Here is a 72,089-nt window from a genome sequence, read left to right as displayed (position 1 = left end):
TTCACGTTGGATCTGTAATTGGTTTACTGTGCATAGAAGTGGCAGGTGGAGAAGGTAGGGTGAGGTAAAAATCCAATATCCATCAGCTGGTGTACGTGTGAGCTGAAGGTAGCTTTTTTTAAACGTAATATTCGGTAAGTTGTTGGGTCGTGTACACGTCTATCAAGTCTCATCTGTTGGTATAAAGTAGTTATATTGTGTCGATCAAAAACACATAAGGGTCAGAATATTGCTACTGAAGCTGCGCCCTCCTAAACCTAGATGACTCTACCAATTATCTTCGTTTGCTCTCGAATACGTACGTCGCTCAGTAAATAACTTTCACAACTCCGACAAGCTGAGACAACGTCATTTACAGACGACAAAAATTCTAATTGCTTATTGCAATGGACTACTAAGGCATGATCTATTACATGGATGTCAAAGGGAGGTGGAGAGGAAGGAAAATATCTCCACGATAAAAAATAAAATATAAAAGTAAATGTATCTGGAATAGTGATATTATTTTATTGCTATCTTAAACAACCAAATAGAAGAACGGATAAGTAAATCGGCTTATGGAGTCCAAATTCGCGGAATCAATGCCAGATCAGTCAGGTGGTATTTGAAGATTCTCAAATACCGTTAGCCTACGCCTACAGATTTACCAGTACGTAAAAGAATTTCTGCTGGGCCAAACACCGGGACCTCGGCTTCTCTGAAAGGACGTAACATCACTGATAAGTAAATTACAAGAAAAAAAACAGCCAATTGGTAAACAAAAAAGACTCTCAATAGCCACTGCAGTATATATCTTCGTTACTATCACCTTCAGAGTACAGTAGGTACAAATTACTCTCTTTCCACAGTATGTGCGGAAAATATGTAGGAAATTGTTGACACATTTTTAGAAAATGCAACATATACCGTTATTTTATACAAGTGTTGTTCTTTCAGAAGTTCCAACATTTTCAATAATTTATATATAGAAATACTAAGCTGTTGAAAACTACACTTCATAGTAGTGATAATATACAGGCCTAGAAGTAACAAAAAAGTGCTTAATGAGAGATTGTTATATGATCAGTTAGTCACACCGAAGTGAGAGGGGTATGCAAAAATTATCCGCGCTGTAAATAAGACTTCAAACATTTTATACATAATTAATAAAATCTATAAACACATGTCATAACTAAGTAGAATAAAACTGAAAACTGCATTAAATATTGTGTCAAACATCAAGTTTGAGAATCTCTGTATAAAGAATTAAATTTATTGCAAACATTAAAAAACGCTCCACACGTTTTGACTACAGATGTTGGTCGAATAAGGAAAAGTATAAAAAATCATATCTGGGAGAAATAATTCAAGTTAATGGTCTAGAAAAATCTGCTGCAGAAGGAAAGTTACATAAGACGGAAAGAACGTACTAACACCATGGCACTATAGCCCAGAAGGACCTTGGCCTACCAAGCGACAGCTGCTCAGCCCGAAGGCCTGCAGATTGCGAGGGAAAGAGCTTACGACATCACAAAAAATGTTTACATTAAGAAATACTTATCTAAAAATTTTAAAATAAGGCCTTACAGTACAGTGGTGAAATCAGAATGTTTTACGCAAGTGAATGTCTAGTCGTGAACCATAGTTCAGATAATGTGGAAGTAGGCTACAATAAAGAAGAATCATAAGAAAAATCTTACGTCCAATGGAACCAACAGGACAATGGAAATTAAAAAGTAATAAGGAATTATACCAGAACGTAGCAAATATAACAGAAACAATAAGAAAAGGGAGGTTGCTATTTTTTGGACTTATCTATACAATGTATGATAAGCTAGAGACCGGATTTTTAGATACTCATAGGTTAGAATGCACAGTTACTGAAACGATTAACAAGTATAGTCTACCCTGTACAACAGTTATGGTTTGAGATTTGCATATACATTAGGGGTACTGTCTATAGAACTCCTGTAATTTATGTTACTCTTGCTACATTATGGAAGAAAGGGTTGTATGACATTTCCTACAAACCAGAATACTTTGCATTCTAACCTATTACCACCTAAATTTTCGAGCTCTAAATTGATAACGGATTGACAAAACAGATGTTAAAATACCTTTGAGATAAAAGGTCAACAAAGGGCTGGATACAAGAGGTCAAGGACGATTTAGAAATAAATAAAATAACTATAGCAAGAAAGATTTTAAAAAAGAAGAATGAAAAGGAAACCAGGTCCAAAGTGGTCTGATGAAAGAACAATAAAAACATAGTGCAATGATGAAGAAAAACTAGAAAGAACAGAAGAGGAAACAACAAGGAAGTAAGAATTAAAATTGCCATGTGGTTCCTAGCAGGCCTCATCGTAAAGAAGAAGAAGAATAAGTTTGTGTCACTGAACCAAAAGAAAATGCATATATTATATATAATGGCGTGTGGCCTCCGTAAAGGCCTGGTGCAGGTCTTTAGAGGTGACGCCGTATAGAGCGACCTGCGCGTCTTTGAGAATTGGACCCTACTTGTGACGAATTCTAATGTTGAATTCGGAACACACACCCCGACCCCGAACTATTGTAATTAACCAATGAAGTTTAAAATTCCAGACCTCGTCTGGAATCGAACCCGCGACCCTCTGGAACAAAGGCCAGCACGCTAACCATTTAGCCATAGAGCCGGACATGCGTTATATTAAAACTACAAAGGTACGGACAATTTTTGCCCCCACCCACTCTCATAAATTTTGTATGGTTAACCATTCAGACTCCCATGTTATTCAGCATTTTCTGTTCAATTTAAATGAATTCAAATATTACATTTAATTATCACTTACCTTTCACTATATATTTATTTCCGTCTCCTTAGGTGAGTGGTGAGGGTCGCCGTCTTCAGTTCAGAGGGTGCCAGGTTGGATTTCCGACCAGACAGGTATTTTAGCCGTGTTATTGCTGTGTATCGTGAACGGGCTAGTCTGAATACACACATATCCAAATACAAACCACCAACCACCACACGAAAATGTAATAGTGTATATCATCGTTGAAGAAACCAAATCTCATATCTCCCAATCCATTATTTTCCTTAAGACTGATAATGCCTCCCAGCCACATATGGATATGCAGCCCATCAGAACAACGTTCGTTGTGTTCATTTTCTTACGCATACGTGTAAAGGAATATGAACCTTACCGTACCGTACTGTAGAAAGGCATGGTTGCGTGAAATATGTACGCACTCCTACAGTGTACTGTATTTAAGGTTCAAGTTTCTTTACACTTTCGTATAGGAAAATTAACACAACGAACAATGTTTTGATGGAATTCATATCCATATGTGGCTGGGAGGCGTGACCAGACCTAAGGGAAATAATCGATAGGAAGAACTTTATGACGTCAGACTGATTGGCTGAATGCTCAGCGTTGAGGCCTTCGGTTCAGAGGGTCCCGAGTCTGATTAATTCTTCTAGCCCGGGGACTGGGTGTTTGTGTTTGTCCCAACACTTTCCTCTTCATATGCAGATAACACTCTACACAACCAACCACCACAGAAACACGCAATAGTGATTTCATCCCTCCATATAGGATTGGCGTCAAGAAGGGCATCCGGCCGTAAAACAGGGCCAAATCTACATGTGCTACAGTTCACACCCGCGACCCCACAGGTGTGGAAAAAGTTGTAGAAAAAGAAGAAGAACATTGTGACATACGATATTTTCTTTTCTTCACCGATGATATATCTCTACATGCAAGGTTGAGGTCAGGAAGGACATCCGGCCATTAAAGAGGGCTAAGTCCATTTGTGTGCCATGGGAAGAAGTAGAAAAGAAGCAGAAGAAAAAGATGATCGTATTTATTTTCTTTCAGTGGGGTTGCCCAGTCCCGTTCGTAAAGATATGCTCGGTTTGGAAGGATATTGGTTCGATTATCCATCTGAAATTCTATAGATTTCTATTTCTGGTGATCCACTTGTCACTATAATTCACAAAGTCTACATTAGAAATGAGCATCAGGTTAATTCCTGGGGTACAAAGTCGGCCGAGCATAGTCCTGACCATACTATCTTACTTGCAAGGAAGTCAGGGGTCCCGGGTTCGATTCCTGCCAGGGTCGGGAATTTTAACCATAATTGGTTAATTTCCCTCGCACGGGGACTGGGTGTACGTGTCGCCTTCATCATCATTTCATCCTCATCATGATGCGCAGGTCGCCTACGGGTGTCAAATCAAAAGACTTGCACCTGGCGAGCCGAAGCCCTCGGGCACATCCCGGCAGTAAAAGCCATACGCCATTCCATTTCGTTTGCAAGGAAGTCTTCTTCAAGGTGTTACAATACTCCAGTTTAGTTCAAAAGATTGATATAAATAGGTGAACTAGTGTACATGCCACAACTGGAAACCGCATATATACAAATTAATATATCATTCGTGCCAGGAGTAAGAGTGTAAGTCATGTTATACCGAGTCCTCGCAATACAAGTCACTGATTTAATGTTCAAAATTAGCAGAAGTAAGCAATTACAAAAAAAAAAATCCCTATTCATTTCAAACCCTTTAAAATAAATACTGTTTCTGTTTTAAAACTTCAAAATTATATCCTGAAATGCAGCTTTTACTTTTACCCTTGAGCTTTGGCACGAAAGATATAATGCTGTTTATTTACCGCGGAAATATGTGTGGAGCCACACTGTACAGTAGCGACCGGCCAACGTGACAAGTAGAGGATTGAGTTACACTTATGCAGCTGGAGTGTTGAACGGGTTCTATCGAAAGAAGTATTCGCCGATGGCAGGCAATATTTAACGACATTGATTGAATATGTACTAATACTATTTAACAAGTGACCAACGTGTCTGTGTGAAGGGACTCCTACATAAGATGAAATAATTCTAATGCTGAGGGCGGCAAAAACACCCAGCCAGACAAAATAAACAATGAATGTTAAAATCTTCGACCCGGTCTAGAGTGGAACGCAGGACCTCTTGCACCAAAGGTTAGCATATTAACTGTTTAGCCAAGGAGACAGAAAGCGTAATACAGGGGGTATAATTTAAGACTTCCCACTTCTGCTCACAGTCCACGGGAATCCCCACGCGTTCGCCATGTGGCTTGTGTCAAGCTAGGCATAATAAGAAGTCTTGACAGTTCGCTAGTAACTATTGGACTTTTAAGCTGTTGTGAGGTTATTATAGTGATAATCAAGTAAACTAGACCGCAAAGAATATTTTTGGTCGAGTGCTATTTGCACAAGAAGAAGAAACCAGTTAAAATGTGCCTTCAAAAATTCCGTAGACAGTATCCCTGTTCTAAAGTACCATCAAAACTTCACGTGCAACAACTTGTTGACAAGTAGCGTAGTACTGGTTCCGCAACTAATAAGAAAAAATCAGGGAAGGAGAACAGTTCTCACAATGGAAAGGCTAGAAGACATCGTCGTTGCAGGGACAAAACCTCCTATGTGATAATATTTTCGGAGACATACTGACCCACAGCACATACATTATGAAGAGCGAGAATGTCTTGACAATATTCACACAATATTGCACCCTAGATGACAGAACCTTACCGGCCAAGGTTCTAAGTTAAAATATTTCACATAGGAGGTTTGTCCCGGCAGCGACGATATACTGATAAGACTGAGAGTCAGTCCAAATACGTCTCGGACAGTAGCTGAGGAAATTAGTATTTCACATGAACGTAATGCAAAAACATTATTACATTTATGATCTTACCGGACTCTTTCAGTGGTGAGTTCAGTTTTATATAACTTACTAGTTTCTTTGATTTCTTTCTTTCTTTCTTCCTTTCTACCTTTCTTCTTTCTTTCTTTCTTTCTTTCTTTCTTTCTTTCTTTCTTTCTTTCTTTCTATCCTTGTGTATTTATTTGTGCAGACCATGTATATAGCCGGTGAGTTCAGTTTCATTTAGTTTCTATAGGCCTAGGCGTAATCATGCCGCTTCTTTGAGAGGACTACGTCCGCTCGCCATTGCGGGCACTCCGCTAGTTGTCACCGCTGCTCTACGCTCCTTTGCCTCCGTATTCCGCTACGAAGTCTTAAATTATACTCCCTGTAATAGACGTTGCATTAGTTGTGAACATTTCTTTGTGCAATTACGAAAGCTTAGTTCTGTGTAGCAATGCGCTGCATGTTCAGACCACAAACCGAAGGCTTGTTGGATCCTCAACTGTTCCACCATTAGCTCCACCATGGTCCAGGCATCACTGAAGAGTAGTTTCCCATTTATTTCCTCACTGAGAAAGAAGTTGCTAGGCTATTACATATCAGTCTGCCAAGCCCACTGACATGCATGCACCAACCGACCCTATGAGCAACATTTTCACACCATTCATATCAGGGACTGGCTGCATAAGGGGTGGCATTGCTAGCATCGCTCATACCGCAGTCAGTTTTATGTTGCAGAAGCCAAGGATGAGACTGAGACATGTCAATAAAAGTAACAATATTGCTCTTTTCCATACCAGATGACATGCTTTTTTACAATTTGTTTACGTCGCACCGACACAGATAGGTCTTATGGAAACGATAGGATAGGAAACGCTTAGGAATGGGAAGGAAGCGAGCGTGGCATCATTTAAAGTACAGCCCCAGCATTTGTCTGGTGTGAAAATGTGAAACTTTGGAGAACCATCCTCAGGGATGCTGCCAGTGGGATTCGAAACCACTCTCTCCTGAATTGAAGCTGACAGCTAGGTGACCCAAAATACGCGGCCACTTGCTCGGTATACCAGGAGACAAAGTGGCGGTGGTGATTGTTTTAATAGGAAGTACAATTAGGCAACCATTCTCTATATAACATTAATCAGAGAGAAAAATCGGAAGGGATCTGACACTTTGATAAATGAAGGTATCGGTCATAGAAAGACAAGGGCCACGAAGCGCGTGACATTGAAAGACTCCTTAGGCCTCGAGTGCTGTAATACAGTCGGAGTCAGAAAAGAACAAGAGTAGATCAAGAGAGGTCGGTTAGGATAGATGAAGGTAAGGGGCCTGGCACATGTAAGTGGAAGAAATGTCAGAGCTCAGCTAACGGTCCCGTGAACGCCAGGCCACGATCCAAAGATCGGAGACCAGCGGCCCTTTTTAGTCGCCTCTAATAACAGGCAGGGAATACCGTGGCTGATATTCTACCGCCCCTCGCACAGAGGGATACCAGAAGACATAGTGCACTGTAAACACTAGGTCTCGCCACAGAGGTATAATAAATACTATAATGAAAGAAGACCGCTCGTAGAATTGCTATAGCCGGGTGACAGGCACAATAATAAGTGTTTGTTTTTCTGGCCCAGAAGCAGCCTACACTCAACCCTGCGTTGCCCCAGCTTGTAAGACATGCACCACGATTCTCCGGAGACCACACTCCATTGATATTATCGATACAGTATCGAACGATTTAAAACTCATTCCATGTAACAACATATTTGAGTGCCAAGTTTCATCTGATGAACCTACGCTGCTACGGTGAAGAATTAGGATAGATTGGCTATGACATCTGTGTGAAATGGAAGTAATAAAACCACAAACGAGTCTTCTTTTTCTTCTAAATCGGTCACTCGATTCAAGTTTTCGAACTTCTAATTTCATGCAAGCAACTCAATGTTGAAAACATCCCAGGGATATGAGCTACGAATTTTAGGTAAATAAAATGTAATAATGTATGAGAATATTTTCTGCATTTATTCCTCAAAATTACTATCCTTTTCTTAATCATCGTTATCCGGTCGATTATATTAGCAGTTTACCTTTTTCTACCAGTACGAGCACTAATGTGAGTCAAAGCATCGTTTCATTTAAGCACCACTACGAGCGGTAATGTGAGTCACTGCATTGTTTCACTTAAGCACCACTACGAGCGGTAATGTGAGTGAATGCAGTGTCTCACTTAAGCACCACTACGAGCGGTAATGTGAGTGAATGCATTGTTTCACTTAAGCACCACTACGAGCGGTAATGTGAGTGAATGCATTGTTTTACTTAAGCACCACTACAAGCGGTAATGTGAGTGAATGCAGTGTCTCACTTAAGCACCACTACGAGCGGTAATGTGAGTGAATGCATTGTTTTACTTAAGCACCACTACGAACGGTAATGTGAGTGAATGCAGTGTCTCACTTAAGCACCACTACGAGCGGTAATGTGAGTGAATGCATCGTTTCACTTAAGCACCACTACGAGCGGTAATGTGAGTGAATGCATCGTTTCACTTAAGCACCACTACGAGCGCTAATGTGAGTGAATGCATTGTTTCACTTAAGCACCACTACGAGCGCATAATGTGAGTCGATGCAGTGTTTCACTTAAGCACCACTACGAGCGGTAATGTGAGTCAATGCATTGTTTCACTTAAGCACCACTACGAGCGGTAATGTGAGTCAATGCATTGTTTCACTTAAGCACCACTACGAGCGCATAATGTGAGTCAATGCATTATTTCATTTAAGCACCACTACAAGCGGTAATGTGAGTCAATGCATTATTTCATTTAAGCACCACTACAAGCGGTAATGTGAGTCAATGCATTGTTTCACTTAAGCACCACTACGAGCGGTAATGTGAGTCAATGCATTGTTTCACTTAAGCACCACTACGAGCGGTAATGTGAGTCAATGCATTGTTTCACTTAAGCACCACTACGAGAGGTAATGTGAGTCAATGCTTTGTTTCACTTAAGCACCACTACGAGCGCTAATGTGAGTGAATGCATCGTTTCACTTAAGCACCACTACGAGCGGTAATGTGAGTGAATGCATCGTTTCACTTAAGCACCACTACGAGCGGTAATGTGAGTCAATGCATTGTTTCACTTAAGCACCACTACGAGCGCATAATGTGAGTCAATGCATTATTTCATTTAAGCACCACTACAAGCGGTAATGTGAGTCAATGCATTGTCTCACTTAAGCACCACTACGAGCGGTAATGTGAGTGAATGCATCGTTTCACTTAAGCACCACTACGAGCGCTAATGTGAGTCAATGCATTGTTTCACTTAAGCACCACTACGAGCGCATAATGTGAGTCGATGCATTGTTTCACTTAAGCACCACTACGAGCGGTAATGTGAGTCAATGCATTGTTTCACTTAAGCACCACTACGAGCGGTAATGTGAGTCAATGCATTGTTTCACTTAAGCACCACTACGAGCGCATAATGTGAGTCAATGCATTATTTCACTTAAGCACCACTACAAGCGGTAATGTGAGTCAATGCATTGTTTCACTTAAGCACCACTACGAGCGGTAATGTGAGTCAATGCATTATTTCACTTAAGCAAAACTACGAGCGCTAATGTGAGTGAATGCAGTGTCTCACTTAAGCACCACTACGAGCGGTAATGTGAGTCAATGCATTGTTTCACTTAAGCACCACTACGAGCGCATAATGTGAGTCAATGCATTGTTTCACTTAAGCACCACTACGAGAGGTAATGTGAGTCAATGCTTTGTTTCACTTAAGCACCACTACGAGCGGTAATGTGAGTGAATGCAGTGTCTCACTTAAGCACCACTACGAACGGTAATGTGAGTGAATGCAGTGTCTCACTTAAGCATCACTACGAGCGGTAATGTGAGTCAATGCATTGTTTCACTTAAGCACCACTACGAGCGCATAATGCGAGTCAATGCATTGTTTCACTTAAGCACCACTACGAGCGGTAATGTGAGTCAATGCATTGTTTCACTTAAGCACCACTACGAGCGGTAATGTGAGTCAATGCATTATTTCACTTAAGCACCACTACGAGCGCTAATGTGAGTCAACGCATCGTTTCACTTAAGCACCACTACGAGCGGTAATGTGAGTGAATGCATCGTTTCACTTAAGCACCACTACGAACGGTAATGTGAGTGAATGCAGTGTCTCACTTAAGCACCACTACGAGCGGTAATGTGAGTGAATGCATCGTTTCACTTAAGCACCACTACGAGCGGTAATGTGAGTGAATGCATTATTTCATTTAAGCACCACTACGAGCGGTAATGTGAGTCAATGCATTATTTCATTTAAGCACCACTACGAGCGGTAATGTGAGTCAATGCATTATTTCATTTAAGCACCATTACGAGCGATATGGGAGTCAATGCATTATTTCATTTAAGCACCACTACGAGCGGTAATGTGAGTCAATGCATTATTTCACTTAAGCACCATTACGAGCAGTAATGTGAGTCAATGCATTATTTCATTTAAGCACCACTACGAGCGGTAATGTGAGTCAATGCATTATTTCATTTAAGCACCATTACGAGCGATATGGGAGTCAATGCATTGTTTCGCTTAAGCACCACTACGAACGGTAATGTGAGTGAATGCAGTGTCTCACTTAAGCATCACTACGAGCGGTAATGTGAGTCAATGCATTGTTTCACTTAAGCACCACTACGAGCGCATAATGTGAGTCAATGCATTGTTTCACTTAAGCACCACTACGAGCGGTAATGTGAGTCAATGCATTGTTTCACTTAAGCACCACTACGAGCGGTAATGTGAGTCAATGCATTGTTTCACTTAAGCACAACTACGAGCGGTAATGAGAGTCAATGTATTGTTTCACTTAAGTACCACTACGCGCGCTAATGTAAATACAGAGTTTCACTTAAGCCCTTATAACTACATTCGGTGTAGACATTTTTCAAAAATCAAAAAACGCCTGAGGATATTGAATGAAAGAATACGTTAAAGGAAGAATTATGTAAATACGTTAATTTGGCTATGATTTGAACAAAAAAGAAAACGAGTAAAGAAAGAAGCGATTTTAGGCTGTTTTTACCGAACTGCATTTAGGTCGGAAGTGATTTTCGATTTTTTTAAAACTTTGATAGAGCTATCTGAGGCTCACAGTTTGAAACCTTTTCGAGCCCTTTGGCTTTCTTCACAATTGAGGAAATTGCTTAATTTTACGTTTTTTATGAGGACCCGTGCTTTGCCAGCTAAGAAATGTTTTCATCTTTAAAATTTGGCTCTTGTGACACTGATCACTTTTCCCCTGTATCCTCCATTTCTCAGCAGTCCCTGACTTAAAGCGTTAAAAACAGCTTGTTCAATGTGAACCAGTCCTATTTGCTTTAGCCGAAGACGTTTCAAGACTGGGTCAATGCCGCAAGGTGCATAGAGACGAGTAGCAATTACTTATCCCGCAAACAACGGTAGTCTCTTTGTCCGTCACCAGGTTCTCTTCCGCTCAATTTAGCCTGAACACATCTCGAGCTTGTAGAACTCGTTTCCTCAAATGAGGCCGCGGGGAAAGCTCAACGCTCAGTAGTTTCAGTGCTAACTTTGTTTATGTGAGAAAGAGGGACTCGTTCTTGAATTATTGCTCTTCGCTTCAAACCTTCTAATTCCTTAGTAAATCAGCAGCTGGACTTCTTATCAGTGATGAAGTATATAGGAAATGGTTAAATTCCTAATTCTTTCATATTTTAATTTATGTTTACAACTGGCAGAAAAAAGTCATCATAATATTCAAGGATTAGGCCGTATCAGACACGATGTATGGATTATGATGAAGCTTTCGTATATAAATATTCGGGTGAGCATATTCGAGACTGGATTTCGCAACCTCTCCAAATGTAAACAGGATTTCACACGAAAATCTTCACCCTGAGGCCTGGAAATATAGAAATTTTAGGTAATTAGATAAATTTTGTTTCAGAAGAAATTGAGGAGCTATCTGACGGTGAGATGGCGACCCCGGTCTAGAAAGCCAAGAATAACGGCCGATTCGTCGTGCTGACCACATGACATATCATAATCTGCAAGCCTTCGGGCATAGCTTGGTAGGCCATGGCTAGAGGCATGAATTTTCACATTAATTTATCTTCCGTTTCGCGAAAGGGAAACAATTTTTCGCGTTATTTTGCATAACAGGGATGAACGCATCGCTTTAATTTCGCTTTAAACTTCTCCTAAAATGATTCACAAAAAGTTTAGTTCCTGAGATTTGTGAATTATGTTTGTGAAAGATAGATAAATAAAACAATATTGATAATCACTGATTATTCCTTTTGTAATCTTGATTAGATATATAATTTAGCCCTAATCAATACTAATAACAAATGCCATTTCACTCTACATGGCCGTAAGTTTCACCCTTGTATGACCAAACCATTCAGGGATTTTATAGAACATTAATACGAAGAGATACTTCTGCCGAAAGGAGAAATCCTTATTCTGTCTTCTATTTCCCTTCCACACGTGATATTGGAACACAATTTCAAGATCGTTACTGTCCATGAATTTCGCTGCATTTTTCGCACTTATTGCAAAATAAGTAAATATCCCTTTAAACTGGCCTTGTCGCATTAATTCGCTGAAATTCGCAGAAACAATAGAACTAATTTCTTAACCAGACTCATATGATTCCTTAAGATATCTGAAAATCTCTTCAAATTATTTTTTATGGCAGTTAACGTTAATGAGAAAAAATATGTCTCTAGCCATAGAATTTCGGGGCGGTTGCGCCATGGGGTTTGGGTTTGATGTTTTTAGAGGTGCGTAAAACAGTATCGGCAGTAGTACCAACACCATTAAATAACACACCACCTGTTTTCATGGTATTTCAGTCATTTTTGATAGAGTGAAAGTTGGCAACCCTGTTAATGTGCAATATTATTTGCAAACTTCTGAGTTTATAAACTAGTGCAACATGCTTGTGACGTCATAGTCATGGCGTCACGAACTATCTGTTTATCGTAGTGAATTGCTAATTAATCAAATTCTCCGCGCATGCATAAGAGTGAACATTTTTTTGATATAATTTCTCTGTCTTTTTTGTTTTTAAACGCGCATATGATTTCGGGCTGGGAATCTATCCAGAATTAGCATAGGCAACCAGTGTACGTCATATAGATGGAAGAACGATGATATTTAGGTGGATGAAAGGACACGTTTTTGGAATATATTGATGTTGGACCTATTAGACCTACAATGAGAGGATGTCAAAACGCAATGGTGAATAATTTTAAAGGGAAAACAAAATTAAAATTCTGAACACTGTGAAAGGAAGAGAATATTGTTTTAGTGCCGTTTGGGCCTGCTATGGACCACGTGGTTCTTACCTCTAGCAGCTTTCTTCCCTGACCAGTACTCCTTCATTCTTGCACTGTGAATGTCTTTTCGCTCCTGAGTTCATTTCACACCTCCTCTCAGACGTAATGTTTTTTCTGTTAGTGACTGAAGAGAGTTTGATGTTCTGATCGACGTTCTGTACCTGATCCTGTCATATATTTCACTAGGAGCAATGTCCAATTCTTGAAGGCCTTTTCTGACAAGTCTTGCCCACTTTTCATTAGTCGCTTTCTCTCTAGAGATGGTGTGGTAGATTCTGGAGGTGAGCCTCTGATTGCCCATTTTTAGACATGACCAAAGAAGTTCAATCTCCTCTTCCTCATAGATGTAATGCTCTCCAATTGTTGGTACAGTTCGTTGTTGTGCCTGATTCTGCACTTGCTTTCCTTTTTAATAGGGCCCATGCTTTTTCTCAGGATCTTCCTTCCCTTCAGCTCCAGTTTTCTAAGTTGCCCTTTTTTGCCAAGTTTAGGCATTCTGAGGCGTATAGTACTGACGGTCTCACTACAGTAGTGTAATGCCTGATTTTGAGGTTAAGGGAGAGGATTTTGGATTTGTACATACTCTTGCATAGGTGGTAGACGCTTTCCAATTTGATGCATCTGCTTTCATGGCCTGATCTTCATTCATGTTTGGGGTTATTCATTCTCCAAGGTACTTGAGGGAGTTAGTCCTTTGTACTGCTTTGTCCCACAGTGGGATTGATTTGGGTGCATCTCTTATGTTGGTGATAAATTGTGTTTTGTTAATGGCAATCTTCTGCCCTACTTTAGCTGCTATATGGTAGAGAGAGGATAGTTGATTGATAGCTTCCTCCATACTGGATGCCAAGAGTGTAAGGTCGTCCACGAAGGCTAAACAGTTGACTGCTAACTTGTCTTTCTTGTAGCCTATTCTCAATTCAGTCATCCTTTAGCATTTTCGTCCACTCACGAATGACTTTTTCGAGTAGGCAGTTAAAGAGGATTGGAGATAGGCCATCCCCTTGTCTAACACCTGTTTTGATATCAAAACTCTGGGACGGTTCCCCTCTGAATTTGATTCTGGATGTAGCGTTGGTAAGCGTTGCTTTCACAAGATTCAAGGTTTTCTTATCTAGTCCCAGTTCAGCAACTTCCTGGAAGAATGACTCTCTGTCTACTGAATCGTAGGCCTTCTGAAAGTCGACAAATGTTGCCACGTAGGGTGAGGCTCTTAGGTTTTTGTAAGTGATGACGGTTTTGAGGTTCAGGATTTGTTCGACGCATGACCTTGACTTGCGAAATCCAGCCTTGTACTCTCCGAGGCAGAAGTCTAGTTGAGCCTCTACTCTTGTGGGTAATACTTTGGAGAGTATCTTTTACGTCCCTTATACGAGGGAAATCCCTCTGTAGTACTTGAGATCTTATTTGTCGCCTTTTTTGAGTAACGGCTGGATGATAGCTGAGGTTCAGTCGCTAGTTAACGCTTCTGTCACCCAGATATTAGATATGATTTCATGGATACTTTGGACTGACTCCTCATCAGCGTATTTCCGGAGCTTTGCTATGATTCCATTCCTGCCCACTGCTTTGTTAGGTTTCAATTCTGAGATGGCTTTCTGAATCCGAGGTTCGAAATGCAGTTTCTCCTTGGGTTCCTTTGAATTTAGAAGGTTGTTGAAATACTCTGCTAAAACTGTGGTGCACTCATTGTTCAGTTTCAGCTTTCAGTCAGCTCCCGAAGGTGAAGTGTAGGGGCTGAGTAGGGTGTTATTTGAGATTTAAAAGTTTGGTAGAAGTCTCTAGTGTTGATTCTTTGAAAATCCCTTTCTGCTTGGTCAATGATATCTTTATTGTACTGCCTCTTGGTGTTTCTGATAATTTTAGTAGCAGTTTTCCTAGCTTCCAAGAAGTTTTTATGGTTATCCGGACATTTGTTACGGTTCCATTTCAGCCATATTTGCTTTCTCTCTTCTATTGCTTTATCACAAATAGTTATCCACCATGGATGTTTGTTCATTCTGACCGCCGGGATAGTGGTTGTCACTGCATCTATTAGTGCCTTCTGTAGTTGGGGCCAATCTTTTTTGTGTTTTTTGACAGGGTCTCGGTGAAGTTATTGTTATATTTCATCTTGTCCGGAATGAACCTTGGAATTCGCGACTTGATGCAGTGGTTTTCTCTGCTTCTTTTAAGAGGGATGAAATTGCTTTTGATCAAATAAAGTGGTCTGAATCAATGTTTGCACTTCTCAATACTTTGACATTCAGGACTTCTTTGCTGTTCCTTGTACTGATGGCTAAGTGGTCCAGTTGGAATTCACCAAGCATTGGCTTAGGGCATCTCCAAGTCAAGGCTTTCCTAGGCATGCGTTTGAAAGCTGTAGATTTGATGACTAAATTGTAATTTCTGCACAGGTCAATCAGCCTTCCTCCATTCCTGTTCGTCCTCTTGTGGGCTGGGCAATCTCCAACTATGTTCTTGAATTTTCTCCCTTTGCCAAAATGGGCGTTAAAGTCTCTCATTAAAATAGTATCGTGGTGCTTTGGGATCCGGTCCATTGTCTCTTCGAGTACCTTCCAAAAGGTTTCCACATTTTTTCAATATCTTTCTTGTTGGTGTCATTAGCAGGTGCATGGAAGTTAACAACTGTGTAAGCTTTGTTGAGAGTTTTAAAAGCTATAGTGGACGTTCTTCCATTTGGAGATGAAAAGGAGATGATGGAGTTGATCATTTTGTTGCTGACTATGAAGTCTGTCCCCAAGTGAGACACATTCTTCATTACTCTTTCACCTGGTTTCCCTTTGTAGATCCGATAACCTTGTGATTCTATCACTTCTTGATCGAGGAATCTGGTCTCTTGTACAGCTGTTATCAGGATGATGTGTTCAGTTAAAACATCTAAAGAATGTTTTAGTTTTACTGTCTCTAGGAGGGAGTTGATGTTAATGGTCGCCAAGAACTTAAAAAGTTCCTTCGTCTCACATGAAGGTGCAAGTACCCCAGAATCCAAAGGCTTGCTTGCCACATCAAAACTGGGGGTGGATTTTATACCACCTGGGGTAGTTTTCCGTTGGTCGTTTCCTCCATGTTGCGAGAGTTAAGAAAAAGTTTAGGGTGGTTACCTGCAAGTAACAATTTGTTAACTATCAAGGTCTTAAGCCTCGAAGCCCCCAGCACTGTTCGCCGACCCAACTTCCTGCTTGGATTGGTACAAAACCTTCCACTGCTCGACTTAGCAGGGGCACCTCTTGCAGGCTATCTGCTGGAGCTGGAGTGAAAGAGGCTAGTTGGATTCTCTTGCTGAATCCAATATTTTCATGTTGCAGATCAACAACGCATTTCACTCCCATTTGCCAGAATCATAATGACTCCTCTCAGGTTGATTCCCAGGATCCTATGTATTTATTATTTTTATTTATTTATTTATCTATTTACTTATTTATTTATTATTTAACGTAGGCCTATGTATGTATTTAGCCGGTACCACGGTGTAGGAGCAACGTGCCTGCCTCTTACCCGGACCCCCCGGGTTCGATTCCCGGCCAGGTAAGGGATTTTTACCTGGATTTGAGGGGTGGTTCGAGGTCCACTCAGCCTACGTGATTAGAATTGAGGAGCTATCTGACGGTGAGGTAGTGGGCCCGGTCTAGAAAGCCAAGAATAATGGCCGAGAGGATTTGTCGTGCTGACCACACAACACCTGATAATCTGCAGGCCTTCGGGCTGAACAGCGGTTGCTTCGTAGGCCAAGTTATTTATTTATTTATTTATCTATTTATTTATTTATTTATTTATTTATTTATTTATTTATTTATTTATTTATTTATTTATTTATTTCGATTTTTCGTAACTCCTTATCTCCCCTGTGGCTACTAAGAGTTGAACAACCAAATAATCTGTACTCACTCTCTCATTCTCCAAACCCCATAACATATCCATGATTCTATGTTTTTCCTTGTATCGGAGGAATTTACATATCGTCGTTGTCGGGACAAAACCTCCTATGTGATAATATATTTGGAGGTATACTTACCCGCAGCACATACGTTATCAAGAGCGAGAATGCTTTGACAACATACACTCAATATTGCACGTTAGATGACAGAATCTTACCGGACAAAGTTCTAAGCTGAAATATTTCACATAGGAGGTTTTGCCCCGGCAGCGACGACATATCTTTTCTTTTACTTTATTTTGCTAATGGTTTAACGTTACACTAATTCATCAAAGACTTTTAGCTGCGTAAGAATGAGAAAGGGGTAGGATTGGGAAGTTAGTGTCCGTGACCTTAATTAAAGTGCAGCTTGAGCATTTGCCTGATGTGAAAATGGGGGACCTCCCTGTCTCCCCGCAACACTCTACAACAGGGATGTCGAACCTATGACACGCGTGCCTCGAAGAGATACGCGAACACGACTTCTGTGGCACGCGCAGAACATACTAACATATAATGTTTATAACATGTAATAAATAGGACGCACATCTAGTGTTATAGCTTATTTTAACATTACGCTTTACTAAAAACGTATGTCACAATTAATTCCGGGGCCATTTTTTTAACAAATTTTATTAGGATAAAACAAAAATGCATCCTATTCTTAAAATTGATTTGTTCTTTGAAATATAATTTTCAAATGGAAAATTATAAGCTCCCATGGAGGGAATTAGATTTTTTTCAGTGATGTTTGCAAAACAAAATCAGGAAACATTCAGTCAAACAGATATTCTTTGAAATTAGTTTTACATCGCATGACAGTTATGTCATATGGCGACGATAGAATAGGAAACGGCTAGGATTGGGAAGGAAGCGGTTGTGGCCTGTCACAGTGTCTACAAAAATGCATCGACCGAAATTGTAATTATGTAGAAAAATAGCTAAATATTCAAGCTGTAAAATTATGTAAACCATTATATAAATAAACAGATCTATGTATTTATAAAAAACGAGACCTTATTTTTGGGATTACCTTCGTATTGTAGATGGTCTTTGTATGACCAACGCTCTAACGTTTATATACTCGGTTCACATTGTTTCCGACCATTCAGTATAGTGCAGTGTTCGATGTTTTATATCTTGAGTAAAAGCACGTTATCTTGTTACTTGCACCTTAATGAATATACTGTATCTAATAGCATTTAGGAGCCTCTGCAAGTGAACTGGCAATGGTCTGCTTCTTTACCGTAACTATAATGTTTTGTTCATTGGATTCCGATATGTTATTACTCAGCAATGTGTTCCCTCTAACGTCCGGAAGTTTGTTGGCACTGTCGAGACAGAGAGACAGACAACAATAATAGCCATAAATAAATTGGTCTGATGACCCAGTTGTTGTTAGAATTTAAAATCAACACCAGTTTATTGGTACTTAAAGCTGTAAGAGAATCTCGATCGCTGTAGAAGCTGTGGGCAGGATTGTTATGTGTTGTCGGTTTAATTGCGGCTGTCTCTGCAATGGATCCTGATGGAGATTTATGACCGACACGTCTACTACTTATTAATAGATCGATCAGAGGGGAACGTGACTGCGACCTCATTCCAATGAAAGACGTGAGAGAAAGCTTCGCTCGTGTCAACATAGCAGCTTATTGTAATCTCTGGAAGTAGGCAAAAATCTAGAACAAAACGTAGATTTCTATGACGTCTTAGAAATATTTGTTACTTATCGATTTATGTATTCAATTTAATGTATTCATTATATATATTATTTACTTATGTTTATTTGTTCTCATTTGAGTAATCAGTTCATAGACTGGTTTGATGCAGCTCTGCACCCTACCCTATCCTTTGCTAACCGTTTCATTTCTACGTAACTATTACATCCTACATGTATTCTAATCTCTTTGTTGTATTCATAACTTGGCCTATCCCTACCGCATCTACAGTCTACACTTCTCTCAGCAAACTGTGTTCCATCATTCTATCTCTTGTTCTACTCAAATTTAGAGGATGGTTGCCTAGTTGTACTTCCTCTTAAGACAGTAATCACCACCACCTTCTGGTCAAATTTCGCCAAATCGTTTTCCTTTCACCAATTCGATTCAGTACCTCTTCGTTTGTAATTTGACCTATATATCTCACTTTCAGCATTCTGTAACACCACATTTCAAAAGCCTCTATTCTCTTTCTTTATGAGCTACTTCTCGTCCATGTTTCAATTTCATACAACGCCATGCTCCAGACGGAAGTCTTTAAAAATATATTTCTAATTCCTATATCAATTTTCGAAGTGAGCAAATTTCTTTTCTTAAAAAAATATTCCTTGCTTGTGCTAATCTGCATTTTACGTCCTCCTTACTTCTGATCCTCACGTAACAATATTCATCTTTATGACTCACTTCCTAATCTAATATTTCCTGCATCACCTGACTTCGACTGCACTCCATTAATTTTGTTTTGGATTTGTTTAATTTCATCTTGTAGACTACTCCTTCTCCAAGACTGTGTTCATATGAAAATGAAAATCCACATCCTGTTTCCAGTCATTCGACCGGGTCAGGAATGGTATGAATGAATCCCCCATCTAGCGGCAAGGATAGGAATTTTGCCGGCTGCCGAAGCCTGTCGCACTCCTCTGGGTCAATGATTAATGACTGACAGATGAATGATATGATATTGGAGAGTGTTGCTGGAATGAAAGGTGACAGGGAAAACCCGAGTACCCGGAGAAAAACCTCTCCCGCCTCCGCTTTGTCCAGCACAAATCTCACATGGAGTGACCAGGATTTGAACCACGGAACCCAGCGGTGAGAGGCCAGCCCGCTGCCGACTGAGCCACGGGGGCTCTAGTGTTCCCATACCATTCAGCAATGTCTCCACATATTGTGCAGACTCAGATAAAATAACAATATAATCGGCAAATCTCAGAGTTTTGATATCCTCTCCTTGGATTTTGATCCCTTTTCCAAATTCCCCTTTGAATTCCCTTAGCGCCTGTTCTGTATAAACATTGAAAAGGAGAGATCTCCAAAAATATTATCACATAGGAGGTTTCGTCCCGGCGGCGGTGACAATACATGATTCCTTGCTTCTGTGGATCGGATTATAATGGCCAAACATGTAAGAAGGTAGGTAGGCCTATATGGCGACATTGGGATGAAAAAATAGGAAACAGATTGACGAATAGAAAACAGAAAATGGAATAGAAAATAGAAAATAGTTTGACGAATTTCTGTATCCTAAGCCAAAAGGCAGATGGTCAAGTGATTCTCGTCCTTTGAGTCTGGCCTTCTTGCCATATGTACAATCTGTCAAGGATAGGATTGGCAAAATTTACAGAAGGCACAATATCAAGACCATCTCTAAGCCCAGTATCATCATAGGAAACTGGTTACGATCTGTTAAAAAATACTATTGGTTTAAACTGAGCTGGAATATATATGTTTCCTTGATCCTGTGGATCGGTTTATGTTGGCCAAACATGTAAGAAGGTAGGTAGGCCTATATGACGTCATTGGGATGAAAAATAGGAAGATATTCCTTATCAAGGTACAGTAGGAAAGCGAATTATACCATCTTGAAAGTTCCCGAATTATGGGTTCACACCACTAATTCTACAATGTGTTATTATTATTATTATTATTATTATTATTATTATTATTATTATTATTATTATTATTATTCACTGAAATCACTTCCTTTACGTTCAAAGGTTAATTACACTTGCTCTGTCTTACCTCAAGGGGCTGCCTGGTTCTCATTTCGCTTAGAAGAACAAGGGTTGGATTCCCGGTCAGGAAGTCGAAACATTTAAGAAACGAGATTTCCACTTCTGGAGGAGCACATGGCCCTGAGGTTCACTCAGCCTACACTAAAAATGAGAACCAGGTCAATTCCTGGGGCAGAGGTGTCTGGACGTAAAGATAACCACTCTACCCCACCAAGTGCCGAGGTTACCGATAGTGGAAGCCTTTACCTGGTGTCGGCACGTAACCTACTCCTGTCGAATATCACTAATGAGTCTGCTGAAGGCTTAACGTCCTCATCTGACGAACGAATTACCATCAACAGCGTCATATGCCCTCACACCATATGAGCAGAGTGAAGAGGTTTGGAAGTGAATCCAGGCTTTTGGTACGCAATCGAGTGATTAGAAATTATATACCACCACCTCCCTTACTGCCAAGGGCCGTAGCCGTGTTGAAACACCGGATCCCGTAAGATCTCCAAAGTTAAGTAACATTGGGCGTGGTCAAGATTTAGATGGGTTACAACGCGCTGTTGGTGGGGGTAAGAGAATAGAGGAGCGGAAAGGAACTGGCCACCCTACCGTACGTAAACTCCGGCTCAGGAACAAATCTGCGGAGGTTCTGACCTGCCTTCGGGCAGAATACACCCTTACCTTAGCTCCCCTACCTTGCCGGCACAATATTCTGATAGTAAAAATGTTATCCACCAACGGGACTCAAACCGGCTAAACACAGTGCGAGACCATAGGACCTGCCTTAAGGATCATTGCCATGAAATGGGCTTCTGATAGCAATGATATGGCTAAATATTATTCTGCTTCTGGACGTATTTCTCTGTGGGTGAGGACGGTAGAATAACATCCACGGTAGCCCCTAAGAGGCAACTAAAAGGAGATCCAGGGGCTCTTAACTTGGGAGCATGGGGTGGGTTGGTGATTACGGGGCCCACTTCCACTTACTTGTCCCAGTCTCCTATCCGACCTGCCTTGGTCAACACTTGCTCTTTTCTGACGCCGACGGCATTAGGTTCCCGAGGCCTGGGGAGCCTTACATGTTCATATCCTTCGTGGCTGTTGTCTTTCTTCGACCGATATCTTCATTTTTCGATGTGTCGGATCCCTACCATTTTTTCTCTCTCATTAGTGTTGCCTCATTTTACTTCCTCTTAAAACAATAATCACCGGGCGAGTTGGCCACGCAGTTAGGGGCACGAAGCCTTGTGCTTGCATCCGGAAGATAGTGGGTTCGTACAGCACTGTCGGCAGCCCTAAAGATGGTTTTACGTGATTTCGCATTTTCACACCAGACAAATGCTGGCGCTGCACCTTAATTAAGGCTACGGCTGCTTCCTTCCCACTCCTAGCCTTTTCCTATCCCATCGCCGCCAGAAGACCAATCAGTGTTGGTGCGACTTAAGGCAAATTGGAAAGAAAATTAAACCCACAATAATTACAACCACCATTTTTATTTGTAGTGCACCCTTCCTAATATACTTTTTTGTAATCCTAACGGAGAGCTGCACCAATACTTTCTCGCAGACCGCTGTAAGTCCAACTTAAAACCAAACCAAAGCCCATGGCGCAACAGCCCAGTAGGCCCATGGCCAACCAAGTGACCGCTGCTCAGTCCGAAGGCATGCAGATTACGACGAATCCTCTCGGCCGTTATTCTTGGCTTTCTAGACCGGGCCGCCACCTCACCGTCAGATAACTCCTCAACTGTAATCATCTAAGCGGAGTGGACCTCGAAATAGCCCTCAGATCTAGGTAAAAATTCCTGACCTGGCTGTGAATCGAACCTCGGGCCCCCCAGTAAGAGGCAGGTATGCTACCTCTACAACGCGAGGCCGGCGTAAGTCCAACTAGAAACTATTTATTTCAGACCTGGTTTTTAGCACTGCACTCGACCTGTCGAATTTTACATTTTATCATGGATCCCACCCGCCTCTGTGGAGTAGTGGTTGGTAGATTACCTGTCACCCTCGGAGGCTCGGGCTCGATTGCTGGCCCTGCCACGAAATTTAGAAAGTAGTACTATGGCTGGAACGGGGTCCATTCAGCCTCGGGAGGTCAACTGAGTAGAAGGGGGTTCGATTCCCACCTCAGCCATCCGCGAAGCGGTTTCCCACTCCTCCTCCAGGTAAATGCTGGAATGGTACCTAACTTAAGTCCACGGCCGCTTCCTTCCCTCTTCCTTGTCTACAGTATCCCTTTCAATCTTCCCATTCCCCACAAGGCCCCTGTTCAACATAGCAGGTGAGGCTGTCTAGTCGAGGCACTGGTCCTCGATCCCAGTTGTATCCCCGAAACAAAGGCCACTGTCCTTGAGGCGGTAGAGGTGGGATCCATCGCTGAGTCCGAGGGAAAAACCAACCCTGAACGGTAAACCAATTAAGAACGAAAGAAAGAAAGAAAGAAAGAAAGAAAGAAAGAAAGAAAGAAAGAAAGAAAGAAAGAAGGAAATACAGATGTGGTTAATAAGTATAATGACTATCCATTGACTGAACTAAAAATTTTCAGTTAATTTTTCAAGGTGCGAAATATTGTTTAACCCTAGAGAGGTAGGAGACATTCAGTGATGGACAAATGGTGGCACTTTGTACCACTGTATTTCACCAGCTACATTTCTCGTTTTAAATTTAATAAACTAACAAATTACCAGATTAAATACAAATTTTAAAAGGGGGACACACTAGTAATGTAACTGTTTCAATTTTCATCTGATATTCGCCATATTTTGTGAGTTCATTTATGCTGCTAAAGTTAAAATTATTATAAAATTTGGAACATTTTGGTAATATAATTTAAGATTTATAACACATTTCATAAAACATAATTTCAATAACTCAAAACATCCCTTGCGGAACATTTTTTAAAAATGTTTACCTGGAAACATGTGGTACTTCTTAGCGGTATGTGAATAATTACTGGTACTATTATTTGAAAAATTACATTATTTATGTTATCAGAGTAGCCTACTTTTCCCTCACCCTTTTTCATTCTTCAGAAACCATTATTTTACAAAATAGATACCAACTTTTACGCATCTCACATGACAAGTTTGAAGACAGTCAGGCAAAAACTGTTGGACTAACAACATTTGGAACTAGTATGTAAGCCTTTCTTCGGGAGTCGAAACATTAGGCCTAGTACCGGTACGTAAAATGTAACTGGAAGTCCGATGAACATGCTAATATATCTTAGGTATAAGAGCTACACTTCTTATGTTACATGCATGTCAGTTGTAGAGAATCGTTACGGGAACAATAAAATTTCCTTGTGAACCATACTGAGTGTAGTTGTAGTGGGACTGGTATGGATCTGTGAATTCTTGGAAAATATACAGTAGTAGTGGTTTGTACTCGTAGTATGTACAGCCACCAGTAGACCCGTGCGCTGCTCCACAGTATTCCTTATAAATAGTTCAGATAACACATCTTGACATGCCCGTCGCAATCATATTGTTTTTCCTGTCCATTTCAATAATTTTATGAGCATTTAATACCGATAATATAGTTTATGGCTTTTCCAAAAATAAAAAATATGTTTATTTTTAAAGAAAATTCCAAATACCAATTTTAACGTCTGTAACATCTTCAGTTGTACGATCCCGCCCGTTTGTGTGTCCTACACTACAGTTTTCTTTCCCAAACAGTAAGTCATAATATGTTTACCATACCGATTGGGAACGAACTTTCACTTAAACGGCATTCAGAGTGTCACAGTTCATCTCAGCTACCCCAAAGACTATGAATTCGTCAATAATATCGTCATTTTCGGATTTGTATGTTTCACCCCCTTCCTGTAGGGGTGCTAAGGGTTTCTTGCTCCTCCAGTAATTTTTCCAGATAAAAGCAGAAATAAGTTTTAAGGAACACATCTTCAGATCCTGTTGGGTAGGGAACCCGCTGATCGGACTTGTCTTGCGGTTTGATTATCTTCCCCTATTTTATTTTTCACCCCTTAGTGCCGAACTACCAATCGGATTTCGTCTACACCACTTCATAATCCCTCTCAGATGTAATAAGAACAAACTGTGAAAATTTCAGCGAAATCGGTCCAGTAGTTTTTGAGTCTATTAGCTTCAAACATACCAACATCCAATTTTATATATATAGATATAGGCTCCACTGGAGTGGAGAGATTCATCCTAAATCTTGTGCCTTGTTACCTCTGACAGAGAAGGCTAAGTTTAGAGGAAATCGCCTCCGCTTAAGAACGAATTGGTGTTGATAAACTTAACCATAGTAGGTATTTTATTTGATCCTGTACTGACTTGTCTAAATCTATTAAAGGAACTATTTAAAATAGTTCATGTTAAGTCCAGCTTGTCAATACACTTTTAATGATTGAAAATTATTTATTCATCCTTGATTTGACTTCACTGATGAAGGGAATGCATAGTGTTCCTGAAACATGTATGGTAGAATAAATAATTTTCGATCATTAAAAGTGTATTGACAAGGTGGACCCAACATAACTATTTTAAGTAATTTATTTAAAGATTTAAAAGAATGGCGTGTCAGAATTTCCAACTCTATTTTTGGAATAAAACATAACATGTTCTTCCTGAGGTTGACGACATAAAATTTCTGCATGAACAATATATTTTTACCACAGTCAAACTTTTTCCATTGCACAAACCAGCATTAACACTCATATTTTGAAGAAAAGTAATAGAAAGCATCTGACTCTAATGTCTGTCTTGTGAGGTGTCAAAGAGCGTTAAGAAACCTATATGTACTGATTCATAAACATCATTGCATTCTGCGGAGTTAGTTCTGACGTTCGTTACTTTGTCAACGTTCAGAATGTTCAGAACCTGTCAGTTGATGATTTTAATTTGTCGTGCTATTTTCGGAAAAGAAAAGAAATTCTCATTTGCATGCGAAGATAAACCTATAAAATATTGTACTTTTTTTATTTAGTTTTGTAAAATCTAAATGCAAGTTTGGCATATTTCTCCATCACTGAGCTTTAGAAGCCATTCACTATAGTTTGACACTACACCATTTTGGTTAACAAATCTTAATTTTGGGCACCTCTCACCAATGTTCAACCGCAATTGAAGCCAACGGACACGCGTGACCGCCATATTTCTTGGGCTACAACGTTATAGACCAGTTGCTGTCTGTTATTGATCAAGTTACGACACTCGAAATAAATGCTAGAATTCCGGATTATTATTCAAGATTATTGAGGTGCTGAAAGGAGTTGCAACAAGAATGAAGGTATGGACTTAGGAAAGGAACCAGAAATTTACATAGTCAGAAATCTTCAGCTATCCAGAACGGAAACCAAAGTTATGGCATGGCAAGGGAAATATCCTATCAGAGCGAAGATAGTAATTGGCAATCAACCAGTAGAACAAGTCTCAAATTTTAAATACCTTGGTTGTGAAATATCTTTTAATGATGATAACGAGGTGAAGAAGATTCATCGATTTCAATATATGTGTGGGACAATTCGCCGAACACTGAAAGGAAAAGTAGGAGAAGATATTCAACTTATTTTTTTTTCTTTTTTTGCTATTTGCTTTACGTCGCACCGACACAGATATGTCTTGTGGCGACGATGGGATAGGACAGGCCTAGGAAGTGGAAGGAAGCGGCCGTGGCCTTAATTAAGGTACATCCCCGGCATTTGCCTGGTGTGAAAATGGGAAACCACGGAAAACCATCTTCAGAGCTGCCGACAGTGGGGCTCGAACCCACTATCTCCCGATTACTGGATAATGGCCGCACTTAAGCGACTGCAGCTATCGAGCTCGGTCAACTTAAATTCTACAGGACTATGGCTATACAAACTTTGTTATATGGAAGTGAGACATGGGTGGATAAAACAAGCTATAGAAATAAAATACAATCATCTGAAATAAGATTCCTAAGATCAGTGAAAGGATACTCCCTTAAAGATAAAATACGAAATGAAGAGGTAAGATAACAATTAAATATATTCTCAGTGAATGAATGAATATTCCAAAACAGGATAAATTGGAAAACCACGTTCTGAGGATGGATAACAACAGAATCCTAAAACTTGCCCTGGAATACCATCCTACGGGAAGAAGAGATATTGGTCGTCCTATGAAGAGATGGAATGAAATCTGAGGTCGGAACAGGCTATTAGCCTAATCCATGAAGAGGAAGTAAGTAAGTACGAAATTTGCATCATTGTTAATACATAAAAATATTAATAGCACAAACTGAAACTGAAACTAGAAGCAAAATCGCCTCAGTAAATATGGGTCCACAAACGAGTCTTTGCGAGATAATTTAGAATTTGTGGACTTGACTGTGTGTAAACGTCATCCGAGTTAGTAAAAGGTACGAATACAACATTAAGGAAAGTTATTAGATACTTTGATAGAAGTGCATTTGTTTTTAATGAACAAGAAAACAGTGGATACTTTGAACACTTCCTTTCATTACGAGTAAGCATTGTCCCTGCATTGCAGGAGGCCATGGCCCTTAGGGGATTTACAAGCCTAGTTATTTATTTTGTTTTAAGTACACTGTACAGTCGCTGTAACATGTAACTTGATCATACTATTTTTTGCTATTTGCGATACGTCGCACCGACAGAGATCGGTTTTATGTCAACGATGGGACAGGAAAAGCCTAGGAGTGGGAAGGAAGCGGCCGTAGACTTAATAAAAGTACAGCCCCAGCATTTGCCTGGTGTGAAAATGGACGGAAAACCATCTTCAGGGCCTAAGTATAAACTTCTTTTCTTAATGTTTTATTGGTACCTTTTTGTAACTAGGGTGACGTTTACGCACAATGAAATCAGTGGAGGCTGGTAAACAAATTGTAAATTATCTCGCAAAAGGCTCGTTAGGGGATCCATGTTTACTAAGATATTTTTGCTTCTAGTAGCGTGTACTTACAGCTGTTTTAGTTTGCGCTATTCATTATGATACACCCTGTATGGTAAGCCACATCACATACGAGTGTTAAGGTATCAGTTCCAGTTAAGAATTATTGCTAAATCTAACATGCCGAACCCAAGCTGAACTTTGAAGCTTGAAATATTCCTCAGCAAACAGTACAAGGCACGTGAGGTGGACGTTTTTCTGCTCGACATAATTTGTCGTCCATAACGGAGAACGGGTTAATTTGACTATTTCTAATGTTCTTCGGTGTACATAACTGCGGAAACTGTTCACAGATCACAGCACAGACCAGTACGCCAGGAATCGCCTAAATTCCAAAGCGGAAATACATTACAATTCCGAAGGTATTTACTAAGGATGTGGGCGTAGCCTTTTGCAAGTATAAACCATCAGGACGTTTAAAAATGGCCGCATACAACTTTCTTTTTTTATCACCATGTGCTCCAAGAAATGGGATAACTTTTTGGACATAAACCTCAACTTCGGTTTTTGGACCATTTTGGCTTAAAAACTCAGTAGGGTCTTCCATTAGGCCTATGAGGAACTGAAATGCCCACAGTGTATGAAAATATTTGCGTTATATTTGTACTGAAGTAATTTATTAGTAAGCTGTATACTGTAATGTGTATCTATTGACAGAACTAACATTAATTTTGCAAGGTGTAAAATATTTTTAATTAGAGAAAACCAGAATAATTCCATGTAAACAATCTATATTTTTATAACACTAATTTTTGTGACCGGGAGTTTGAGGGAACAGCACCGTAAAGCATTCTGACGAAAACACTTGGTCTGTAGGTTTTCAGAGTGTATAAAAGAAAAGTGTAGTATTCTGATTGGCCAAACCACTCGCCAGCATTTCAAGACCGTCTGAACCGTGAGAGTGCGAAGGCGTGTGACACGATAGGGTATGTGCACGCATGCGCAGTCAGACGTCTTTCTGGTCAGCTGTACTGCGTGGACAGGAATAGCCGCTGTTTTGCTTCCAAGAGGATGAACAGTGCACGTTACATTAAAAATTCCTCAAAATTTAAATGAGAGTTCAGCGTCCGGATTAAAATTATTCCAAAGCAACTGACGATATTCGATTAGCAAGGCTTAATATGGGATAAAGCCTCCAATGGGAAATAACGTGTGTGAATTGTCTTCTAAAATACAGGTAACGACATTCCATTCTTTCTGGTGGGAAATTTATTGTTCTTGGGGGAGATATCATACAGATTTGTCTGTTTTGCCGTATGCTCGTATCCAGACAATTATTTATTTATAATTATATTGCTTCTTCTTTGATCCTTCATCAGAATACGCCGCTTACATTAAAAATATGTGGGCAAAAACACAAAAAATTGGAATTCGCAAGAATTCTTGCAGGAAATCGGTAACGGTGACTACCCCTCCGAAGATGGTAGTGGATCAAATATGATTGAACTGCCAGTCAGAATGTTAGCATATAATGATACTGTGTTTGAAATTTGTAGCATAACATTCACATCTGCGAAAGATGACATAATGTTTTCGAAAGTCGTCATTCTTAATTAATTAATTTGAAAGTCAACGGAGTTACACCCGGTAGTTCAAATCCATACACTAGAGTCAACAGAGGAACACTGAAGATGAAAGCTAGCTACTTCAGTTTCCTACATAACAGGCTACTTGGAATTGATAGTTTGCCTCCACATATTCATATACGAAAATAATTGGAAGCATAGTTATGCTCCTTAGAAATCAGAATACCGAGCTCGATAGCTGCAGTCGCTTAAGTGCGGCCAGTATCCAGTATTCGGGAGATAGTAGGTTCGAACCTCACTGTCGGCAGCCCTGAAAATGGTTTTCCGTGGTTTCCCATTTTCACACCAGGCAAATGCTGGGGCTGTATCTTAATTAAGGCCACGGCCGCTTCCTTCCCACTCCTAGCCATTTACTGTCCCATCGTCGCCGTAAGACCTATCTGTGTTGGTGCGACGCAAAACAACTAGCAAAAAAAAAAAAATCGGAACGTTTCTCAGCGACTCCTAACGGAACCACATTAGGACCTAATTCTAAAAAGTAAATTAGAATTATAAATGTATTTGTTTAGTCGCAGAGTGATTACAAACTAAATACAATTGGCACAGGACAAAATTACACTTTAAAAGTCCGAGCTTTCCACTAACTTAACTAAATTGGAGAAAGACCGAGCAAGTCATCAGGAAATCCAGGTTATGAACGAAGAGGGAATCGATGGACGAGATGTTCAATCGTCTGTTCTTCTAAACTGCATTTGCACATTGGTGAGCTGATTCAACCCCATTTGTACAGAAAGTAGTTACAGCAGTCATGTTCAGTACTTAGTCTGTTGAGACGACACCAAAGTTATCTTGGTACGTCGAAACGGTTTGGCTCCTTAGTGGGATCAAGACGGTGGGCGTTTGTTCCCAATGTTTTAATGACCACTCCTTCTTCCAACTATCATTTAAATTAAAAATATCCACAATAAGTTTCCCTATGATGATTTGGAAATAATAAGTGGAGATAACGCTGGACAGAGAGAGCTCTAATCCACCGAACTGACTTACTAGCTTCTGATAAAAACACTTCCATTTTCTTTCACGAGGCATTAATTTCCAATTCGCTTGGCATTTTGTTTCACGATCAATAAACCTCAAGGGATGTGCAGGTCTCTATTTACCTCAGCCAGTTTTCAGCCATGGCCAGTGAAATGTTGCATTGTCAAGAGAGCTATATTTTAAAGTTGGAATAGTGCTAGAATGAAGTGCAATCGCACAAGGAATGGACCGAGCAAGGGTCACATAGCTATCAGCTGGCATTCGGGAGGTAGTGCGTTCGAACCCCACTGTCGGCAGCCCTGAAAATGGTTTTCCATGGTTACCCAATTTCACACCAGGCAAATGCTGCGGCTGTACCTTAATTAAGACTGCCATCGCTTTCTTCCCGCTTGTAGCCACTTCCTATCCCATCGTCACCGCATGACCTACCTGTGTCGGTGCGAAGAGAAGATAATTGTAAAAAATTAATTACAAAGAATTTCGCCTGGCCGAGGCGGTAAAGGCGTACTCGGTTCACCCGGAAGGACGTGGGTTCTATTCTCCGTCAGGAAGTCGAAAAGTTTAAGAAACGAGATTTCCACTTCCGGAGGTGCACATGGCTCTGAGGTTCACTCAGCCTACACCAAAAATGAGTACCAGGTTAATTCCTGGGAGCAAATGTGGCCGGGCGTAGAGCTAGCCACTCTACCGCATCAAGTGTCGAGGCCACGAATAGTGGAAGCCTTTACCTTCCAACCGTCCAAGGGCCTTCAGGACCTGTACGGAGATTACTTTCCTATTTTTTCTTTGTCGTATATAAGGTAATCCTTCAAAACATATTTACTGCATTGACCGTTTTGTCGGGTCATCTAGACACAATTCGTCGCTGTTCAGGAAAAGAGTCATAGCTCTAAATGCTCTTCCTATCCATCGCCTCCCTTAACAATGGTCACGCCTCCCAGCCACATACGAATATGCAATCCATCAGAACAATTTTCATTGTGTTCATTTTCGTATTCTAAGTTGTAAAGCAAAATTAACCTTAAGTACATTATACTATAGGAGTGCGTAAATAAGTCATGCAAATATACATTCCTAGAGTGTGGTACGCTAAAGTTCATTTTCCTTTACAGGTAACCATAGGAAAATGAACACAGCGAATATTGTCCTAATGGACTAAATATCAATATGTGGCTGGGAGGCGTGACCAGTCTTAAGAAAAATATTGGATATGAAGAGCGACGAATTAATCACGTTAAATAGCGATGGTAGGTTTTGAACTGACATGAAATATAATTCGTCCTAGTGGCAAACTTAGAATTAGAAAAGTTGTAAAATATAGTATATAACAGATAACGGAGAAGTACTGAAAAAAAAAAAGCAAAGTACAGTAATGCGTGATTTGAAACTACCCGGTCTTACGTCCAGGAGTTGAACGTGACCATTCCCGAAATAAATCTTCAAACCTCTGTTTATACTACTTAATGCCCAGAGGGTAATTTATGTGAGTAAGAAGCGCCGCGAAACGTTTGTCTTGTGAAAGAACCGCCAAGCAGTACGTAATTTACCGAGTATTTTACTACACCTTGTGAAATGTAAAGACTTTATAATCCGCCTCGTCTTGTGTCTCACTTGAGCAAGGTTGTAAAGGGAGAGATTTTTTTTTCTCCCCTTCTCTGAGCTGCCTGTTTCCTGTACCTGGGACAAACTCCATCCACTCCCCTCCCTTATACAGTTCTTCAAGCTTCTTCTTCTCCTCTCCTACAAAGAGAGGCGCCGAGCGTCTCCGAGCTAATGAGTGCCACTTGTTGAGCGTCCCGACGCCAACTTCCCTCACTCAGTTTTTATTGGGAAATCAGTTTTTCCCATATTCCCGGAGAGTGACATCTAAAACTTCCTGCACGTGTACAAAGAGGGTGAAGTGTATGCGGTGTGAGTGGAAAACCAAGCAGGTCGCCTCCGACGCATCCACCCTGCATGTTAACGGCAGGGAACATCTCCTCGCAAGGGAGGAAATCATATTTTAGTCACATCATAGGCCGACTAAAAGTTCTTATGATTTAATTGAGGAATTGGAACACTGCGCCCCATTTTTAGCACATCACTGTAAACATCTTCCTTTACCGGGCGAGTTGGCCGTGCGCGTAGAGGCGCGCGGCTGTGAGCTTGCATCCGGGAGATAGTAGGTTCGAATCCCACTATCGGCAGCCCTGAAGATGGTTTTCCGTGGTTTCCCATTTTCACACCAGGCAAATGCTGGGGCTGTACCTTAATATAGGCCACGGCCGCTTCCTTCCAACTCCTAGGCCTTTCCTATCCCATCGTCGCCATAAGACCTATCTGTGTCGGTGCGACGTAAAGCCCCTAGCAAAAAAAAAGTAAACATCTTCCAAATTTAAGGATTGTTTTGCAGTCATCCGCACATACGAAGCCTGGGTCTGTCTATGAAATGAATTGGCGTATGGCTTTTAGCGCCGGGAGTGTCCGAGGACAAGTTCGGCTCGCCAGATGCAGGTCTCTTGGTTTGACGCCAGTAGGCGACCTACGCATCGTGATGAGGATGAAATGATTTTGAAGACGGCACATACATCCAGCCCTCGTGCCACCGGAATTAACCAATTATGGTTAAAATTTCCTACCGGGAATCGAACCCGGGACCCCTATGACCAACGGCCAGCGCGCTAAACATTTAGCCATGGAGCCGGACGGTCTGTCTCTGCTAATATATAAAGCGCTTATATACGACTAGCTGTAGAACCCGTCGATGACGGTACAATCGCATAACATATCGTCGGTGCCGGGACAAAACCTCCTATGTGAAATATTTTAGCTTTGAACTTCGGCCGGTATGGTTCTGTCATCCAAGGTGCAAGATTGTGTGAATATTGTCAAGGCATTCTCGCTCTTCATAATGTATGTGCTGCGGGTCAGTATATCTCCAAAAATATTAACACATAGGAGGTTTTTTTTTGCTAGGGGCTTTACGTCGCACCGACACAGATAGGTCTTATGGCGACGATGGGATAGGAAAGGCCTAGGAATTGGAAGGAAGCGGCCGTGGCCTTAATTAAGGTACAGCCCCAGCATTTGCCTGGTGTGAAAATGGGAAACCACGGAAAACCATCTTCAGGGCTGCCGATAGTGGGATTCGAACCTACTATCTCCCGGATGCAAGCTCACAGCCGCGCGCCTCAACGCGCACGGCCAACATAGGAGGTTTTGTCCCGGCAAAGACGATATGCAAAGTTATCTAACTCCCCAGCTACTTTCTGCCAATATTCAGACAGACTGTTTTACTCGGGAGGCAGCAGTAATCCCATCTATCGGAGATGAGTGGCAACAGAAGAGACAAATCACATCACAACAATGGCAAATGTAATATTATTGTTGATCAGGTTTATGCCGTTTCGATGTGGTAGACTTTCACGTTTAGTTTTTTCCCGACTCTCTGATATTAGGGCATCATAGTGCATCTTATTTCATGACTCCCACTTGTCTTATTCCACAAGGGATCGTTCCTTGTCGATGTGGCCAATGACTACATGGTTTTACTTCTCAAGCCAATCAGGACAGAAACTATCACCACCGAGCTCGATAGCTGCAGTCGCTTAAGTGCGGCTAGTGTCCAGTATTCGGGAGATAGTGGGTTCGAACCCCACTGTCGGCAGCCTTGAAGATGGTTTTGCATGGTTTCCCATTTTCACACCAGGCAAATGCTGGGGCTGTACCTTAATTAAGGCCACGGTCGCTTCCTTCCCTCACCTAGCCCTTTCCTGTCCTATCGTCGCCATGAGACCTATCTGTGTCGGTGCGACGTAAAGCAACTTACAATAAAACAATCACCTGTTAACACGATTAAACAATATGGATATAACTAAACAAAAGTCAAAATTCATGAATCCTATAATCATAGTTGGTATGGTAAAATTGTATAAAAGCCGGGCTGAGTGGCTCAAACGGTTAAGGCGCTGGTCTTCTGACCCCAACTTGGCAGGTTCGATCCTGGCTCAGTCCGGTGGTATTTGAAGGTGCTCAAATACGTCAGCCTCGGTAGATTTACTGGCACGTAAAAGAACTCCCGCGGGACTAAATTCCGGCACCTCGGCGTCTCCGAAAACCATTAAAGTGTAGTTAGTGGGACGTAAAACAAATAACATTATTATTATTAAATTGTATAAAGTATAAATGATCGGGAGAAGTATTCTGTGTAACATTTTTTTTGATAACATAGGTAGCCTATTTTTCCTAGATTGTAGTGGCTCATTCCCCGACTTTACATATCTATTATTATTAAACTCTCTTCAGCCATTTTCTCGTAATGTGCGTACATACATACATACAAACAGACAGGCATGACGGAAAATTAAAAAGGGCATTTCCTTGTTATTGTGGACTTCACCGATGCAGAAATACCATTATTTTTAAATTCTGAGCAGTGTACAGACAAATCTCTCATTATCTTTAAGGTCTATATTATATAAAATAACATGTCATGACTGAATGATTCATCATCGCCGAGCCAAAACTACTGGACGTAAAGAAACGAAATTTTGGGGACTTACTAACATTAGAATGTAGGTGCTCACTAACGGAGGATTTTCGGATATTCCGTCGCTAAGGGGATGAAAAGGGGATTGAATTGTTTAAATGAGTATATCTATATCTCAGAAACTTAAAAGTTTAAAGACGTAAAAATATATGTTCGGAATCTCCTTTAAAAATAAACACGTATCTTTTGTTTTCGGAAAATACAATTAAGGGAGGTGAAAAAAGAGTTGAATACCTTTTATGAGTACACTTATATCTCAAAAAGTGAAGATGTTAGACATAAAAATTGGTATTTGGAATCTCCTTTACAAATAAAGAAACACGTATTTTTTGTTTTTGGAAAATCCAATTAATGGGGGTGAACAGGAGTGACAAAATGGGTGAATATTTAAAAAGACTATCTCTACAGCATATATCAAAACGTATCATGTTACAGACGCGAAAATTGGTATTTGTAATCTCCTATAAAAGTCAAGAAACGTAGACAACTTTTTTCCGAAAAGTCCACTTAAGGGCGAACTGACAAAGGGAGTGAATTTTTAAAATGAGCATATCTACAGTATATCTCAAGAACTTAACATGTTACGGACGTGAAACTGTGTTTTTAACCTCTTTTAAAAATAAAGAAAATGTATTATTTTTTTTCCGAGAAAGACACTTAAGGGGGAATAAAAAGGACTGGAAAGGTGGTTGGGGGTTAGTTTCAAAATGAATATATTGCACTCACCACCTACCCATTGGGTCACCGCAAATACATCTAAAGGATCGTTTACTGGGTTGTAAAATCAAGCGGGCATAACAAATATACGTAAATATCTTGGCGGCATAAAGGATAAGAGAATACGGGTGTCGTAACTCTAAAAACGAATGAGAATAATATGTAAAATTTTAAAATCAAAGGGTTTATTATATTCCTGAGGATTATGGGATCAGATGAAAATTAACCACATTGAATATACATGAATAATCAAATTTCGAAGCTAACTGATTGAAGATTGTTTAATAATATCTTTTGAGGTAGAAACTAAGAACAACCGTGATATCTTTATCATGATCTCGCATATACGGAATAATCTATATACCTACATAATTTCTTTTGTTTTATCAATTTTTCAGATATTTATCCGTTTTAGGTCAACTCAAGACGGAATCAGTGGTTTTTATTTTTCGTGTCTGTTTGTCTGTTTATTCCACCATAACGGCGAAACGGCTGGATAGATCTCGACCAAACGTCATATTTAGTGTATACTCATCCCGGGAAAGGTTTTGATATTCATATCATTTTAAAATCTTTGAATAGGCGTGGAGTTTATAGGAAAACAAGAACGGTTTTTCTCCATTTTCTCTTATACTATTGATTTTCTGTAAACTCCGTGGACTGCATGTGGAACGTCTCTTTATTATAAAGGACTTTTTTATGTTCATAATTTACCTTACTCTTCAAATGACGGAGAAAATTACTATTTTCTGCGGGTATCATGCTCTGCATTGAGTGACCGGCAGAACGACAACGAACCTACAGGTTACCATTGACATGTCTCTGACTGCTTGCCTACAGGGGAGTGACGTATTGCCATTTTCGTCATCATTCCTATAAATTCGTGGTTTTTCCTTGCGTAGAAAGCAAGAGAGGCGTCAATCGGCCATTTTGCGGGATATTTGCGGAATAACGTTGGAGGTTATAATCGTCCTCGAATAGCTTAAGTAATAACACCATTAGTCATTATCTGTTGACCTAAGAATCCCTGAGCCTAAATTTCTCCTCTGTTACCACTTTCTTATATCCATAACTCACACCAGCATAATTTACGGAGGGACATTTGATTTTCCAATACATTCCCTTGGTATTTACATATTTGTCGTCATCCGGGTCTCCTCAGTTATAATCCATTTTCTATTAATTTCAACTTTCTTAACTGCATTATTTTCTTCCTTAATTACTCCGTATGCATGCGAGTAATAAGCCCGGAAAACATCGAAATATGGATGCAATTTTAACGACGGTGCAGACCTTCCTTTCGGGATAATTGGTGGCTAATCGGTAAGTCGTATCAGAAATCAGAACGCACAATCGTGTTTCATTTTGGAGAGATCTACAACTTTGGTCCTATGACTTTTTGTCGTATTTCTATCCCTTGTACGTTAAATAGAGCTGTATACCTCGATTTCAAGTTTATTTTGTACTTTTCACACGTATATGTTATCGTTTGGCACACGAATAGGAAATATAGAATCATGACATTCGGCACACACATTGACATGACCAGTGGCTATATGATAGTCAAATTTTATGATTCTAGCTGTCACATGAGTATCTATATATATATAAAAGCAAGTCGGTCTGGAGCGATCTATATATAAAGGTATAAAAATGAAAATAAACGTGAATTAATGACGCACTTCCAGAAATCTCAGAAATCTCAGAAATTTGAAATTTGGAGAAGCTGAATACCCCAGGATCCCTAGAAAAATCGAAAATTCGTAGAATTCTCCGAAGGGAGCACGCTACGGGGCTTCAGATTTTGGGATCAGCATAATAACGCAGTCATATAATTTATCCAAAGCTACAACCTATAGATTTCGTGAGCTTAAAAAATTCGTGAATATCCTAATTTTTATCCCCCTTCCCCCAAATCAAGCTGTCGGCACAATCTGCCAGACGAGCTAGAAAATTTAAATTTTTCGAAATTATAGCTTTTAGCCTATAACCGACGGAAAAAGTACAAGCTGTTCAAACTTTTCACATTTTACCCCCCAAAAATATCGAAATATTGAGGCAATTTAAATGACTACGCGCACATTCCTTCTGAACTACTTGTAGGCTAAACGGTAAGTCGTATAACAAAACGGATGGCAGAATATCGGTTCAATTTGGAGTGATTCACAACTTTGGTCCTGCGACTTTTTGTTGAATATCTTTACCTTATACGTTAGATTTGGCTGTATTTCTGGATTGTTCGTAAATTTGGTGATTTTTACACGTGTATTTCATTGTTTGACATACTTATGGGAAAGATAGTCATCATGTTTGGTGCGTACATTGACACGATCGAAGGCCATATGTGGAAAAAATTTCATGATTCTAGCTGATACATAAGTATGCAAAAAATAATGTAAAGCGTTACGAATGTACTCAAATTTCACCCTATTCAAAGTTTCGAAGCCAGTTTAACCCATAAATATCGGAGATACGAGAAAATATTTTAGAATTAAATATACATGTCGCATGGTCATCTTAGCCTCGAAAGGCAACACCGCAAACGTGGTTTTTAAAGAGTTTCTGGGTTAAATGAAACTCAGTTTTTCTGTGAGGTTTTATACTTTAGGGGTTTTCATAGAATACAGTACCGAGGAACGATTACGTTTAACAAATTACGAAAACGACGCGAGCGAACCCGCCGGTAACTGCTAGATACAGTATAACGATTTGTGACATGGGCCTTGATCGATCTGTCTCATGATTTTCTTTGACATTATGAAAGTGATTGAAGAATGAAGGACACTAGAAAAAAAAATCGTTTGGCAGACATTCCCGGTGATGTATGGTGTGAAATTTCGACTTAGACTTCAATTGGTGTGAACAGTTCAATGGCCTTATCAGACTGATGTGTTCAGTAATTGCTCTGTCTGGATTAGTAAGAAAACAATTAAGAAACTACCTGCACATTACGTCTCCAACACATTTCCTCGGTGAAACCTGAGCCTTCGATGACCGCTGATTGTAAAACTGATTGGGATTCATACGGCCTTTATGCTGGAGCACCAACCAACCAACCAACCAACCAACCAACCAACCAACCAACCAACCAACCAACCAACCAACCAACCAACCAATCAACCAACCAACCAACCAACCGACCGACCGACCGACCGACCGACCGACCGACCAACCAACCAACCAACCAACGCGGGAATAGATGATAATTTACCACCCGACACGCCCTTCTTTGTCCAAAGATTAATATGGAATAGGCTAATTTGTTAAGCTTAATTAAAGAGCAATTGCTATTATTAATAATAACCATCATAATCATAATATTATCAATTAATACATGTATGCAATCATGTATACGTTTTAAAACAAACAAATGAGTAATAATATAATTTTGTTTAACGTATTATTATTATTTAATTCGTTTACCGTCCAGGGTTGGATTTTCCGTCGACTCAACGAGGGATTTCACCTTTAATGCCTCAAGCCCAGTGCCCCAGTGTTTTAGAGCGTGAGGCATTTGGTCGGGGATAAAACTGGGAGGGAGGACCAGTAATTCGCCCAGGCAGTCACACCTGCTATGCTGAACAGGGGCCTTGTGCGGGATGGAAAGTATGGAAGGGGTAGACAAGGAAGAGGGAGGAAGCGGCCGTGGCCTTAAGTTACGTACCATCCTGCCATTTGGCTAGAGGAGAAGCGGGAAAGCACGGAAAATGACTTCGAGGATGACTGAGGTGGGAATCGAACGCGCCTCCACTCAGTTGAGCTCCCAAGGCTCAGCGGACCCCGTTCCAGTCCTCTTAGGCCTACCACGTCTCAAATTTCGTGACAGAGCCGGGAATCGGACCCGTGCCTGCGGGAGTGACACTTTATCACACCAACCACTACACCACCAAGGTCGAAAAATATTATTGTTTTATTATTATTATTATTATTATTATTATTATTATTATTATTATTATTATTATTATTATTATTATTATTATTATTATTATTATTAAACGCCTTGGATAAGGCCATCTGCAAAATAAACGTTGAAACTACTAGTACAAGAAATTTGGACATTTTTCTACAGATGTCTCTATTATCAAATTATGTTGTGCCCTCTGGGGTAAAGATGAACTATTAAAATTCAAGATAAATTTTGTGTGTTAGGGTTCCTAAACTGGAATGTTTAGTGTTTGCTTTTTATGTTCAAATGTTATCAACACTTCTATCTCTTCCCGCCAACTTAAAGCGGTGCCCAATAAGAATTCTTTTACATTTATTTTTCTACCAATCAAAATATTCTGATACTTATTAAATTATCCAGTGAGAATTGGGGGTATGACAGGGCCGTGGCCCAACGTTTTCTGGAACCTTCTCCTCTGCTATAAAAGCTGGCACATTTTCGGACCAGGTTGTCTTAGTGATCGCTCCCGTCTAGAGTGTGTACGTAACGGTGGTTGGCGAGAAGGCTCCCTCGTCCATCTTCGGAAGGTCCACCAGTTCAAGGTAATGGCAGTATCGGCTTAACTATGTGATAGTTCTTGAAAGCTAGCTCGAGGGGAAAGTTTCAAACCTTTAGTAGTGTAACTTTTATTTTCTCAAATGTGAATTTCAAACTTTAAATATAAATTGCAATCTAGTCGAAAGAACTCAACCAAAATTGGGGAATAGAGACTGAGGTACCCTTTTGTATTCCCTCTTAACTTCTTCTTGAGGTGACTATTATTTGGAACCTTGAAAATCTACCTTGTAATTTCTGTCACTTAAATATTTTTTCTCCATCTAGTCAGCTCGGTAGTATGTGCTTAGCCTCTGTAACGTCGGGCTATAAGCCCAAGTAGGATTTTAAGTGGTTCATGTAAATTTCAAGGAGTGCAAGTGTTCGCCTTCTTACCATTTTGATTTAACCTTTTAATTCATAATTAATATCAACGGGAAGATCCAGTGCTGGCTCCAGTAATGGTAAACCTTTCTTCTGGAGAACGTCCCTTATGTGCTGAGGAATGGGTTTCGGTGCTTCCCTTAGAGGCACAATCAGAAGATGAAACTAGTGTTTCCAGCTGTTCTTGTGCCCATGTTCTTCAAGTACTATCATGAGATCCCAATAGGGAAACATTTAGACATCTTGAAAACCAGAGAGAAAATCAGAGAAATGTTATTCTGGAAAAGTATGGATGATAAAATCAGAGAAATGGTTAAGGCTTGGAAATCTTGCTTGTTTAGTAAGCCCAACTTGTCTACTAAGTTAGCGCTATTGTCATCTCATCAAGCATCTTGTCCTATGGAGCATCGGGCCCTTCCCTCAATCTAAGGAGAACGGGAATAAATTCATCCTTGTATGTGCAGATGGCTTCACTAGATTTTTATGGTTCTTTCCGACTAAGCTGGCTACCGCTCAGTCTACCATTTCTTGCCTTAACACTATATTTGCTTCTTTTGGTCCTTGTCAATATATAGTCTCTAATGACGCTAAGGCATTTACATCTAATTTATTCCGAAAATTTTGTTTTGATTTATCCATATCACATGTCACTACTTCTGCTTATTACCCTCAACCATCTCTGGCTGAGCGCGTTAATCGTAATATTCGATCTGCTTTGATAGCTTTTCATCATGAAGATAATTCTAGGTGGGATACTTCTCTGCATTGGTTATATTTTGCTCTAAATTCGGCTGTTTACGAGTCACACAACTTTACTCCTGCCTCCTTTATGTTTGTTCCCAACACGCTGCCGTTGTCAAATCTATGGTCCATCAATGAGGTATTGCCAGAGACAATAGATCCCGGTATTATTAGGGACCTGTGAAAGAAGGCTAAAAGTACTATAAGGCCTCTCATGAGAAAGTTAAGGAGAGATATGATCGTGGACAAAGGCCGACCAATTTAAAGGTCGGAGATCAGGTCTATGTATTATTTTGGATTTCTTAACCAAGGTCACACTTTTGGTGAGCAATCCAGCCACAGAAAGAATATTTAGGATAAATTTGTGCCAAGAAAAACCCGTATGAAATCTTTGTTTTCCAGCCTAGGCTGCTAAGTCATGCCAGTGAGGAAATAGTTATATTTCTTTTCTTAACACCATAGAATGTTTAAATTCGTAAGTTAGTTTGTGAAGAGGTACTACTTTCCCGCTTAAATACATTTTCTTGATCCACCTGTGTTAAAACCTTCCGCTCTAATCATTTAGATTTTCTTCTGTTGTCCGTCTGCCGTTATCCTTCCCCCGCCTCCAAAACCGAGCCTACAATTCACGCACTCATCCTCGATGCTGCCCGCCGTATCTGAACCTCCAACACACTGTAAATTTAAACAAACTCTCTCTCCATAACAGCAGTCACTGTCGCCCAGTAAATTATTGTTTCAATGAACTAATTGTCATCTGCGGCCGAGTTTCAACAAGTGAAGAGTGGTGCTGGCCCACCCCGCTCTGACCCAGTCTCCTTCATCACGGCGTACTTAAGCACCATCCTTACCGGCAAGGGCTGAGGTGCGGTACCACAACCGCCTACTTCATCATGGGGCAGTGTTTCATATCTGGTCTGCGGCGACCATCACCAGTCCTACCCCTCTAAAAGTAGCGGGAGAGATGTATCAGAGGCTACTTGGAGGGTCCGGGGGACCCCACCCGGCTATCGGCAGTGGCGGCCGTTCTTGCCGTCAAACTTGGACCATGACGAATATAAGAACCAAGTGTGATGACTCATCGAGTTCAGGCGCGCCCCGCCAGGCAGCGCTAGAGTTTGTTGGCTCCACAATACCTATCAGCTGTTCTTAGGAATGGTGACACAGGAAACGTATTACTCCGTAACTGATAAGTATATACACTGTCTTTTATTTAAAAAAATGAGAGATTACAATTAAAATGCCACGGCAGAGAACAATGGAAAAATATCACACACGGAAATAAGAGCTACGACTTTCATCACATGTTGCGAAAAGCACAAGTTACTCGAGTGTATATATACGTATACATAGCATATTAAAAAGCACCCATGAACTATTTAAAGGTAATACTCTACTTACCATCTCAGTTTGTCGGTTACTGGACTTTCGAAAGCTTGTGTGAAGATTTGGCGGATGTTCGAGATTGTAAATCTCGCCGGATTTCTTTCACTCTGAAGAAAAATCTGCATTTCAGATAATGATAAACAAGTCTGGGGATTATATCCATAATATGTTGAAGACAACAGCCAGCACCTGAAGGGTCAACTGAAATTTTGTCTATAGAATCGATACAATCAAAAAATATTTCGCTCCACATCGATTTTGAGTTCAGTTTTTCACTAATTACTTTCTCGGCCTGGAAAAGAATGTCACATATACTTTTGGAAGGGCGTGTTAAAAACACTTCATTATTGCTTGAACCGTAGTCTTTTATTTCGGAGAGAACTGAAAATGCACTATGATTATTATCACGTAGAGAATGGGCACAGGACGAACATTTAATAAATTTAGAAGAGTGCTTAACAGCGTACCCAGCCAAATGGTACACTAAACACTTCTCAATCGAAGAGTTTCGAACTGCGCTATCAAATTCAGGTGGTGAAAAGAATTTTATACCATTAACTATTCTACCATAGCTTGACTTACAGCCAGGCACAAAACAGTACGGCATGTTGAACTATTAATTTAATCAGACCACTAACACACGTGCTTTAAGTGCACAACACACAATGAACTGAGTTTAGGAACTGAAAGCAAAGGAAATTCAACTTGTTGACTTGAAATATCTCGCACAACAACATCTCCCGCACTTTCCAACACATGGTTTGCCGGTCTACTGAAGCACGTGTTGGATTCCGACGTTTGCAGTGCTCCCAGTGGCGGGTCCACAAACTACCACGCTATAACAGTTGAGTAATCACACTTGGTTCTTATATTCGTCATGCTTGGACTGTACCTTCTACGGCTTCATGAATACTTCAATACTTGTTTACTGCATAATAACTTACAATTGAACTTTCCTCATGAAATTTTCTGACTATAAATTTCAACTTCATTTTTTCTAAAATTAAAATTTCAAATCTGTATCACATGTGAAAAGACTTTAGAAGGTGGAGGTCTGTACCGGAGGTACACCCGTCTCGCGCATTTAAATTAAGCGCCTTGGATAAGGCCATCTGCCAGATAAACTTTGAAACTACTAGTACAAGAAGTTTGGACATTTTTCGACTGATGTCTCTACTATCAACTTATGTTGTGCTCTATGGGGTGAAGATGAACTATTAAAATTCAAGATAAATTTTGTGTGTTAAAGTTTCCTAAACCGGAATGTTTAGTGTTTGTTTTTGATATTCAAAAGTTATCAACACTTCTGTCTCTTCCCGCCAACTTAAGGCGGTGCCCAATAAAAATTTTTATACATTTATTTTCTACCAATCAAATTATTCTGATACTTATTAAATCCAATGAGAATTGGGGGTGTGTCAGGGCCGTGGCCCAGAGTTTTCTAGAACCTTCTCCTCTGCTATAAAAGCTGGAACATTTTCATCAGGTTGTCTTAGTAATCGCTCCGGTCGAGAGTGTGTATGTAACGTAGGTTGGGGGAAAGGCTCCCTCGTCTATTTTCGGAAGCTCCACCAGTTCAAGGTAATGGCAGTTTCGGCTTAACTACGTGAAAGCTAGCTCGAGGGGAAAGTTTCAAATCTTTAGTAGTGTAACTTTTATTTTCTCAAATGTGAATTTCAAACTTTAAATATAAATTGCAATCTAGTCGAAAGAACTCAATCAAAATTGGGGAATAGAGAGCGAGGTACCCACTTGTATTCCCTCTCAACTTGTTCTTGAGGTGACTGTCATTTGGAACTTTTAAAATCTATCTTGTTTTTTCTCCATCCAGTCACCTCTGCAGTATATGCTTAGCCTCTGTAACGTCGGGCTATAAGTCCAAATAGGATTTTAAGTGGTTCATGTAAATTTCAAGGAGTGCATGTGTTCGCCTCCTTACCATTTGCGGCCAGTAACATTAACCATTTATTTTTACCAAAAGCCATGAAATGAAATGGCGTATAGCTTTTAGTGTCGGGAGTGTCCGAGGACAAGTTCGGCTCGCCAGATGCAGGTCTTCTGATTTGACGCCCGTAGGCGACCTGTGCGTCGTGATGAAGATGAAATGATGATGAAGACGACACATACACTCAGCCCCCGTACCAGCGAAATTAACCAATGATGGTTAAAATTCCCGACACTGCCGGGAATCGAACTCGGGACCCCTGTGACCAAAGGCCAGCATGCCATGGAGCCGGACACCTAAGGCCATGTAGAATGGGTAGGCCTACTTGTTACCCGTGTTAAACTCGACTTCATTCATTTCATGCTAAAGATATCAGACTGTTGAGCAGTTAAGGCAGTGAATATTGTTTAATTTTGTTAAATGTAGGTTGTGCCTTTAACAGGCCTGGAAATTGGGAATTTTCAGAAAGATTCCTAAAGTGTAAATTTGTAGATCAATGGTGCTCTTCTTCTGGTGTAAAAATTGGGAGATCCGTCTCATTGACGGCTGATTTAAGGGAGCCGCAGCTTTCATGTAAAATATGTAAATAACGAGCTTCAAGCTCAAGGTTGCTAATTAGTTATTAGTTGATTGTTCTGATTTTCTAAAATAGTTACCCTAGCTTATGAGATAAATATTTGTACCTGAATTGTAAAGTCTAACTTTTGAAAAGAAACCCAAAAGATATTAGGAATAAATATAGCTCCAATTTTTAAATTTTTAATTAATCTTTTGACTTCTCCATATCCACCCATTCGTGGCCGCACCTTCTTTCAACTCTGCGATCCGCAATATCTCCGTAACAATTATCATTACTATTATTATTATTAGCAATGTATACATGTATATAGTTATACGTTTTACAACGAAGCAAAGAGTAATAATATAATTTTGAACAGAGTATTTACTCACCGCTCATTGATGACCCAAAACAGTAGCGAAGAGGAAGAATTGAGCATACGCTCTCACTGGTGACGCTGCTTCGACGGTCCTGAACGCCAATCTTGCTGGACTGGAACATATTTCTCTACTCGCACATACACCGACTGACAGAGCAAATGCAACACCAAGAAGGAGTGGTTCGAAAGGGATGAAAGTTGGGGAAAAAACAGAGACGGCACGGACGAATAATTGATGTTTATTTCAAACCGATATGCAGGTTACACAATGCGCACGGCATCGACTCAGTAGGATGTAGGACCACCGCGAGCGGCGATGCACGCAGAAACACGTCGAGGTACAGAGTCAATAAGAGTGCGGATGGTGTCCTGAGGGATGGTTCTCCATTCTCTGTCAACCATTTGCCACAGTTGGTCGTCCGTACGAGGCTGGGGCAGAGTTTGCAAACGGCGTCCAATGAGATCCCACACGTGTTCGATTGGTGAGAGATCCGGAGAGTACGCTGGCCACGGAAGCATCTGTACACCTCGTAGAGCCTGTTGGGAGATGCGAGCAGTGTGTGGGCGGGCATTATCCTGCTGAAACAGAGCATTGGGCAGCCCCTGAAGGTACGGGAGCGCCACCGGCTGCAGCACATGCTGCACGTAGCGGTGGGCATTTAACGTGCCTTGAATACGCACTAGAGGTGACGTGGAATCATACGCAATAGCTCCCCAAACCATGATGCCGCGTTGTCTAGCGGTAGGGCGCTCCACAGTTACTGCCGGATTTGACCTTTCTCCACGCCGACGCCACACTCGTCTGCGGTGACTATCACTGACAGAACAGAAGCGTGACTCATCGGAGAACACGACGTTCCGCCATTCCCTCATCCAAGTCGCTCTATCGCTCTAGCCCGGCACCATGCCAGGCGTGCACGTCTATGCTGTGGAGTCAATGGTAGTCTTCTGAGCGGACGCCGGGAGTGCAGGCCTCCTTCAACCAATCGACGGGAAATTGTTCTGGTCGATATTGGAACAGCCAGGGTGTCTTGCACATGCTGAAGAATGGCGGTTGACGTGGCGTGCGGGGCTGCCACCGCTTGGCGGCGGATGCGCCGATCCTCGCGTGCTGACGTCACTCGGGCTGCGCCTGGACCCCTCGCACGTGCCACATGTCCCTGCGCCAACCATCTTCGCCACAGGCGCTGCACCGTGGACACATCCCTATGGGTATCGGCTGTGATTTGACGAAGCGACCAACCTGCCCTTCTCAGCCCGATCACCATACCCCTCGTAAAGTCGTCTGTCTGCTGGAAATGCCTCCGTTGACGGCGGCCTGGCATTCTTAGCTATACACGTGTCCTGTGGCACACGACAACACGTTCTACAATGACTGTCGGCTGAGAAATCACGGTACGAAGTGGGCCATTCGCCAACGCCGTGTCCCATTTATCGTTGGCTACGTGCGCAGCACAGCGGCGCATTTCACATCATGAGCATACCTCAGTGACGTCAGTCTACCCTGCAATTGGCATAAAGTTCTGACCACTCCTTCTTGGTGTTGCATTTGCTCTGTCAGTCAGTGTATATACTGGTACATATAAATACGCGCACCGAGTAAACTGAAGGTAATCTAAATATCTCCGCAATCCCATCAGGCTCCTTGCCTTAATGGTAAGCGTTTTCGCCTTCGATTCAAGGGGCCGGGTTTCATTTCCCGGCCGGGTCAGATATTTTAACCTCGTATGGTTAATTCCCTCGTCTCGCGGACTGGGTGTTTGTAATGTCCATGTCAACAACATCCGTATAACTTACACACAACAACACCCTATACTAGAATAATACTCAGTTTCCAGTACACCACATATGCCGTCCACCCTCGTCGGAGTGTGGGCAGCACCAGGCTATAAATAGCCACACTAAATAATGATATACATTATTTTATATTTGCTTTACGTCGCACCTACACTAATAGGTCTTATGGCGACGATAAAATCCTCTTTTTGTAAATAGCTTCCTGGACTTTTCACCAATGAACTGTGTTCGGCAATACACATCGTCTTTGAAGAAACAAAACTTCTTATGTCACTATGTTCTTCTTACCCCTTATTTCCTTTAAGACTGGTCACGCCTCCCAGCCACATTTGAATATAAGGTCTATCACAACAATTTTCGTTGTGTTTCACTTACGCGCCTCCTTAATTTTAATATAATCACTTCTTATAAATCCGTACGAAGATCAGATACTTTAGGTAGTGTCATGTAGGGCGTAATACACGCAGCCCTGTCCAATGCTGCGCCCGCGGGCACCATGTCGGCCGCGATGCTCTCCTATGGCGCCCTTCTCAATTTATTTTCACTTTCAATTTTAATTAATATTTGAAAGCAATCCTTTTGTATTTGATCATACTATTCGTCCTAACACCACCGTCCTCAAGCTCTGTTATATGATTGACTCAAAATATAAAGAGCTTTCAGTCCATAATTGACGGCCCCGTGGTGTAAGCGTAGCGTTCCTTCCTCTTACCCCGAGGCCCCGGGTTCGATTCCCGGCCAGGTCAGTGATTTTCACCTGGACCTGAGGGCTGGTTCGAGGTCCACTCAGCCTACGTGATTAGAATTGAGGAGCTATCTGACGATGAGATGGCGGCCCCGGTCTAGAAAGCCAAGAATAACGGCCGAGAGAATTCGTCCACATGACACCTCGTGATTTGCAGGCCTTCGGGATGAGCAAAATGTTGATGAAAAATTTAATATGATTTTAGAATAATCAGTGGATCTCATTCGAATTGCCTTAGAAAACGGATTAAAAATAGATTAAAATGTAATAAAATGAAATAAGGTATTGTCTTTGAAGTGAGGTCATATTCTTTATGCAAATTAAAAGTTTAAAAATACGCAAACACAGAATAAAACAGAGCCAATAGATTAAATAAACGTAGTTGCCAAAACCAAACCAAAACCCATGCCGCAACAGCACCGAGGGCCTTAGCCTACCAAGCGACCGCTGCTCAGCCTGAAGGCCTGCAGATGACGAGGTGTGGTGTGGTCAGCACGACGAATCCTCACGGCCATTATTCTTGGCTCTCTAGACCGAGCCGGCATCTCATCGTCAGATAGCTCCTCAATTGTAATCACGTAGGCTGAGTGGACCTCGAATCAGCCCTCAGATCCAGGTAAAAATCCCCTGACCTGGCCGGAAATCGAACCCGGGTCCTTCGGGTAAGAGGCAGGCACGCTACCCCTACACCGCGGGGCCGGCTAAACGTAGTTACCAGTAAAATAAAATTTTTAAGCAAATAGATAATACACTTTTAAACACAATAAAACAGGCTACTGTCCCTCATAAAATGGATGACGAGGTCTGTTGATTGCTCGTCATCTACTATGAGAGAGATGGTACTCGGAAGTTTTAGACTACGGCGCAGATCGGCTAGGTCCACGCACTTCACCAGGATATGTATACAGCCAGCTGACCGCCACAAGCATACGTAGTAATTCGATATATTTGTTAATTCTAGATGTATTATCATCAATATCATTTTTATTAATATTGTTACTGTTAGTCGTCGTAGTACATGCAGCAGTAGTGTCGAAGTAGTGGAATCGTAATCTGGCGGCCGCGTACCCTTAGTTATCATGCCACCGGGCGAGTTGGCCGTGCGCGTAGAGGCGCGCGGCTGTGAGCTTGCATCCGGGAGATAGTAGGTTTGAATCCCACTATCGGCAGCCCTGAAGATGGTTTTTCGTGGTTTCCCATTTTCACACCAGGCAAATCCTGGAGCTGTACCTTAATTAAGGCCACGGCCGCTTCCTTCCAACTCCTAGGCCTTTCCTATCCCATCGTCGCCATAAGACCTATCTGTGTCGGTGCGACGTAAAGCCCTAGCAAAAAAAAAAAGTTATCATGCCAATGAGGTCGAGTACGTTGGACAACCCCGTAAATACAGTATTTTGTTAATGCAACTTCAGAGTACAACAGACCTGCTTACAACGGTGAAAATGTGGAAAAAAAAGTTGTCTGCATAAGAATCCTTCGCACTCTCTGTTGAGTACCCAATCATTGCTGTCTGCTTCAAAGGAAATGGATACATCGATTGACAAGCAATCAATTTCTTTGAACGAGACTGTCGTCAGTCCCTGTTAAGGATACAATTATAAAACCTGCGGCGAGGGCTGACTCACTCCCCGCTTCCTTCACTAACAGGCTCTGTTAAGCACAAGAACCAAAAGCTTTCTTTTCACTTAATTTAATCCAATTTGCTTCCTTTCCTCTCTGCTTACCGGTTACCGACCGCAGAATTTTAAGTGCTTTTTCCCACCCCACTTCTAACACAGCTCCTTAACGGAAACAAGGAGGGAAGGGAAAGATTTATAAGGTAAAGAAACCGAGCGAAGAAAAGGGGACGGACGGAGGCGTCTCGGCCGGAGAAACAGGTGGGGCGTCGTGACCTTAATAAGACACTTGAAGGGGCAGGAACAGAGTGACTCGCAACCTATTCGGCAATGATTGCACTCTCTGAATTGAAACTGAACTGCAGATCACCAGGAGACCTCGTAATTAGCGAGGTGCTGAAAACTGGTACACCGGGCGAGTTGGCCGTGCGCGTAGAGGCGCGCGGCTGTGAGCTTGCATCCGGGGGATAGTAGGTTCGAATCCCACTATCGGCAGCCCTGAAAATGGTTTTCCGTGGTTTCCCATTTTCACACCAGGCAAATGCTGGGGCTGTACCTTAATTAAGGCCACGGCCGCTTCCTTCCAACTCCTAGGCCTTTCCTATCCCATCGTCGCCATAAGACCTATCTGTGTCGGTGCGACGTAAAGCCCATAGCAAAAAAAACTGGTACAGAGGCCCGTTAAGAAAATCTGCTGTACTTCTCACTGGGAGTGAGTGGCTCCATCTGGCCTCCTCATAGCAAGGAATGTCCGACTCGTTGGCTGAACGGTCAGCGTACTGGCCTTCCGTTCAGAGGGTCCCGGGTTCGATTCCCGGCTGGGTCGGGGATTTTAACCTTAATTGGTTAATTCCAATGGCACGGGGGCTGGGTGTATGTGTTGTCTTCATCATCATTTCATCCTCATCACGACGCGCAGGTCGCCTACGGGAGTCAAATAGAAAGATCTGCACCTGGCGAGCCGAACCCGTCCTGGGATATCCCGGCACTAAAAGCCATACATTTCATTTCATAGCAAGGAATAAGGTCACGTCACTTTCTGGATCGCCCAGCAGCCACTTGCACGCCTAAGAAGCAAGACCTCGTATGTCATAAAGCTCTTCCTGTCCATTATTTTCCTTAAGACTGGTCACGCCTCCCAGCCTCATACCGAGCGAGCTGCCCGTGCGGTTAAGGGTGCGCAGCTGTGAGCTTTCATTTGGAAGATAGTGCGTTCGAACCCCACTGTTGGCAGCCCTGAAGATGGTTTCCCATTTTCACATCAAGCAAATGATGGGGCTGTACCTTAATTAAGGCCACGGCAGCTTCCTGCCCACACCTAGCAATTTCCTATCCCATCGTCGCCATAAGGTCTATTCGTATAGATGCGAGGTAAATAATGTTGTAAACAGAAATCTCTGGCCGGTAAGGTTTGTCAACTATGGATCAATATTGTGCAAGTTATGCCAAAGAATTCTCGTTCTGATGAAGTTCCAATTTTCTCTCAAATGGCACAGAAACCTGTAGTACTCCGTTGGGCGACCCATACCTCCTGAATATACGTAGTCCCCTACGGTATGTCCTGGAAGGGATGAGTGAGTCAGGCCGGGGACCTCCCATTAGTAGTTCACTATGTGGAGCGACCACGTGAAGTGAGTGTGTGAGTGACAGACTTCTCTGGAGTCGAGCCAAGGAACAATCAGAGTGTGTCGTGTGTGGTTGGCTTACTCGTGTGTGTACCTCTGCTCGTTGAGTTGTACCCTAACTGTTCACTTCAAATGAAGTTTCTCAATAATAATATATATATATATATATATAATTGAATTATTATCGATACTCAGCACATTATATTATTCTCTGTGAATGATCGATGAGTCCATTCACACGCATCGCTTTCTCACAGAAAAAGAACTGAATTCAATCGGACTGAATGTTGTTGCCCGATGGAGCAGATTTTACAAGTTCGAATAACCATGTAACTGAATAGTTTATATGGAACTCAACCACCAGTATCGCCCTCTAGAATTGCAAAGCAAATTACGTCAAAGAGCAGTTAATTGAATCACACTCGAGAGGATTCACAAACTACAACCAGAATTCTACATCACCCTTTGTGTGAGCTGCGTTTATTTTTACAGCCGTGTATGATGCAGTTATTCGGTGAACGGGGAGCCTAAATCAGGTGATAACTGCACAATGTAAAATTTTAATTCTGTGATGCATTTTTAGAGTGGAAGAGAAAAGGCTTTTGTATTTCTGTATTGTTTGACGTAACACTGATATTGGTGACACTGTGATGGGAAATGGTTAGCACTGGGAAGGGAACATTCATGCTAGAGCCGGGAAGTAAGGCCTGGGTCACTGTATTTGTAGCCTTATAGCCTGCTTTAACAACCGGAATTAATTTTTTGATTACTTTAACCCTCAGGAAGTGTCGTGAGGTCCCTGGGAACCAGTAGTGTCCGGCCCTTAAAGACTCCCGAACGGTGCCCTCCCTAGAGAACGAAAAGGTTCTTTTAAATTCTCTCGACATTTGAAGTCAAATAATGAACTCGAATAATGATAAGAAAATTACATTTCATTGTAAAACTGTAAATTCTCATCAATAAAGAAGACTGTTCGGCAACAAGTTATCAAACGTAGATTACTGACTTTCATTAGTAAATGTTTTCAGGTTGAAGATAGCGCACGGACTCTCGTGCTTCCGTCCGAGGATATAGTGCAGGTGAGGGGATTGAGATGTTAGGGGGAAGCGCGCTGGAGGAAGGTTTCGGGGAAGGAAGGGTGCGGGAAAGGGCTTTCACTTGGGCGGAGTCCGTAGGAATGTAGCAGTAAAGATGTCCTTACAAAAGCCTATACGAGCATGCGCCAGCCAAATCTCCATGGTTGCATACACTAAAATTAAATAAAAATTTATGACCTTGTTTTCCCTATTAAGAAAAATAATAAATAATAATATTGAAATGAAACATTCGAGACAAGGAATGTTGATTCAAATTGGGCGTCTGGCTTGCATCCCGCGTTTTATGACGGCTGGCAGCAGTGAATTAGTTTGTTTTCGCGCGGAAGACTTGAATGAGTCAACTGATCAACAGCAAAGAAAGATTTGTGAAAAAAAGTACTGCGATAAAGGAAAAACCGGAAAAAAATACTTTTTCCAGTTCTTTCCAGTTAATTTCCCCTTAAACATTTCAATTGTCAAACAAATTGCGTGCCACGTTATGGGAGGGGCTAAACAAATGTACATCAAAATTATGGTGGTTGTAATTTTGAACTATTTGACAGTAAACACAGTTTTTACATTTATTTATTCAAAATTAGTTTTGTTAGCCTGAAAAACCTAGCAGTTATAAATTCAGTGAATTGTAGCAGAAAAATCATGATTTGAACTTCTAATGATAAGTGTAACAAATATTTCACACAGGACATTATAGGGTTGAGATCATGAGACTGTTAACCACTACACACTTTTAATAGGGTTTTGCCATGAACGGAAGGGCGTATTAACTAAAGAATAACACCGGTTTGTTGTTGTAAGTGACAGGCGCCCTCCTCAAGAGTTACTGCACGGTACATTTGTTCCACAGCTCGTTAATCACCTGCAGTGACGTCCCCTTATCTCACTCGCTCATATTGACAAACCTTCAAGAAGCACTCATTTAGCTCCACACACTACAACACGCTGCTTGCTTACCTCTTGCACAGGCAAAGATTCCTAAATATTTTTATAGTTCAAACTGGAGCTCTTTTTCTTGGAGAAAAGGTACCGGTACTCGCCATGTAGGTACTGTTACAGCAACTTTCACACTTCTGACATAAACCCCTATATACCCTCGTCGTCACCATCCATTCGTTTCTCTCGTACAAATCATTTTCCTGCGAAAGTTTCCAACGGTCTGGCCAGTTTCCTTTTGACCTCTTGAATCTTCGATTTTGGTTTTGTGATCCTCTTCATCACGTGTATTTTGGGTTATAGTTTTGTGTTGTACATGATTACAAGTAGCGATGGGTCATACCACTTCATTCGTATGAACTACTTCACTTGTTCACACTCCTTATTCCGAATCATTTAAATGAACTAGTTCGTTCATGGAGTAGGTAATAATAATAATTTCGTGTGGCTATTTCTAGCCGAGTGCAGCCCTTGTAAGGCAGACCCTCCGATGAGGGTGGGCGGCATCTGCCATGTGTAGGTAACTGCGTGTTATTGTGGTGGAGGATAGTGTTATTTGTGGTGTGTGAGTTGCAGGAATGTTGGGGACAGCACAAACACCCAGCCCCCGGGCCATGGGAAATAACCAATTAAGGTTAAAATCCCCGACCCGGCCGGGAAGCGAACCCGGGACCCTCTGAACCGAAGGCCAGTACGCTAACCATTCAGCCAACGAGTCGGAAATGGAGTAGGTAACGAAGCCTGACAAAGCTGCTCACTTGTCATTCAGCAGCGACTTCGTTCACAGTGTCTCACTCACTCAATAAAGCTCCATAATACTTAATAACGTTAACAAAAGATGGCAGAGCTATGTAATTATGGACATACAGTGGCTTATCCACTTACAGTATCTAGAAAGATGGTTGATAGGGACAAGGAAAAGATAAACAGAGAAGCCTGTCTCATATCAAGAAGAAAATACATGTAAGAAAAACTGTATTCCTCAGAATACGGCGACAAAATGATAAAATGCACGCTGAAAGAAATCCTCCAGCTTCCTGCCGACACAACTGGCAGTATGATATACACACACCGGAAGTTCCAAGGCCTAGGACAGGGATGGCAAACCTTCACCGACTAGCTTGTCAGTTAAGGTCTTGTTTATTACTCTTTACTGTCCAGTGTGCCATCGGTTATTTTCCTTTAAAATAATCATGAAACCCCTCCTGTGACTTCATTTAGGTGTTAGGTTGCATTCAATTTAAATCCGTTCGATTGAATGTTTCATAATTTTAATTTGTAAACAACACTGAAAATTACATTTAAAAAACAGATCACTTTTAAGAAAGACCTTATTCTTGTCATAAATAAATAAATAAATAAATAAGTAAATAAATAAATAAATAAATAAATAAATAAATAAATAAATAAATATGACCATAGAATTATTTGAGATATACTTCTTTATTAAAGCGTAATATTGAAATATGTTGTGTTGCTAGATTTTCGACCTATTTATTACATGTTAAAAACATTAAAATATGTTAGTATGCTGCCTGGGGTGCCACATAAGTCGTCTTCGCGTGCCGCCTGGTGGCACGCGAGTCATAGGTTCGCCATCCCTGGTCTAGGACTTTTCCGATCACAGTGGGAAGCTGTCCTGCAACAGATTAGCGCCCTTGTTACCTTATAAATAAATAACAACCCTTACATTTTTTGAAGTAGGCATCTCTCTGCCGAGGGTAACAAATGCCTACAAAACCTGAACATTTCACCCAGCGTCAGCTTATTAAACTCCAAAAATGGTATTTTGGATTCCAAAGAAATAAGACAATTACTAAGAGATCAGGAATTCCAAAACTGGTGTCAGCTTCCTCAAAAGAGTAAATGTGTCATATTATTTAAAGAAAACCTTTCAGCGAACAGCTGATAATTCACCATGATGGCCTGTCTTGCAGTGACTGGCGTGATGCTCTAAAGATGACCGCTAACATCGCAGCAGTTCGAGCCGTGCCAGGCAGGTCCCAGGACAATAACCGTTGTCGGCATTGCCACAACGAGATAGAAATCCTTTCTCATGTCCTGGGATACTGTTCCTACGGCGAAACCCTGCGACTTGCTAGACACCATGCGATACGAAGCTCCGTCGCTCGGTCTTTGCGAGACGCTGCTGGTTGCACAGTTCACGAAGTGGTCCGTGGATTGTCGGAGAACGGAGGCACCCGTAGGATCGATATGGTAGCCTTCAAAAGTAACAAGAATGGATATATTACTGATCCTACAGTTTGGTTCGAATCACACGCTAATCAGCCCAGTGAGTACATGAGAGTACATGAGCAAAAGAAAACCATCTAAGAACCAACTACCCCTTCTACCGACGTGAATACGGACTGGATAACATCGAGGTTATAGGCCTCATGATGGGTGCAAGAGGAACAATTCCAAAGTTCTTCGAAGAATTCCCCCCCCCCCCCAAGTTTCAATATATCAGAGTCGTTAACAAAAACTGTGGTCCTCAAAGCCTTGAAAGGTTCATTATCTATACTGAGAAATCATCTGTACAGTCATAAATATAGTATATAGTATACCCTGCCTTCATGGGCAACCTCCTTATGGGGGAAGTGTTTATTCTCTGAATAAATGTATATACAGTATATATATATACACATTTGACAGGTAGAATGGGCCTGGGAGTTGTAACGGTTCAAATCCCGTTACAAGATGATATCTGTATTTTTATTATTTTATCTGTATTATTATTATTATTCTTATTATTATTATTATTATTATTATTATTATTATTATTATTATTATTATTATTATTATTATTATTATTATGTCCGTATTATTATGTTATCTGTGATATTGTTACTATTATTGTAATTATCCGTTTTATTCAATTCGATTTTGCAATTGCCTGTTGCTTGCAAGATTGTACTTAGATGTATGCATATATACGTATGTGTAGAATAACACTCAATACCTGTACAGTGAGAATTGTTGTATATATCAGAGATTGGAAGTGACGTTGGTGCATTGTGCAATATTGTTGGCGATTCTGCCAAGTCATCGCCACTCCATGGCTACGTCATCGTATTTATTTAGATATGCGCTCAGCGAGTCGGCCGCTCCGGGCTATTTCACCACTGGGTGTAATATCTGTCGCGTAGGTGGGAGTATGTCATTGTTATTTCTGGAGATTACGTAGCTGTGTCAACCAACGTCTATAAAAGGTGGGTGCATATTGCAGCGTCAGTCATTAGTTATACGGATGCAGTACAGTGAAGAAGTCTACTAGATCAAGAGGCCTCAGTCGGTCAGTCAACAAGTGTGAACGAGAGATGGAGAGGACTCAGTGAGCCATTAATTATTGGTCATTGAGAGAGTGAGACCAAACTTGGTCCGTCACTTAGTGGAAGACACGGACGCAAGGGCTTACCATGGAGTCAGAGAGGGCAACCCTGGACCTGCCAAGAGGTAATACCATATTGACTTACAAAGAAGTCAGATGATATGGAGAAGAAGCAGTCACAAGGATGTATCACCAAGTTAGGCGTGACACATCTACAGTAAACACCAGATCAATGGATTACGTCGTAATTACACTCAAAGTGTTGAAGGTACAGTCAAGTGAATCAGTGAGGGAAATATTTCGTATAAATTGTTAAATGTCCGGTCAAGAAGAATTTAAATTCATGCCTAATTTCTTTCAGTTGCAATGTCATAATTTCATATTCTCATCTGTTTTATCGCAGCAACACTCACTATTTTTTGATATATTATTTAAAGAATATATGTATTGTTCTATCAAACGAATTCATAGTTTCATTTCATTGACAGTAAAATATCTTAACCTCAAAATTAATGGGGAAACCGAACACCAATCTCCTTTTCCCAGAACTTATATGGTATGTTGTCAAAAGTAAGCTTTTTACCCCACACCCTAGAGATAGTCAAGAGTCTCATTCTATTATTGCTGTACTGAGTGGCAGCTGGCGCCCTTCAAATAACGTATGTGTAAGTAAGCAGGTAACAAGTAAGTGTGAGTACAAGGTCCGACGTGTGTGTATTTTATTTAATGAATGTTAATTTTTATAATTTCCATTTTAAATGCAGATATTTCATATTTTTCAAGTAAAATGCAGATTTACATATGTTGTGAAGTTAGTCAGACAGTTAGGAAGTTCACAGAGTGAAAGGATAATGAAAGACGCTGATAGTGGGAGGGCGAAGAGAAAGCAAGTGAGAGAGCCACAGACGAATCGAATGAGTCAGGGGGGGGGGTTAAATAGTGCCTGCACGGCCTGCAATGCAAGCATGCCCTGGCCTTTAAGGGGCCCCTCAGAATCCTCGCAAAAAATAAAACCTAATGGATATCTAGCTTACCGTCACTCTGCACGGAATTAGTCAGGACAGTTTTGTAGAATCAGTCTAAATACTTCATTTTACAATTTGTACATACAAAAAGGAATTATCATTTGGTTGTATCTAGCAGCAGCTATTATAACTATGTTGAATGTAACATAGCACAAGTCTCTTCCAACATCATGACACGCTTCTCAAAAAACACTTGCACCAGATTATTTAAAAATAATTACAGAAATGATAATTGATATCAAAATATATTTTGGTAAAAATTCTTTCTTGATGAGTAGTGCTTTTGAGATCGTATATTGCATAAATTTTGCTGAACAGTGGCTTTTATCACACATTCATTCGACAACAATTTATAATGCCAATAATAAGTAGGTGTGGTAGCACTCACTCAATTCATTTTCGGACGATCTGTCTCTGCTCGAATAGGCTGATCAGTTGTGCTGTTTAATATTTTCCAAACTGTATTTGAATAGTTTTTATTTAATTTTTTACGTATATATTTCAGTGTTTAATCGATTAAATTATTTTAACTGGAACACTGTAGTTCCGTTGGTACTGAAAAATGAATCCATTTTTAAGTACCAACAACTAAGCGGTGTATGGTTCAACATCTTAGCTCCTAAACCACGCAGGCAGTCAAATAAGACCTATTAAGCATGAATTTTTATAATCGTACAATTGAGAATAATCCCTTTGTTTATATAATTGGACAATATATTGCATAATATATACTTGGTGTAATGAAATTTCATAGGTTTTACATTTTATTTGAGGGACCCCGAACTTGGGGAACAGGTTCGTATCACAGTCGTTACGCCCCTGGAATGAATTGTGAATGTTATGATGTGTGAGAACTCTGAAGTGTTTGAATGACCAGTTCACTGAAATTGAGTGGTTAGTTCACACTTCATAGGAGTGAAGCGTTCATTTTTAACGACTCATTCACGAGCTACCCATTACTAATCACAAGTATATCGGATAATTTCTCCTTATTCAGCCTTCCTTACCTTGCTTATAATGTAAATATAGTCCAAACCGTTTATTGCGACATCTTTTTTAACGACATGTAGGATATAACGGCCCAGTCTAAATCTTATATTAACACTGTATTTAAAAAATCGCTTAATACTTCGCTTATTACGACAGATCGTATAAAACAGCGTATCCTTATCACGTTTTCGGAAAAAACGTATCGACTATAACGTTCAATTTTGATTTTTATTGTTATACGTTTGGAGATTGCCGACAACAATGTACACCTTATTTCCAAACTCTTGTTTTCACTAGATTGTACGTTTCAGATCAGTCTGTCAGTTAAATAGTCAAGGCAAGCAGGCCCGGTGACAGGCTTCTCGGGCCCCTGAGCAACTGAGGAGTCCCTGCCCCTAAATCCCAGTACACCCCACCCCACCATCCCTCACTTTAGACCTGAACTGCGAACGTTCAGGTTATTTTAAAACCAAAACTTTTCTGAATATCAACCCCTGGCGGCAGAGTTTGGGCCAAACATTGGTGTAATAATGGCTTAAAATTGGTGCAGAATTTTATCGGTGCAAACGTGTTGTATTTGTGGTGCTAATTTGGTGTAGAATTGACAATGGATGCACCGATTTAACACCAATGAAAAATGCACCGAAACTGCACCATAATTACATCACATATTTTTTCACATAAATTTACGCCATTTTTACACCAACAAAGATGGTGCAAGGTAAGTGACATTTTACACCATAGTTACAGCAAAAATGAAGTACATTAATCAGATAATTTATACACTAAGTTCGCCCCAAAAATACACCAAATTCTTTCAACCTTCTTTATTGTCAACACCACTGTTCAACCAAATTTGCTCCAAAGTTATACCAAGGATTTAGGTGCATTTGTGGAATCACCTTGATGTCATGTTAGTGCAAAATTTGTGTAATTTTCTTCGCATTTTTGTATTCTTATTGGCATTTAAATGTATTTAAGTATTATATTTTTATTTTTAATTCATGTGTTTGGGCCCTGTCAGCGGTCCTGAAGGGAAACATCTCTGTGAAGATGTCGCAAAAGAAAGGTAACGAGTTTAATATTGAAGAAAAGTCACAAATAGTGTGGTGATTACAAGATGGGGTGGGGGAAGAGTCAGTACCAAGAAGGATTAGGTAAATCATACTCAACGATTTATACAACTTGGAAGGGAGAGAGCGCCTAGAAAAGGACCATTCTTCGTCCCAGAAGGTCTTGAACAGAAAACAATATTAAATAACAACGTTGAAGGAACATCTGCAGCTAGATAAATTACTTCTCTTTGTCGACCTCTTCAGGATGACCTTGATGGGACTCAAAACGGATGGTCGGATCTACTATATAACTTTTATTGGTTCAGTGATTGAAGCAATGATGTCTCTGAGGCGGATGCTACTATTATCTACTAAACCATGAGCTTCTTTATTGGTGTTTTTCCACTTTTCTTTAGTGCTGCGATAGTAATAATTTATTAGCTAAGACCGTGTGTGACATTATCGATCAATTTCAATTGTTAAAACATTCAAGCTCTTAAGCTTTGTGAATCGTGAAATTACCAGCGTTTCGCCCCAGTGTAGCAGCGGGCTCATCAGTTGGAATACTACAACTTTCCAAGACGCTGGCGCTAGTACGCTGTAGAGACACCACTGCAAGCCTCCTATGTAGGACAATGCAGTGACGGTGCACTGCAGGAAGCATATGCTTCCACTTGTGTAACGCCTGCCTTTGGCCTATATCAAAAAATAAGTTCCTAGAAGAAAACCATAATTTCATCGATTGCAAATGTTAAAACATTCAATCTCTTAAGTCTTTAGGTTTTTTCTATCGCGAAATTACCAGCGTTTCGCCCCAGTGCAGCAGCGGGCTCATCAGTTGGTATGCTACACCTTTCCAAGACGCTGGCGGCTGGTGTTGTTACATCTTTCCTCGCGTATTATTTCATATTTTGCTGACATACAACTGTCGTACGTACTGTTTAAGGATTAGAAGAAAAATTTCCCTGAGTCTTACTCCATAAATACTGTACCGTTACTGCAAATACAGTATTTATTCGCTCATATTTGTAAAGGTTTAATTTTATTCTGGGTTATGTAGACCAAAGGTATCCACGAAATGTCACTGTAATATTTGTCCCAAATGGAACATAATAATTGCTTTTACACCAATAAAGTGAAAAATCCGCGGTAAATTAAGAAATACCTTCGTTACTAGAGAAATATCTAGAGAAACATATATACGTACTTACGGGCCGTAGACAAGACTCCTTTATGTTGTATTCCGCTGCTCGTGCCGTCTTTTGTTTCTTTCTTGAGGTCCAGAGCTAGCACCGACGAATGGAAGTGCTATGTCTGTGAATTCTCATTATCTTTGTCCATATGACTAGCGGGGCAGTTCAAACAACAAACTAGCATGATCCCTGGACCAATAAATATACTAGCATGATCTCTTGACCAATAAATATATCATTTAATGAATGAGTTAGGGCACAAAACGAATAAGCAACATTAATAAAACGACACCTACTTAATTCAAACCATTTCAGTGAGCAAAGACATCACACGTGAAAGTGTTAGACAAACAAAACACATACGGAAGCGCTGTGACGTAGCAGAAAAAATAGTTGAAAGGTAGTGAAGTATGTATACATATACAACTAAAATATTTCGTACTATTCTTAATTTACAGCAGATTTTACACTTTATTTGAGTAAAATGAATGATATTCCATTTGGGACAAATATTAGACATTTCGTGGATACATTTCTTCTACACAACCTATATTCTGTTAATTAAACAAAGTGTGGAACCTCAAACTTACAGACATGAATATTTAGCAAGGAAAACCAAACGGATTTAGCGACTATCGGCTATAACGGCCGTTAATTCTCGCTCCATTCGGAGTCGTTTTAACCGGTTTCGACTGTACTTAGTTTACTCATTTCGAACAATGATTGCACTGATTTGACTTCCTGTAGATTTATTCAAAATTGAAGTGAACATCTGCATGTTGCAAAGTTGATATAGGAACTAAAAAGTAAACTCGTGTCCTCATCCTGAGGTGGCGCAGCTCTTTTCAGGCACACCGCCATTGGAGGTGAGCTGCATGTACCATTTCAACCACGTACCAGCCCTCCTGCCAGTTTTTAAATTTCTGGCAGTACCAGAAATCGAACCCGGGCCCCCGAGGACGGCAGGTAATAACACTAACCGTTACGCTACGGAGGCGGACATACAGGAACTGAACGTATGACATTGGAAACAATCAATAAGTGAATACAACTTCCCATTAACGGCGGCGTTACCAACCTGTGAGACCTTTAAACATGTAAGCACAGTACCAACTTTCGAGATCAAAATTGAAAATTTAATTCTTAAAGACAGTACCACCTGATGGAATATTTGTGGCACATCTCTGTCAGTAAATCGCACTTCTCTTTATTAAAAGAAAGGGAAAGATAATGCCGCTACTGCGTACCGTTGTGTACAGGCAGAAGAAAGCACTGGTTTAAACCCTTTCTGAATACCGTTACTTGCGATGGTAAAGGGGAGATGAGGAAAATTTCAACATTTACATCCCTACACACTTGAAATTATGAAAATGTTAAATTTGTAATGCGGTTTTTGCCATCTGTTCACTGTAATAATTTGAGTGCGCCTCTGTGGTGTAGTGCTTAGCGTGATTAGCTGCCACCCCCGGAGGCCCGGGTTCGATTCCCGGCTCTGCCACGAAATTTGAAAAGTGGTACGAGGACTGGAATGGGGTCCACTCAGCCTCGGGAGGTCAAATGAGTAGAGGTGGGTTCGATTCCCACCTCAGCCATCCTGGAAGTGGTTTTCCGTGGTTTCCCACTTCTCCTCCAGGCAAATGCCGGGATGGTACCTAACTTAACGCCACGGTCGCTTCCTTCCCTCTTCCTTGACTGTCCCATCCAATGTTTCCATCCCTCCACAAGGCCCCTGTTCAGCATAAGAGGTGAGGCCGCCTGGGCGAGTTACTGGTCATTCTCCCAAGTTGTATCCCCGACCCAGAGTCTGAATCTCCAGGACACTGCCCTTGAGGCGGGAGAAGTGGGATCCCTCGCTGTGTCCGAGGGAAAAACCGATCCTGGAGGGTAAACAGATTACGAACGAACGAACGTAATAATTTGAACAATATTTATGCTTTGCTTTTGCTTAGAATCATTCATGAATGGAACAAATTGATGACCTAGTTCGAAGACCACATATCTGGTAATGCTCTTCCCATCCATTTTTCTCCCTTAAGACTGGTCACGCCTCATAGCGCATACGGATATGCAGTTCTTCAAAGCAATATTCGTTATGTCCATTTTCCTATGCCAGCGTTTAAAGGATTCTTGTAGAATTTGGCTATCTAAGGACCAGATAAATTATCCCTGTGCATTCATCTTAAACATTTTCTTTAAAACAAATAGTTTTTTATCCTTTCACTTTGTTGTTTCCTCCTCTCTTTAGTCCAGAGGGTATTGCATTTCCTCTTCTCCTTCTCCTGGAAACCCTTGAAATGTTATATCAATCTCCTGAAAGTTGTTTCATCTTATTTTACACCGCACTTTATTCCAATCTCTGTCATATCTGTTTTCTGAACAAGTTGCTTGACGTCGCACCGACACAGATAGGACTTATGGCGACGATGGGATAGGAAAGGGCTACGAGTGGAAAGGAAGCGGCCGTGGCCTTAATTAATATACATCCCCAATATTTTCCTGGCGTGAAAATGGGAAACCACGGAAAACCATCTTCAGGGCTGCCGACGGTGGGGTTCGAACCCACTATCTCCCGAATACTGGATACTGGCCGCACTTAAGTGACTGCAGCTATCGATCTCGGTATGTATATATATATATATATATATATATATATATATATATATATATATATATTACTGGTTGGATGTAACCTACTGGTTGCCATTCTTGCTTTTGTATATATGTCTTTCTTTCTTTCTCCGTTAGGGTCTTCTACGGACCACGGGACAATTTCGATGCTTCATGCTTTGTTGCTCCTTCTTCTTCCTCCAATACTCCTTCATCTGCTCACTATGTCTCTTTTTCCTCTCTTCGCGCCATTTGAGTCTGTTTTTCTTCCCTCCCGACCTTGGAATCCTTCCATTTATAACTTTTTCTTTCTAAAAATCTCTCTCTCTCTCTGTGTGTTGCTTCTTCCTCCCTTACGTAGTTTCTTTCCAAATCTTTCTTGACTTCATGAATCCAGGTTGTTGACTTCTTGTAACGAAGATATTTGATGATCTGTGTGGTTAAGTTGTTGTCATCACTTCTGTATAAATGTCCAGTAAATATCAATCGCCTCTTCCACATGGTACCTGTTATGTTTTTTATGTTCCGGTATATTTCATCATTACTTCTTGATTTCCAGAGTTCTGTAGTTCTTAGCGTACCGAGTATTTTCCGTATAATTTTTCTTTCCAGTACTTTTAATTAATTCAGCTTGTAATTCAGTACTAAGCATTCACTCACGTATAGGCATTTCGGTTTAACCACTGTGTTGTGGTGTTGTATTTTGAGGTTTTCAGATAAACACTTTTTGGTGTAGATATTCCTATTTATGCCGTATGCTCTTTTCATCTTGTGTATCCTTTGTTCTACAGCGGATTTTTTCAAACCATTTTCATCAATGACTTCTCCCAAATTTTTAATTTCTTCACCTTCTTTATTCGACCAATTTCTGTTATTAGAAATTCTGGAGCATTTTTTTGTATTGTCATAAATTTGTTTCTTTCTACAGAAATTCTTAAACCTGTTCTGTTGGCTATTTCTTCTGAAAATATGGCAAAATCATCTGCAAATGCTAGACAGTTTATTTAACCACCTCTGATCTTTCTTTCCAGTGTTATTGGTGATAGCTTGTGTTCTTTGAGGTTTTTATTCCAAATTCTTACTATTTTACTCCAGGATGGTATTAAATACGAGTGGGGATAAACCTTCACCTTGAGTCACACCTGTATTTATTCTGAATGGTTTAGATATTTCACCCATAAATTTTACTGGTGATATAGTGTCTGTGAGGGTTTCACGGATTAGGTTTGCCAATTTGGTTTTAACTCCGAACTCTGGGATTATTTTATCTATGGTTTCCCTATCAACAGAGTCAAAATCCTTTTTTAAAATCTGTAAATGCTGTTATATTGTTATTATTGGTATAGCTATTATTATTATTATTATTATTATTATTATTATTATTATTATTATTATTATTATTATTATTATTATTATTATTATTATTTGAGGAATTTTCCTAATGGAAGATGAGGATGGAACAGCAGTATGTTCGAAGTAGCAGCTGGCCTTCAGTCGTTCTGTGGAGATGCAGTGTTGAGACACGACATTTGTCTATCCAAGGACCAGGCAAGGCCGAAGAGACAGTAAAGACCTTACCGATCAACCCGAGGGTTCCCGGGCATTGTGAAGATGAGAATCTTGTCCGTCAGTGGGCCAATAGTCCTTTATAAGCTCATTGCTGAGTACAGCAATAAAGTGTCCTGCGCCTCTTTAGAAAGTACGTCCGCCAGACCACCCTCTAATGACACCATAAACGGCAAGGAAGACTTTCTACGAACCCACAAATATAATTTATGAGTGCAATAACGTAATTCTTGTGGCGGTGTACTGAGGGATATTTCCTTTTAAAGTACTTGGCAATCCTCTACTTAGGAATAAGGGACATTCAACGCCAAGCACAATTTCATTTTAAACTTTCATCTACCACCTTTGTTATCGGAAGATGCTTTTTTCGTTCTGGTTCCGGTACATTCAAATGTCACTCTTGTACAATAAATTTCCCAGGTAAACATTTTTGCAGCCACACGTTACAGATTTTGTAGGAATTAAATTGGTCTGCCGTCGTTATCTAGGTTTTATCTGTAATATCAGTTTGGCTTCAGAAGAAATGTAGGAACACGTGAAGCAATCCCGACTTCAAAGTCTGATCGAATTAAGAAGGACAAGCCGACGTATATGACAGTCGTAGATCTAGAAAAGGCATTTGATAATGCGCTTATTGGACCAAGCTATCTGAGATTCTGAAAGTGCTCGGGATCAGATACCGAGAAAGAAGAAATATCTACAATCTGTACAAAAATCATTCTGAAGTGATAAAAAGCTAACCCCCAAACCCCATGGCACTACAGCCCTTGAAGGGCCTTGGCCTACCAAGCGACCGCTGCTCAGCCCGGAGACCTGCAGATTACGAAGTGTCGTGTGGTCAGCACGATGAATCCTCTCGGCCGTTATTCTTGGCTTTCTAGACCGGGGCCGATATCTCACCGTCAGATAGCTCCTCAATTCTAATCACGTAGACTGAGTGGACCTCGAACCAGCCCTCACGTCCAGGTAAAAATCCCTGACCTGGCCGGGAATCGAACCCGGGACCTCCCTTCACCACGGGGCCGACCCGATAAGAAGGGAAAGCTGTGAAAAATAAGCAGCAATGCAGAAAAGTGTGAGGCACGTCTGCAGTTTGTCCCCACTCCTTTGCAATGTTTATATCGAACAAGCCTAAAGGAAATCAAAGAGGAATTTGGAAAAGGAATCACAATCCAGGGAGAGGAAATCAAAACTCTGAGATTTGCCGATGATATGGTTATTATATCTGAGTCCGCAGAAGATCTGGAAAAATTGCTGAATGTTATGGACACAGTCTTAGTGAAGGAGTACAAGATGAAATTAAATAAGTCCAAAATTAAAGTAATGGAGTGTAGTCAAAGTCAGATGATGCAGGATATATTAGATTAAGAAATGTCTAAAAGGAAGTAGATGAATATTGTTACTTGGCTAGAAAAATAAGTAACTATGGCAGAAGTTAGGAGGACATCAAAATACTAGCACAGGTAGGGAAGATCTTTCTTAAGAAAATAATTTTGCTGACTTGGAATATTGATTTGTGAATTAGAAAGATATTTTTGGAGCGTGCCATTGTATGAAAGTAAAACATGAAGGATAACCAGCTCAGAAAGGAAGATAAATATTGACAGTGAAATGGATACATCAAATCATGGATGAAGAGGTAGCGGTTGTGAGGAGAAAGATTTGGATAAATTTGGCCAGAAGAAGAAATAGAAAATTAAGGCACATCTTAAGACACCGGCGACTTATTCAGTTGGTTTTTTAGGGATGTGTAGGTGGTAAAATCATCAGGGATAGACCAAGGTATGAATATGACAAGGTTACGATAGGATAAAGTGACATGGAAACCTGCATCAAACCAGTCTATGCACTGATGACCCCAAACAACAACAACATAACATGAGTTCCACAATTTCTTTTGTGAGATACTGAAGCTAGATTTGTACTTTGACTTTCTTTCAGTGTATGGCTTTTAGAGCTGGGAGTATCCGAGGACATGACCGGCTTGCCAGTCCTGTGCCTGATTTTCCCGATACACATAGCTACCGCTGTGTAGAGGTATTGTCTGTGGATGTGAGTATAATTGTACGGGCTAGTAATCGGAAGGAAGCGGTCGTAGCCATGAGAAAGGTATCATCCCAGCATTTGCTTGGAATTGAAATGCGAACCCGCTCAAAACCATTTCGAGGATGGCAGACGAGGGATTTCAAACCTCATGTCTCCGGAGTACAGAGCTAGGAGACATACCGGGCCCCAAGGCATTGAACTGACTTGTTCGGTTTTAATTTGCCTTTTTAGCGAATAAGTAGAACATTATATGTTAATGAAAGTAAAATAATAATGTTATTGGTTTTACTCCTCACAAATTTCTGCGGTTTTCGGAAACGCCGAGGTGTCGGAATTCAGTCCCGCAGGAATTCTTTTACGTACCAGTAAATCTATCGACATGAAGCTGACGTGATAATAATAATAATAATAATAATAATAATAATCGTATAGCCTCAGCTACCGTGTGCAGACATTTCAATTTGACGCCATCTGGCTGTCTGCTCGTCAATTTCGACGTTCCGTTTTACTCTAGGTCCGCTAGATGGCAGACAGAGTAAACCGGATCTCTCTTGGGCGTCTATGGCTGAGATTTAATTAATTTTGTCGGGTAAATACCAAATGTATCACCAGAGATCTTTTACATGCCGACATCGTACGACATGGAGTGTCGAATGGACTTTTTTCCGCCCTTCAAAAATCCGACTACCTCTGCCGGGTTTGAACCCGCTATCTTGGGATACATACAGTACCCGCCAATTTTTAAGTCCGCCAGAGAAAATCAGTTAATGAACTCTTTGTCGTACATTTATGGTACGTATTGGTCTGCCAATATTTTTAGGCTTATTGGCACTGATGTACAAATTATGGAAAAAGAACCGTTGAAATATCAAATGAAGTTTAAGAGTTATAATGTTTCAAACATTTTGAGTACCTATAAAGGATACCCCACGTTTGTGTATAAAGACCATCCTTTTCACTAAACTACAGAAGGTAAATGGCTACTTTTTTTCTAAATAACTATTTAATAGACTGCATAAAAAGTCTTGGACATATTTCACGACATTTTGAAAGCCAAACCATCGGTAAGAACAGTTAAGATCTCATTTCCAGTGTTGTGCAAAAAATTCTACCACGGGCGCTCTCTAAAAGGTATTCAGTATCGATTTTCTTTGAAGAGCCACCAACAGAATTTGGTTTACAGATGAGCAGCTGTTTGAAGGTTATAAGGGTGGCTTGATTGGCCACTCAAAGGCAGGACTGGACAGGACTCACATCCAAATACTTTCTCTATACAGCAGATTTAGTCCAAGTGTTGAGACAATATTCTCTGACGCACTATACAGTAGGCCTACTGTATCTAGTTTTTTGAAGAATCTGTTCAATGTAACAGGAAACCCTTCGGATATTCTTGTGATAAGAACGATGGTGTATTGGCTGTTACGATATTCCATATCTGTTGTCATTGGCATTCTTCTGCTATCACCATTATCATCATACACTGCAACCATTCTCCTCTCAATCGTGCTGTTATCTTCACTTCCTTGTAGTCCTTACATCCTAGCAAGTTTCTTACATGTTGGAAGTATGTCTTTCTTGCTCTTCCTCTTCCTTTCTTTCCTAGTGTTTTTCCTTTAAGGACGATTACTAGGAAGTCATTATGTCTCAGGATATGACCTACAAGTTCCAACTTCCATATTTCCATATCTTTTCTCAGCCTAGGTTGCACATTGACTTCCTTTAGAACATCTCGATTCGTCTTTGTTTAAATCCAGCATATGCTCGTTGCTTCCAGTGAACCTCTTTCCATTTTTTAATTAGTTCAGCTTTCACAACCATAAAGTAGTACACTCCAGAAAGAGGATTTTACAAAAGCTTTTCTTGTTTCTACCTATATTCGTATTTGTTAAAAGAACTGGTATCACTATTAAAGTAAAGTGTAGCTTCCACCGAAGTCCCAGTCTCATCCATGGCTGTGACAATATGGAAGCTGCTGGGGTATGGGTGGTGCTGAGTAATGACATTCAGAGCACGACTAGTGCATCTGAGTGTTATGAAAGGTGTTGCTCATAGGGTCAGTCGTGCTGCAATAGCACTTTCTGACCCAGTGAGGAAAGCAATGGCAAACTATCTCACTCCTCCTCTTGCCTAGTACGCCTCATTTTGGTGCTGCCATTGGTTTTTGCGGTTTCCTTATAACCGCATAACCTTTGGTGGTGCTATTTGAGGATCCAACCAGCCTCTGGGCTGATGACCTAAAACAAAAAAAACAACAACATGTTTTCTTACATGTTATTGTCATCATTAGATATTAGGTCGCTAGGTCATCAGCCCAGAGGCAGGTTGAATCATCAGATAGTACCACTAGAGGTTTCTTGGATATGATGTAAACACAAAATACTTGGCACGGCGCCTTTGACAAAGATTGGCGACGATCTTGAGAGGTGCGGAGCGTACTTTAGAAACAACTGCTTTAGGATACAAAGAGAAACTGTCATGTAAAAACGATCATAGTTAAATGATAATAATAATAATAATAATAATAATAATAATAATAATAATAATAATAATAATAATAATAAAACAGCGCGAGTTGGCCGTGCGGTTAGAGGGCGCGTTGTGAGCTTGCATCCGGGAGGTAGTGGGTTCGAATCCCACTGTCAGCAGTCATAAAGATGGTTTTCCGTGGTTTCCCATTTTCACACCATGAAAATGCTGAGGATGTAGCTCAATGAAAGCCACGGCCGCGTTCTTCCAACTCCTAGGCCTTTCCTAGCCCATCGTCGCCATAAGACCTATCTGTGTCGGTGCGACGTAAAGCCACTAGCAAATAATAATAATAATATTTTTACGTCCTCCTCACTACTTTTTTCGGTTTCTGGAGAAGTCGAGGTGCCGGAATTTTGTTCCCGTATGAATTTTTTTACGTGCCATTAAATATACCGACATGAGGCTGACGAATGTGAGTATCTTTAAATACCACTGAAATGAGCCAGGATCGAACCTGCCAAGTTGGGGACAGAAGGCCAGCGCCTCAACGGTCCGAGCCATCTCAGTCCGCCATCATAGTTAAGAAATATTACATAAAGAATACACTGTGCCCTTAAGCAATGGCACAATACTGAATTCTGCGTTTGGTTCTGAGTTTACAACAATGCGAAATATTTAATTTAATTGAAGCCATTTATTTTCAGTTTCGACTCAGCTAATTTACAATTGTCAAGTATTCAAGCCGTCGAAACGTCTTCTATGAATAAATTTATAAACTACCAGAAAATGAAAACATATCGTGGCAGCTGTGCTAAAATCGCGAATGTTCCAATGCTCTCTTCTTATCCATTATTTCCCTTAATCTTCTTCTTTCCTTCTTAATCCGTTTACCCTCCAGGGTTAGATTTTACCTGGGACTCAGCGAGGGATCCCACCTCTACCGCCTCATGGGCATTGTCCTGGAGAGTGAGACATTGAGTCGGGGGGATACAACTAGGGAGTAGGACCACTAGTTCGCCCAGACAGCCTCACCTACTATGCTGAGCAGGAGCCTTGTATTTGATTGGAAGGGGTAGAAAAGGAAGAGGGGAGGAAGCGGCCGTGGCCTTACGTTAGGTACCATCACGGTATTTACCTGGAGGAGAAGTGGGAAACCACGGAAATCCACTTCGAGGATGGCTGAGGGGGGAATCGAACCCTCTTTACTCAGATGACCTCCAGAAGCTGAGTGGACCCCGTTCCAGCCTTCCTACCACAAATTTCGTGGCAGAGCCGGGAATCAAACTCGGACTTTCCTCAGCTGCAGGTAATCACGTTTAGCACTACGCCACAGAGGCGGACTATTTCCTTAATACTCGTTAATTTCCGTTATTTGCCGTTACTTTCCGTTACTCTCCGTTACTTTCCGTTAATTACCGTTAATTGCCATTAATTTTCGCTCGTTAATTTCCGTTAATATGCGTTAATGTGAGTTAATTCCATTGTTTTCTGTTATTTTCCGGTAATGTCCGTTAATTTCCGTGAATGTCCGCTAATTTCCGTTAATGTCCGTTAATGTCCATTAATTTCCGTTAATTTCGTTTAATATAAGTTAATATCCCTTATTTCTGTTATATCCATTAATACCCGTTCATGTCCGGTAACAACAGTTGATTTCCGTATCTCTCGTTAATTTCCGTTAATATACGTCAATTTCTGTTAGTCCGACTCGTTGGCCTTCGGTTCAGAGGGTCTCAGGTTCGATTTCCGGCTGGGTCGGGGATTTTAATCGCTTCTGATTCATTATTCTGGCTCGGGGACTGTGTGTATCTGTCCGTCCCAGCACTCTCCTCATCATACTCAGGCAACATAGCACACAACCAACAACCACAGAAACACGCAATAGTGATTACATCCCTCCATATGTGGTTGGCGTCAGGAAGGGCATCTCGCCGTAAAACAGGACCAAATCCACATGTGCAACGCAGTTCGCATCCACGACCCTATAGGTGTGCGGAAAAGCTGTATAAGAAGAAGATTTGTTAATTTCTGTTAATCTCCGTTAGTTTCCATTAAGACTGGTCACGCCTCCCAGCCACATATCGATATACAGTCCATCAGAACAATTTTCGTTGAATTCATTTTCCTGTGTGTGTGTGTGTGTGTGTGTGTGTGTGTGTGTGTGTGTGTGTGTGTGTGTGTGTGTGTGTGTGTGTGTGTGTGTGTGTGTGTGTGTGTGTGTGTGTGTGTGTGTGTGTGTGTGTGTGTGTGTGTGTGTGGAGAAAATCAAGCTTACTGTTCCGTACTGTAGGAATGTACGATTGCGTGGCATACTCCTAGAGTAAGATGTATTTAAGGTTCGTTTTCCTTTAAAATGCACACATCCACAGGAAAATGAAATCAACGAAAATTGTTTTGAGGGACTACATTTATGCCTAGATTTAATGGTGGCGATATTAATTAAATATTTTAAGCTGTTTTATTTAAATATTTGTAAGTCTCTAGGACGATTCAACTAATTAGCTGTCGAGACTAACTATGAAATACATTTAACAGGTAGACTCCGGTCTGCCAGGTTACTGATAAACTCCCTGTGAGGCAGCTCTGATCAACACCTGGCAGGTTGACACTCGCGCCTTAACCCGCCAGTCAGGCCGCAACAGGCACCGATATGACATTTCTGTACTGCAGACGTGGGTAATTCAGCACCGCGCTTGCTCAATCCCAAATGGCAATTGTATTCCTAATAGATG

The sequence above is a fragment of the Anabrus simplex genome, chromosome 1 (genome assembly GCF_040414725.1).
Source record: "Anabrus simplex isolate iqAnaSimp1 chromosome 1, ASM4041472v1, whole genome shotgun sequence".
Lineage (NCBI taxonomy): Eukaryota > Metazoa > Arthropoda > Insecta > Orthoptera > Tettigoniidae > Anabrus > Anabrus simplex.
Note: the sequence above shows the minus strand (reverse complement) of the source record.